The 72,089-nt window shown below is 31.6% G+C and overlaps 4 protein-coding genes across 4 annotated transcripts; all 4 read left to right on the top strand.

Annotated features, from left to right (window-relative positions):
- Positions 1-13,112: 13,112 nt before the first annotated feature.
- LOC107404968 (hevamine-A-like) lies at positions 13,113-14,255 on the top strand. The gene has a single exon (XM_016011980.4). The coding sequence runs from the start codon at positions 13,165-13,167 to the stop codon at positions 14,125-14,127; it is 963 nt and encodes a 320-aa protein (XP_015867466.2). The 5' UTR covers positions 13,113-13,164; the 3' UTR covers positions 14,128-14,255.
- Positions 14,256-20,053: 5,798 nt separating this feature from the next.
- Positions 20,054-21,290, top strand: LOC107404967 (endochitinase Ziz m 1.0101-like). The gene has a single exon (XM_016011979.4). The coding sequence runs from the start codon at positions 20,145-20,147 to the stop codon at positions 21,156-21,158; it is 1,014 nt and encodes a 337-aa protein (XP_015867465.1). The 5' UTR covers positions 20,054-20,144; the 3' UTR covers positions 21,159-21,290.
- A 16,827-nt stretch (positions 21,291-38,117) lies between these two features.
- On the top strand, positions 38,118-44,894 carry LOC132805101 (acidic endochitinase-like). The gene is made up of 2 exons (XM_060819882.1): positions 38,118-38,225; positions 44,451-44,894. Exons 1-2 carry the CDS (start codon positions 38,118-38,120, stop codon positions 44,892-44,894), a joined length of 552 nt encoding a protein of 183 aa, XP_060675865.1.
- Positions 44,895-55,587: 10,693 nt separating this feature from the next.
- LOC107414647 (endochitinase Ziz m 1.0101-like) lies at positions 55,588-56,819 on the top strand. Its single transcript, XM_016022798.4, has one exon. The coding sequence runs from the start codon at positions 55,663-55,665 to the stop codon at positions 56,605-56,607; it is 945 nt and encodes a 314-aa protein (XP_015878284.3). The 5' UTR covers positions 55,588-55,662; the 3' UTR covers positions 56,608-56,819.
- Positions 56,820-72,089: the final 15,270 nt, after the last annotated feature.

The raw sequence follows: 72,089 nt of genomic DNA, 5'->3' as shown, positions 1-72,089 counted from the left end.
AAATGAGAAATGATTTTGATAAATATTTTAATACATATACTATTACTCATACTAGAATTAATCAATGTCAATCATCAATGTCAGTGTCATAGTAAAGTAATGAATGTCAATAATCACCGTTCTTTTCTAAATAAATATGTTCTTTTACCGCTTCATAGGCTCGTAGCCTTTCTCAATCTCCACAAGTCTACATCCATGGATCCATGTATTTCTCCAATTCTGCCCACGTCTTTGTAGTGTTCCTTCTCTTTTAACACATGTATTACAATTAACTAACACTACAAAAAATATGGGAATTAGCGACTAAGCTTTTAGTGTCCAAAATTTTTCAGTCACTAAAAAGAGTCCATGAGCAACCAAATTTTGGTTTCTAAATATTTGGTATCTGATGTAGAGAAAATGTTGGTCAACCACTTTTAGCGATCAAATAATTGGTCACTGATGATCATATTTTATGACCAATAAATATTTGGTTACTAAAGGCGAGGGCAGGAATTTGTTCCTGCTTTTTTTTTGGCGGGAAGAAGATTTTTCACTGACTAAAATATATTTGGTCACTGATAGCTGTCATCAATGACCAATGATTTGGTCAATGATAGTCTAAAACAATATAAGCAACTGATGATTGTTGGTCATTGAAACTACATATCAGTAACCAATTGGATGGTTGTTAATATTTTAAATAATAGAAAAAATTGAAAAAGAAAACTTACAGGTAAAAACCTTTAATGGCTATTTAAATTTCGTCACTAAAAAACTATATTGGTGACCAAACATTGGTGGTTGAACCTTCCAACTACTAAAATAATAAATAGGTAAAAAATTTAAAATGTAGAAAAATTAGAAAAAAAATATAAGTAGATATTATAATATTCAGTAACTTTTAGGTATTATAATCAAATAAGGTATTATAATAGTAAATATTTATAAATAAATAGTTTTGGTTATTTTAAATGATTATAATCAGAGAAAAGTTGTGGATGAAATAAAGTAGATAAATGAAAAGTATTTAAAAATAGGGGAAGAAAAGAAAATTGAACAAGCCAATGGGAGAGAGAGAAATTGAGGTGCACAATTAATCTTTTACGAGTAAAATAATAAATAGGTTAAACAAAAATTGAAAAGTAAAAAAAAGTTGACCCATGTGGGCGAACTATTGATTTTTGTTTTTGTTGGAATTATAATAGTATTATATAAACTAAAGGAATGGAAGAATTTAACTTTAACTTTAACTTCAAATTACAATCTTAAGAGAAATCTTATCGAGGTGACAACATAGAAAAATAATCATATAATAAAAATTTATATGTACAAAAAATCCTTATTTTGTGAGATCATTTCGGAATGATCAATTTTGTATCAAAGTGGACAGATTCACTATGTAGGCTTGTTGTATGATAGAGTATTTACTCTGGAACAAAATTGGTCCTTCCAAAATAATGTCTGACTTCAAATTCTCATTTTATACAATTAATGGTCTATGGAAAAAATATATATATATGTATATATATATTAGTGTATATATGTGTTTTATAATATATATATTTTTTTACAATATGTATTTGTAGGAGTTAAAATATTTTTATAAAAGTAGACTTATATCAAAACTTCATTTATCCACAACCAATATTTATTGATATTTAAAAACATATAGTTCATTGAATTTTTAAAGGATTCCTTTTTTTTTCTTAATTTCTTTTTTTTTTCTTTTTTAAAAAAATTGTTTTAATATGTTACTAAATTTATATTAGTCTATTTATTATTTTTAAAAATTAAATTTTGAAAGGATCTATGTGTTTTCTTTTTCGAATAAAAAATCTAAGAGTTTTAAAAAAATATCTAACTTGACTATAAAGTGTTTACCAAATGATTTGGCATATGACAATATTTAATTAGTTTATTTTTTAAATTCACTTATATATTTAAGGATCACTATTTATATTTAAATTATATAAATATGTCACAATATTATTATATTAAAACGTGTCATTCGCTAAATTGTTTTTGTTAACATTTTGATATCGTAGCAATACTGATAAAATTATAAACTTATGTATATATATATATATGTATATACATATGTAGTGTTCCTTTTTTTTTTAAGATACATGTTTTTTTATATTTAGAACATCTTCAATGGAAAATGTGAAGTGCTACTTATGTGGTATAAAAATTGACATACTCTAAAGCTAGATGGCATAAATGTAAAGTCAATTTTAAAATTATTCTTCGATAGTAATGTCAGGACCCGTCCAGAATTCCTTCCCCGGAACCCTAGACAGCCCTGATCCCAGGGAAACCCTACCGAACCCTCCAACGGAAAATCCGGCAGAGCCTCCCCTAAGGGATTTACTTACCACAAATTTACCTGCACTGAAAACACACTTCAAAAATATCCCCTTATTCCTCCCACAATACTACAAATTGGTTCCACAAATTTGAGCACTTCAAAATAAATACAGTAATCCAGTGCATAATAAATACAACAAGAATGAAAGAAATAATACAACTGCAATAAAGAAGAACAGGGTACTTCACGAAGTAAAACAGCGATGAAGATCAAGTCCGTTCCGAATGAACACCGACAACCTGGTACCTAGAGGAACGGAATTTAAGAGTGTGAGATGCTAATCATCTCAGTGAGCGACCCTACTACTCTACACTATCATACCACGGTAATAGGTATATAAATAATAATTATTTGGAAATAATAATGTCTCTCAAAACCCTTACAATTCTCTCAGTTGGAAAGGTTCCCCTTTTAAAACATTTTCACAAAACCCTTTATTCATATTTCCCGAAAACCAAGACATCAATTAAATACCAGAAGCGGTAACAATTATATTTTTAATTCTAATTCAGTTTCCAAACATTTTATTTTTAAAACACAGTTCTGAAAATCATTTGATGCACCCACTATATACCAGTGGCGCCAACAGTACCCAGCGTCCCAAGGTACCGCCAGACAGGAGGTTATAGAAAGAAACCGGCATACGGTCGCGTGGCGTCCCACTGCGCCGCTGCTAACCTGGTGTCCCGGCCAAAGGGGGGTGGCCGCCCTCTCCGATGGCATCCACAGGACACCCTCATAATATCAACCGCGCGCTACTCACACCCACCTGCGCGCTAATCACATCACCTGCGCGCTAATCACACCCACCTGCGCGCTAATCACAACCGTGTGCACACTAACCATATCACATATACCATATCACATAATCAGAACACCAGTACGTGCACGGTGCATCTAAAAATTATAAAATCTATAAATTTAAATCATAAAACAATTTTCACATTTTTCATAAGCATAGCGGGCATAATCCATCCGCTTGAACCGGGAAATTCTCCACAATTTCCTTATAATCTATACCATAAATTCCATGATTTTCAAATCCACCAACTCCCAAATCCATCAATTCAAATATCCACATTTTTTTTTTTCCAAGCATAAATAATTTCTCGAAATATCATAATCAAATCCCATAATATTTTATGGGCATATTTCATAAAAATTGAAATCACCAACATAACCAAATATTTTCCTTGAAATATTTGAAAATCAAATCGTGCCCAATTTACCATTAAAACCACACCAATTTCAAAATCCTCAAAACCATAAAATAATTCCACACGGCATAAATTTGTAGAATTCGCATTTTCTTAAATCCAATAAATTCATAAATAATTCTACAATAAATCCAATAAATATTTGGCACATAGAAATTAAATTCCAAATATTTAATTCACACATAATATATTCATCAATTAAATTCCCCAAAATTAATTTGAAGGTGGGTCACTCACCTTGTGCACGTATCTCAATCAAGATCCTCCGCAGGATCGACTCCGCTACTTGCACGTGCACCTAAAACACCCACAGTACCAAAACCACAAATATTAATATTTTATTCGGGTAATCCCCAAATGGGTACCCGAGGAGCGAACACCAAACGATAACTAAAATTTACGAATTATATACCGAATCGAAGCTCGAGTGATGCTAATCACAGATCCGGTCTTAATTTCCGATGATCGTACCCGACGGGGTCGGAATTTTATCGGGAAGCTTTTCGGGTTTCGGCTCCGCAATTCTCCCAAACCGTCGCGAATTGGTGGAAACGGAAGTCGGATTTGGGTTCAGGAGGTCGAACACTGCGGACTGGAGCTGGCCGGAATTTTCGGGGTACTCGCCGGAACAGTGATTTCCGGCGGCCGCCACGTCACCGGCAACCGTCGCCGGAACAGTAATTTCCGACGGTGGCCGTTTGCTGTGAAATTTTGCAGATTTGTAGATCGTGAGGAGAGCAATCCAACGGGACCGACGGTGAGCAAAACGGAGGTCGGACGGCGGAGAAATCACCGTTTGAAGATTTTCGACCCCTCGCCGGAAAACGCTCCGATCCCGGCGCGTCGGTGGTCCGATGGCCGTGATTTTTGGTGGGTAGGCCGGACTTGAGGAGAGGATGCTGGGTGTATGGCGCGTGTACTGTATATCGGCCGGAATAGTGCCGATTCGCGGTGGCCGGCGGTGGAGGGGAAAAATCGCCGCCAAACTTCGGACGTCCGATCCGGGCGCGTCCGGCGGCCGTTCGCCGTGAAATTTGGAGGTTTTGCCGGAAATGAGGTGGGCAATCTGGCTGGCCGGCGCGTGTACAGTAACTAGGCCGGAAAAACGTGAAAATGACCGGCGGCCGGCGGGTCCTCTCTCTCTCTTTCTCTCTCCTCTCTCTCTTTCTCTCTCTTCTCTCTCTTTCTCTCTCTTCCCCGAGAGTTTTTCAAAATTAAAACCCTGCATGACACTGTTCATGCCACGTGGACCACTCAGAAGCTGACACGTGGCATTTCACTGTTCACGACCCAAAAACATTAAAATAATACGGTATCCGGTAAACTTCAAACGTCCATAACTTTTTAACCGGATGTCCGATTTAAGCGTGCCGCTAGTCTATGAACTCGTATCGACGAGTACTTTACAACCATACAAGAGTCAACTCACAATTACATCACAAGAAAAAGTCAACTCCCGGCACCTTTTAGACAGTTTACACTTCAACTTGTTTTGCCCATAACTTTCAAACCGTAGCTCCGTTTTCGACATGCTACCAGTCTACGAACTCGTGGCATCGTGCACTTCGCCACGGTAACCTAGTCAACTCAAAATTCTCACCGAGTCAAAAAGTCAACTTTTGACCCCTTTGGTCAACGGTCAACAGTCAACCTCGGTCAACGTGCACGGATTCCGGTGCGATTTGGGACGGGGTGTTACAGTAATATGTAAAATGATATTTATGGCTATTAATTAATTATATATATTTTATTAAGTATTTCGTTTTGTTGAAGAATATTGACTTTTTAATTTTTTTTTTTTAAAAAAAACTTTATAATGATTGACAAAGCCTCCAAAAATAGGGATCAACTTAGCAGTATCTATTTATTTTTGGCACATCAGCTTGACTAGTTTGATATATTAAAAATAATCTAAAAATAGATAGAGTAATTTAAGATGCTCTTAATATTATCAAATAATACTTAATTATTTTGTTGATATACACGGATAATTTTATATTTACAATAATCTCTCTTCAGTGTGTAACTAACTAATAAAGCCAACATAATTTGATACATTGGCAACTTTACATGTATTGATTAATTTTACCCTTTTTAATAAAAATGATTAATTTTAAGTTAACTAATTATATTTTTCATCCAATCCACTTCTATAGTAGTCTAAACTCTTAAAATTTATTTAGAAATAAAATCCATAGTATCTATATGTAACTGTAGATATCATAGATAAAAAAAAAGAAATTTGATATTTGTAATATTAATTATAAATGTTTTCACTTTATACATAATAAAACTTTTATTTTTAGATTAATTTTGACTTTTTTTAAACCAAAATTTTATTTTGACCTTTGGCGGGAAGATTGCCGCCTATGAGTTTTGGCCCATTAATTAATTAAAATATTTGGCCTTCGATCTTCTATCTTCTTTTTCCACGTTCTTCTTCTTCTTTTGCGTTTTTCTTCTTCGATCTTTCATCTTTTGCATTCTTCTTCTTCTTCTGCGCTTTTCTTCTTCTTTTCCTTCGATCTTCCAGCTTCTTATTCTTCTTCTTTATCTTCAATCTTCCAGCTTCTTCTTCTTCTGCATTTTTCTTCTTTGTTTTTTATGTGATTTCTTTACGTACAAAATTAGGGCTTTGATTTGTTTTCATGGGATTTCTTTATCTGTAAAATTAGGGCTTCAATCTATAAAATTAGGGCTTTGATCCACAAGGAAGAAGTCTTAATTTCGGAGGCTTAAACTAGACCTACAGCATCGAGTTTGGAAGGTAAGTTTTCTATTTTTTCCGTCTACCTATCATTGATGTGTTGCTTATGTGTTGGACGAAATACTCTGTGTTGGCTAGCTTAATAGAAACCATTTTTGAGTTGCTTGTGTTTGTTTCGGATGCTGCTTTGAGAATTTTGCATATGTTTCTGATGTTTCTTTGAGCACTCTGCATATGTTGCTACATTCTTTACAAAATACTTTGGAGTAATATTTCTTGAGAAAATTTACCGAAAATTGCAATTTTTTCCCCCCATGATGAAATGATTTGTTTGTGCAATTGTGTAATTAAATCTCCAAGAGAACAACTTAACTATAAACATTAACCATATTTTTACAAGTTTTTTGAGAAATCCTCACTTTTTTCTGTGGACTATATTTCATAAGCCCTTTCCTAAAATCATTATTCTTCACTTTTGTTTGAAAATTTTCTTACTTCCTCTTTGCAATTTTACAGAGTAAAACGGTAGGCTTAGTAGGGGCATCATCCACACAGGTACTGTTCTTACATATCCATTGCATCATCTTCTATTTCTTATGTTATATGTGTGTTAACTATATTGTACCTATATTTGACAGCCTGCTCCTACAAATACACTTACAACTCCGCCCAATTCAAATTCTATGGTTGCACTTGACACATGTGTTGAAGCACCGTGAGTTTACTTGAAAACCACCTTTTCAATTGTGTTTTTCTTTTTCTCTTTTCCAATTTGTATATGGTCTTTGGAGTAGCTAATATTATATCTGAGATATGTATTATTGCGCAGGCCCCCCTAGAGCACCACAGCTGCTTCAAATACTGCTGAGTATGTTTTTGCATTTATAATGGTTTTATATCACAATTTGTTGCAAATGGTTTGGTGATGAAACTTGTTTTGTCGAGATAGTTGAGAGTTGAACCATCTTTAGTTGGACCCCCTCTGCTCTTGTTCTTTTCCTTTGACTCTTCTGCTTCCGCTTCTTATCTCTCCTCTTGCTCTTGTCTTCCCCTTCTACCTTGCCTTTACCCCCCTTTATTTATTCTTCCTCCCTCTTTCTTCTGCTACATCTATTTTTAGTTATTATTATTATTATTATTTTTGAAATAATTAGCTCCTAGGCATATCATAATATGCCAAAAAGAACTTTGGATGACTGTAAGGATTTAATGGCAGTGAGTTTGAAAAGAGCTTTGGATGGAATAAGGGGAGACAGGTTGGAATCAAGCTTAAACTTGGAAATTTGGATAGCATCAATTGCTACTTCCTCCGATGAATTGAACATGATGAACCATGTAATGGAACAGTTGAATGTGATATGTCATTGGCTCTATCTGAATTTTTGCAAATAATGTTTACAGATGTTTATTTGTTACAGTTTTGTGAGGTAAGAAAATGAAATTTTGTTAAAGTGATGTTAACATTTGATAATTCTCCTCTTCCACTTGTTTATTTTAATTAGAAAATACATAATCTGGATTCTGCATTATGTTATTTAAGTGTTGCAATGATTGAAATGTTTTTATATTTTTGTTTCAGCAGACAAACAGATACGTATGGTCAAGCTGCTTTTTTTACTTTTTTTGTATTCAATCTCAGTTTTGTAGGTGAAAGGATTATGATTCTCTACATGATTTATTTGATAGTTTTTTATTCTCATCCACATATAAGTCATTATATATTTGGTTAGACATTTGATCTAAACTCCAACTTTTAGGTAAATACTTTTTTTACCATCTATTTATTTTAGATCTTTTTAGGTGGTATATTACATTATGGCACCTTAGCGTTCATCACTTGGTTTAAAACATTAGCACTGAAATTTTATATATGTAGTGGGCATTAGCACCCACGCCCATCATCACTATATCTGCATGCTGCATATTAAACAATTTAGGGGTAATTTGAAACTAAATCTTATAAGAAATTATCTGAAATTTTTTTTTTTAAAAATGTATAAATCCAACTTTATCAATTTAAAAACTTCACCACTACCAGAATATGGAGCAAAATGTCATCCATGAAAAAGACCATTTATCTTTGCATTTCAATGCCCTGTTTGTCTCAAATTTTGATATACTGCTTTTGGCTTTTGAGGCTTAAATGAACCTTCTAAATGAGTTTGAACTCTTTTATTAAAGATCTTAAAAAACCAAACCCAATGAAGTGTAATTTCTCATGAATGACACGATTGTATAAGTAGAAATTGTTAAAGAAGCATAATCAGGAAATTATCTGTAATGCAGTTTTTTCTTGCTATCATGGTGTTATGTTTGTTTCTTTGCATATTAATCCTTGCTTTTCTTGCCATAATAATCTTTGTTATCAGCCAAAAGAGGAAAGCTGCAATAGCCTTCCCAAGCCACTCATTACATTGCCAAAATATTGTAAACTATGTCTCTAACTTGAGCAATATAGGAAGACGCTGTGAAGGGATAGGAGAGATTACAACTTTTCCTCTGGTCCTTCCTGTTGTAGATTGGTTTTCATTGTTACTAAGGCATACGTTATGTTTTTTTAGTTCAACCTTACATGGAAGATTTTTGTTCAAATGTAGCATTTGGTTGGTTTTAAAATTCCATATAGGTTAAGTTGCACCTAGAATTTTATCTTGAAGTTATTTTAGCAAATTGTTATAGTCGGTTGGTTTTCATTTGATATTAGTTATTCTATTTTTTCAGATTTCAATTTTCTAAAGACCAAGACCATGTTTGATGCAACAAGTTCAATGCAACATTCGCCTCCCACTTGCACCATTGTCCACCAGCACCGTTGTTATTGTTAGTTGCACTTGTTTATATATTTTATTTTCTTATATTGTACACATTTGAATCATCGTTTTAATTGTGCAATGACTATTATATGTATGTAATGACATTATTATTTTATAAATAATATTTACAATTTGGGTATTATAAAATTTTTTTAATTTGCTTTTATATATTGTGTACTTTTGCACCAATAGAAATTAATAAATTTATTTTAAAAAATATAAACAACTAAATTAATTGGCTTTTAGCGATCAACTTTTGGTTGCTAAAAGTCTACATTGGTTGCTAAATATAGGAGTGTTCAATGACAATAGACTGGTTGTTGAATATATAGCACCACTGACCAATATTTGGTGATTAAATATATTTCAAAATACGTAATGACCATAAGTGATCAAGATCTTGGTCACTGTCAACAGTTTTTAGTGACCAAAGTATTTGGTTCCAAAATCTTACTTGTCGGTGACCATATTAATAGTCGCTAATAACTATGATATTGGTCACTAATATGACTTTAGGATACCAAATTTTGATGAAATTGGTGATTTTTTCTGACTTTTAGGGACTAAAACTTGGTACCTAAAAATTCAAAAGTTGGTCGCCAAAATTCAGAGTTTTAATGACCAAAACGTTTAGTTACTAAAAATAATCCGATACAACGTTTAAGCGACCACCCAGTGATCATTGTTTTTTGGTTGCTAATTTACTTTAGAGATCAAAAAGTCAATATTTAGCAACCAAAAAGGTGGTCACTGAAAATGATTTTTTTAGTAGTGTAATATTGCATGAGATCCATATATTATTATTGTTATTATTACTATTACTATTATATAGATTCTCTTAAGCTTGGCACTCAAAACCTCCCTTTATAAAAGGGTAACAATGAACGGAAATTATTTTATTATTTCATTTTCCTTTTTTAAATATTTTTTTATTATTTTTTATTATTATTTTTCTTGTTAACGGCAAAATAATTGATGAAAATAAGATTTTTATCATTTTAAAATTACAAATGGGATGTCTTTTACTGATTGGATATTAAATATTATTGATAGTACAATGATTAAGAAGTCCAACAATTTGACAATTTAAGCTTTTTTTTTTTTTTCAATTTTATCCCTTTGTAGCCTTCCTCAATTTCCACCTCCATGGAACCCATTTCTATGCTCGTTTTAGTTGTGCACCATACCATTAACACCCAGCTACTACAATTCATTGATATCACTATTATTAATTGGGTTAAGTACAACCCTTAAATAACTTTAGAAAACACTACTAAATAAATTTTAAGCTAGCAATGTGCGATAAATTTAAAAATCACAACCCTAAAACTTCGCAGCATCAATATGCAACCAATCCTTAAATAAAATTTTGCAACCAGTAAATATTAATAACTATAAGTATATAAGCAATAAATAATTATTGTAGTCTATATAAGTTTATCGAGGCACACATACTGCATTAGCCTTAAAAAAAAGATATGTCCCCTTTTAAATTAGATATTTGAACATGTCTTTCTCCATAAATACAACAAGTCTTCGAAAATTCTAAGGTATAGTAGTAAAACTTCTGATGTAACCTTGTTGAATGCCTGTAATGCTCAACATATACTAAGAGTAATATAGAAAAGAGTAATATAGATATTTAATAAAATATATATTTATTGTCTTTAGCAAAAAACAAAAGAATTAATTTGACAAAAATAAAATGGAGAAAGAATGAGTTTATCAAAGCACAAAGTTTAGTACGTCCTTTAAAAGTGAAATAAATATGTTATTAATTATAGTGTTAGACTAACTAGCCCTTGTATATATATTATATGGATGTAGTTGCTGATATTGTGCAAGTGAAAAAAAAAAAAACAGAACAACTTGACCCTTCAGAAAAAAGAAAAAAGAAAATACTTAACGTTGCTAAAGCCATTTTAGCATTTTCAGGCTTTTAGTTTGGAATTGTAATAGCTTATAAGAAAATCAAATTTAACTGTACTATAGAAAAAATTAGCTACAGTCAGAGTCAATTAAGTACTTGGTAAGCTATTACTTCATAATTATTGTAAAATTCAAAATTAATATTTGAGTGTTTTTGATAAATAATGATATTTAATTGCTGTTACAATATATAATGACTAAAAAGTACATTACTTATCATCATCTCTTTACTTGTAATTTTATTATTTTTATTAGTATATGTAACATATATTACTAAATATTTAACACAAATTTTATTTTCATCACAACTATTATAAGTATTGATCCAAAAAAAATAATAAATTAAAAAAACAAATCAAGAATAAAAAGGTTACATCGTAGGTTAAATCATACCTATTTATTGTGATCTGTCCATGGCGCCAAAAAAAAAAAAAATGAAAGAAAGAAAAATGGAAGATTATTTTTTAACATGAATCCATCTGCATTGAATAGATTTATAACTTTGTTTAGTACAATACTAATAGATCTATGACAAAAATGATATTAACTTCTTTAATAATTAAAATTGGTGTATTAATTATAAATAATTTGAGAAGCTAAAATCAGAATTTCAAAAGCCTTTTTTTTTTTTTTTTTTTTTGTTTTGCTACTTCTTAAAAACAGTTACTAAAAACTATACATTCTTGTAAAATTTAAATTTTTAAATGTTATCAAACACATAAAATTGCTTTAGGTTCTTTATTAATCAGTTTTGGAATTCCAAAATTAATCCCAAATGAAACTTTGGTGAGATGAAAAAGTTAAAAAAATAGGAAACCAATTTTGACTAAAAATCAACTATGAAAAACGTTAATATACGTTATAATATATCTGTTGCCTACAGTTGCAGCCAAAACAATATTTATTTATTTATTTGACTAATTTATTTTAAAAAATTATAATGTCTAATAAAGCTTCGAGAAATACACATTCCACATTTTACCTACACTTCTTTTTTTTTTTTTTTTTTTGAATCTCTAATAACCTACATGGTTACGGACCTTGAGGATAATTCATCACTGCGTTAGGTACGGTTTGCTTGAATATGTTAAACAATTCAATTTCTTCTAGAGCGAGACAAACATGCCGTTGATGTGTATTGTGCATTTAAAGATATATATGTATATATATTGTCAGAGATTTCACTTTATTTTATTTTTCTTTTTTCGAAATTAGATAAACTTTCATTAACTAGAAATCGGAATTACATCTTGTAACAGAGTATCAGAGGGCCATGATGGATCGTCCTCCACCCAAATCACATGATCATTACAAGATAAAAGCAAATCTAGCCAAAGGATGGGCTGCTGTATTAGCTTTCTCTTGGTTTAAATAAACAAGAAATAGAAGCCTCCACCTGAAGAAATGCTCTTATCCTTTCAATCAAGAAACAATTCATCTCAATGGTAAAGAAAGCCATCCCGAATACTAGAAATTAAAACCTTATAGAATCGGACACCAAAATATAATTATCAAATCCCAGCTCCTTAGCAAAACAGATCATGAAATCTAGCCAACTCCGCTGCTAAAGGTGTATAATGAGAATCCAGAACTTTCAACCAATATTGGATCTTTGTTTTTTTGGTTGTTCCTGTTAGTTTTCCTTTTATTTTCACTTTTTTGGACCCTAGTATAAAATGACAGTCTGATGATAGAAACATTGTTTCTAGTTATGTTTTCCTTTTCTTCCCTCTTGACAAAAATAAAGTTGAATTATCATTTCTTCCAAAAATTGAAATTTGTCTAATAAAATCCTTTACATATAAGAGAGTTGTTTAAGTTTTAAACCTACAACATCAAGCATCTTTAATTTATATCAATTTAAATTATTACTTTTCTGAAAAGCTTAAACAATTGAAAAATGCGTTATTATTATTTTAACGATTTAAGCGTGTGTTTTATTTTATCTCTTTGTAGCCTTCCTCAAATCTCCACATCCATGGATCCACCCGGAGGACTACTAAATGAGAACTAGAATTCAATAATATTACAATTTGGCACTCAAAACCTCACTATAAAAATGGACGCCAACCCTCGCCAAATAGCATACCATCCCTTTGATTCACATATCGTTGGAGTCATCGTATTGATAATATTTGTAGTGAAAAAATGGCTCTTCAAGCCAAATTTCTTCTACTGGCTTGCCTGATCCTATACTCGGCCTTAATCCAAATCTCTGAGGCTGGCGAAGGTGGCATAGCCATCTACTGGGGTCAAAACGGCTACGAAGGAACTCTAGCCGAAGCCTGCAATACTGATCTCTATGCTTACGTAAACATTGCCTTTCTTATCCAATTTGGCGGTGGCCGAGACCTAGTACTCAACCTCGCAGGTCACTGCAATCCACCTGATTGCACCCAATTTGGGCCAGAAATAAAGACTTGTCAGAGCAAGGGCATTAAGGTCCTCCTTTCCATCGGAGGATCTGTTGGAAGCTATTATCTAACATCTGCTGAGGATGCCAAAAATGTTGCAAACCAAATTTGGGATTCCTACTTGGGTGGTTCCAACTCATCTGCTACACGTCCTTTTGGAGATGCTGTCTTGGACGGTGTAGATTTCGACATCGAGGGTGGATCCAACCTATATTACGACAATCTTACATATTACTTGAAGGAATTATATGACCAGCAAACAATAAAAACCTACTATTTGGCAGCAGCTCCTCAGTGTTACTATCCTGATCATTATCTTGATGCAGCCATTAAAACGGGCCTTTTCGACTTTGTTTGGGTTCAGTTCTATAACAATCCTTCATGTCAGTATAATAGTACTGATGGTGATGTAAGGAAGCTTTTAAATTCATGGAACAATGAATGGACTCCGTTGCTTAAGGCTAAAGAGAAGCTGTTTGTGGGATTACCGGCGTCCCCCGCTGCTGCTGGAAGCGGGTACATCCCGCCTGATGTGCTGATCAATCAAGTTCTTCCGGAGATAAAAAATTCGCCAAAGTATGGAGGTGTGATGTTATGGTCCAGGTACTATGATGTTCTGAATGGATACAGTCCCATCATTTACCCCTATATTAAGAATGCAAATCTACTATTACCGTCTATGCGTATGTCTGAATAATAATCCACCATTACCAACCGTTTATGTATGGATGAGTGACTTGTACCCTAAAATAGTATCAAATAAAGCGGGTACTACTGTGTATCACTCTTTTTTAAATAAAATTTGGTGAGAAATGTTTATTTTAATATTTTTGTGGAATAAACTTGTGCCAAATTAATTAAATATATATTATGGATCTAATTTATGATGTTCACGTGTGGTGGTGATAATTTTGTTTGATGATAAGATTTACTATTATTATTATTATTATTATTATTATTATTATTATTATTTTGATAAATTGATGGTAAGATCATGTGGCTTGTTACACTACACCAGCCATATATTGTGTAAAAATATATATTTTATAAATAAGGATAATGTTAATATCAAATTAAAACACGTAAATCCTTTCAAATAATTATCAAATAAAATTCATAATTTCCACAAACCCATATAAATACATAAAATACAACTTTAATTGTTCCGAGATGGATATATAAATTGGAAAAATGAAAAAGGGAAACTCATGTGCATTGCATCTTGCATATGAGGTGAATTATAGCTATCATGTAAAAAGCATGTAACATTATTGATATATATTATTCTTTTTCATCATTAACACAACACCATAATTTTTGAAAAATATGATTGATATATATTGTTGGTCCCACTTTCTACTAACTGATTTAACATTATATCTAATAGTGTCCAAGAGATGCCAAGTACGATCCTTACTCCCAATTTGAATTTGAATTTTGTTGTTTGTGTTGTTATTTGCATTGAATTGCCTTTATGCATGTGTAAGGTTCAAATTCTCTCTCTCTTCCGTTGATAGGCTTATATGTGATACATTATTGGAATAATGACAATTTATAGAACAATATTAAATTATTTGTTTCATTCATATTAGATAAGAATATAAGTGATTCATGATTCACAAACGACTTTGATTAACGAGGGAAAAACATGATTAGATGCAAATGTATAATAGATTAACTATTCAACTGAAGATAGATTAATTTTTTAGATGGCAAAATAACAAACATAATTAATAGATTAATTAAGTACGTCCTTTTGACAAATATAGATTAATATCAAAACAATTTAATTTTCACAAAGACAATTCAGTATTAAAACTCATTATTTTTCTGTATAATGATCCGAATTCAATTTTACTATTCCAAATATATATATATATATATATTATATAAATCTATTATTCCAAATATATATATAAATATATAATATAAAAAAAACTACAAATATCCAAAACTCTTTGCTGTCAAAGATCTATGCAAAATTGCATGAGCTTCCTTGCATCACTGAAGTAGGATTTCCCAGCCATTAGATGTCAAAATGCATCTTGAGTCTTGTAATTAAATCTAAGGTGTTCAAGAGTGATAAGAGGTACAGAAATAGTAATGGAAGAAAAAAAACAAGAGGAGACAAAATGGTGAGTGCGTACTACAATTTTGAGGATAAGAGCAAATTGGGTAACAAAACATAACACGTGGATAGAATTTAATCATCATTTAGTGAAGTTTTTTTTTTTTTTTGAATTATTGGACCGAAAATTGAATCTGGAGCCCAGTTTTCCTTATTTTGGGCCCACACCTTAAGAATCAAGAGATAATTAAACACAATATCGTGAGGATGTGTCATCATCATGCAGGCTCATTCAGCAAACCCAATGAAATCTGTCCAGGACTGAGTTGGCCTCTCTCAGCAGTCACACACGTTGTACATTTTTTTGTTTTTTTTTTTTATTCGCTCGCTTCAAGGATGCGTTGTGCTCTTTCGACGAACATATAAACAATGTAATATGCTCATTTAAAATAATAAAATAATAAAATATTAACATATATATACATATATATATATATATATATATATCCTCAATTTCTTTTGCTTTTCCTCATTTCTAACTTTAATTTGGTGATGATTGATGAAGCATTGAAGAATGACCTTTTTTTTTGTAAAAAAAAAAAAAAAAGAAGATGGCCGATGGTGCAGGAAAACGAAAAGAAAATTAACATGAACAAGAAGCACGGCTTTTACATTTTCCTGCAATTGTTTTGGGGCAATGTGTAAAAAAATAAAAGAAAAATTAAATGCCCTATGTAAGAATAGTTACAGATTCCTCCCCCAAAAAAAAGGTCAATAATAGTAATTATAATAATGATAAATAAATAAAGAACAAGAACAAGAACAAGAAGCAGAATTGTGTAAAGCAAGATATGAGGTTTTTTATTCAAAACTTTTTAGGAGGTTATCTAGATATATGATTTTTTGTTTAGAGCTTCGTAGGATGCCACTCATCCTCCTGCTAATTTCGTTCGAATCCTAAAATCAACTGTTCTAAAAACACTTTAGTGTTGTGAAAGTAACTATAGTTATATTTGAACAATCTCCTATTCCACATTGAAAGATATGGAATTGGGCATTAGATTGCCTACAAATGCCTTGTGCATCCGTTGACATTGGTTGTCACAATCCACCCCTTGAGGGTCTAGCATCCTCACTAGCATACATTCTGTAGGATACAGACTCTTATACCATTTTTAACTGCTAGTCTCCACTGGCGAACTTGTTGCCCTCTACCAATATTGTCGACAATTTAGCCACACACTTGGTATGAAGTTTCTTATTCAAAGTTTCGTAATAGATCACCCATCCTTTTGGTTAGAGTATGTTTATCTACAAAGTTTTTTCAAACTCTGAAGCCTCTCTAAAAAGTTTTGACATTATGAGAATGACTATTATTATATTTAAATCATCCCTATTCCATACTCAAATATTATAAGATTAAATATTAGATAGCTTGCCAATATCTTTTACATCCACTCACACTAATCGTTACAATTATATTGCTTTGATGTGAAGGCACTAAGCTTTGAAATTGGAATTGTACTTTATTATGAAAGAGTTTATTACATTTTTTTTTCAATATATTTAATTAATGCCTTTCAGTTTATAGGAATTTAGGAAATATTCTTGCATATTTAATGGTAAAAATAAATTAAAAAATGAAAAATATCATTTACTTTGTCTGAATTTTGTGAAAGAATAAATAAATAAAAAAGTTCATTGACGTGGTCTGAAATTTGCTACATTGCAACCACACCTATTACTTAAGTTAAAAAATATTCATTTATATCTTTGAAGGAGATACGAATGATGTTAATTATATTTATATATATATATATATATATAGATCCTTATATTTTTATCAACTAATAATATTAAAATTATTAAAATATTCTACATTTTAATATAAATGACAAATGATTTTGATAAATATTTTATTTTAATATATATACTATTACTCATATTAGAATTAATCAATATCAATCATCAATGTCAGTGTCATTGAAAAATAATCAATCTCAGTATCATAGTAAAGTAATGAATGTCAATAATCACCGTTCTTTTCTGTATAAATATGTTATGATAAAGTAATGAATGTCAATAATTACCGTTCTTTTCTGTATAAATATGTTCTTTTACCGCTTCATAGGCTTTTCTCAATCTCCACAAGTCCACATCCACGGATCCACGTATTTCTCCAATTCCGCCCACGTGTAGTGTTCCTTCTCTTTAAAGCTAGTATTACAATTAATAATATTGCATGATATCCATATATTATTATTGTTATTATTACTATTACTATTATATAGATTCTCTTAAGCTTGGCACTCAGAACCACCCTTTATAAAAGGGTAACAATGATGACGGAAATTATTTTATTATTTCATTTTCCTTTTTTAAATATATTTTTATTATTATTTTTCTTGTTAACGGCAAAATAATTGATGAAAACAAGATTTTTATAATTTTAAAATTACAAATGGGATGTCTTTTACTGATTGGATATTAAATATTATTGATAGTACAATGATTAAGAAGTCCAACAATTTAAGCTTTTTTGTTTTTTTTTTTTTGTTTTTTTTTTTTTTTAATTTTATCCCTTTGTAGCCTTCCTCAATTTCCACCTCCATGGAACCCATTTCTTTGCTCGTTTTACTTGTGCAACATACCATTAACACTCAGCTACTGCAATTCATTGATATTACTATTATTAATTAGGTTAAGTACAACCCTTAAATAACTTTAGAAAACACTACTAAATAAATTTTAAGGTAGCAATGCGCAATAAATTTAAAAAGCACAACCCTAAAACTTCATAGCATCAATATGCAATCAATCCTTAAATAAATTTTGCAAACACTAAATATTAATAACTATAAGTATATAAGCAATTAAATAATTATTATATCTATGTAAGTTGATCGAGGCACACATATTGCATTATCCTTAAAAAAAAGATATGTCCCTTTTTATATTACTTTTTTCTCCATAAATACAACAAGTCTTCAAAAATTCAAAGGTGCAGTAGTTAAACTTCTGATGTAACCTTGTAATGTCTGTAATGCTCAACATATACTAAAAGTAATATAGATATTTAATAAAATATATATTTATTGTCTTTAGCAAAAAACAAAAGAATTAATTTGACAAAAATAAAATGGAGAAAGAATGAGTTTATCAAAGCACAAAGCTTAGTACGTCCTTTAAAGTGAAATAAATATGTTATTAATTATAGTGTTAGACTAACTAGCCCTTGTATATATATTATATGGATGTAGTTGCTGATATTGTGCAAGTGAAAAAAAAAAAAAAATGAAAAGAAAAGAAAAATACTTAACGTTACTAAAGCCATTTCTGCATTTTTAGGCTTTTAGTTTGGTATTGCAATAGCTTATAAGAAAATCAAATTTAATTGTACTGCTGCTGAAAAAATCAACTGCAATTAGAATCAATTAAGTACTTGATAAATTATTACTTCATAATTATTGTAAGATTTCAAAATTAATATTTGAGTGTTTGGTAAATAATGATATTTAATTGCTGTTATAATATACAATGACTAAAAAGTACATTATTTATGATCATCTCTTTACTTGTAATATTATTATTTTTATTAGGATATGTAACATATATTATTAAATATTTAACACAAATTTTATTTTTATCACAACTATAATAAGTATTGATCCAAAAAAATAATAATAATTAAAAAATTAAATCAAGAATAAAAAGGTTAGATTGAAGGTTAGATCTTACCTATTCATTCTGATATGATACCTTTCAACACTTGGAGTTGTCTTATCTAAAGCAAACTCTTGCTGATCTTGGTTGTATGATCACATGGCTATACGGTGACATGGCTTGGCTATATGGTGACACGGCTTTAAGACATGCACATTTAGCTTATCATAAAATAACATTTTGTTGATAAGAACATTGTTTCGTGTTATATTTTTCTTTTCTTTATTTATGATAATAATGGAGTTGAATACCTCTTTTTTCAAAAATTTAAATTTATCTAACAAAACTCTTTACATGTAAGAGAGTTGTTGAGTTTTAAACTTACAACATTAAGCATCAAACATATTTAACTCATATTAATTTGAATTATCAATTCTTCCAAAAGCTTAAGCAATTCACAAGTGCATTATTATTTTTTTATATACTTTTTCTCCAATAAATAGTAAAGAATATTACAAATAAAAAAATGATAAATAGTAGAAAGGAAAAAACGACTCATAGAACATAGTATACGCTATTGAAGATATTAGATTAACCTTCCAAAACAAAAGAAGATACTAAAATAATATTTATAGTGCAATAAATTTTTTTAATAAACGTAGTACAATAATTTAAGTACCACTTTTTTCGCCAAAAAAAACATTTAAGGGTCACTTTGTGTTTATGTATTTATCAACTCCAACGATTTAAGCATGTTCATTTATTTATTTATTTATCCTTTGTAGAGTTTTTCAATCTCTACATACATGAATTAACCATCCACCTCCATTTCCACCACTAAAGTTTAATAATATTTCTAATCATGGCACTTTCAAAACCTGTATAAAAAGGATGTGTCACCCCCTTGGCAAATAACACATCCCAATTCCCCATATCCATCCATCATACAAAGATCCACAAATAGAATTCAAAAAAAAAGAAAAATGGTTCCACAAGCCAAACTTGTTGTGGCTTTCTTGATCCTAAGCTCGGCCTTAATAATCCAAAACTCAGAGGCCGCAGTAGATGGCATAGCCACCTACTGGGGTCAATATACCAACGAGACCGAAGGAACTCTAGCCGTAGCCTGTGCTACCGGCTTGTATTCTTTCATAAACATAGCCTATGTTAACGTTTTTGGCGAAGGCCAAACGCTGGGACTCAGCCTTCCTGGTCACGGCGTTAATTACACCCTTCTCGGCGAAGAAATAAAGACTTGTCAGAGCCAGGGCGTTAAGATCCTCGTCTCTCTTGGAGGACCTTCTGGAGAATATCATTTGGCAAGTGATGGAGATGCTGACAGGGTTGCACATCAACTGTGGAATGCTGTCCTGGAAGGTGATGACGCCGGATACGCTGAGCGTATTTTCGGAGATGCAGTATTGGACGGCGTAGATTTGGACATACAGCTTGGTTCCCCAATAGAATATGAAGTTCTCGCACAAATATTGAAGGACTTAACCAAACAAGGAACAAATACTTACTATTTATCTGCAGCTCCTAAGTGTTCTTCTTTTAATAACAGCGATGCTTATCTTTGGACAGCCGTTCAGACGGGGCTTTTCGACTTCATTTGGGTTAAGTTCTACAACGATACTTCATGCCAGTATAATACAGACACAGCTGCAGGTCATGACACAGCCGCAGGTCATGATGCTTTTTACCTCTCATTGTATGAATGGATTGTGTCGCTTCATGAAGGGAATAAGCTGTTTATAGGGATACCGGCTTCCAATGAAACTGATAATTCCCCACTCGGCGGCTACATCCCGGTAGAAGTGCTGAATGATAAAATTCTCTCGGTGATAACTACGTCGCCAAAATTTGGAGGTATAAATGTGTGGAATAGGTTATATGATCGTATGACTAATTACTCTTCCTCCATTATTCTCGAATATGTTAATTCGGTAACTAAGTATTTGCCATTACGGACTAAATTTATGTATCAGAATGCATAATCCATGCACCATTACCGACTTCGTATGGATGAGTAATTTGTACCCTGGAATATATATATCCTGTACTACATAAATTGGGTACTACTATGTATGACTCTTGTTTAAATAAAAAATGGTGCGGAATGTTTAGTACTTTTCTGCTTCTTTAACTTATGTATAAATTTAATGTGCGTAATTAATTAACTAGTATTTATTTCTGTGATCTTTCTATTTAAAACCCCCCTCAGCTGTTATTTGAACATTGAATTATTTACTTCATTAAATTACATAAGAGATGTAATGATATTTCATTCACACATTTAAATAAATATATCCATGGCTTAAATTTATATCGATAAAGTTTTTTTATAACAGGTTTAGATGCATATGTCTAATAAATATTAACCGTCCAAGAGGAAGAAAACAATTTATATCGACTTCCATGTTTTTTTTTAAAGATGCATATGTATAATAGATGAACTGTCCAAAACAGAAAAACCTCCTTCGATCCATCATTTTATTTATTTATTTTTATATCAAAACAAAACATAATACTTGTACATAAGTTTTTCTTTAAAAAAATAAGTATCACAGTTGTTAACATTAACCAAAGCAAGATAATCATTATGACTTACGGATACGCACTACAATAACCAATGGATCTGCTATCAATTTTCTGAATAAGGATGGTGACTTGCTTATGGTTATCAATTTCCTGAATACTTAATTGGTTTATATTTCATCGAACTTATTTATTTAAATGTTTACTTGTTTATAATTAGATTATAACAATATGTTAATTAATAAAATATTAACACGTGATTTTTGATATTCATTTTGATATATTTATTTGATATCCCTAACATTACTCATAGATTAACACATCCTTTTGACTAAAACAAACCTATTAAATAATTTTGAATTTACATAAACAAAATTATACACAACGCGAAACTTGCTGATTAGCGATACAATTAAATGCGTAAAATGCAATAAACAAAGATGCATTTCACAAAGTCACGAAACGTCGAGTCGCTAAAAATATTATACCAACAGCGACGCAGAAATAAAAGTCACCTAATGTGGACTAAATAGTGATGCAGTACAACAACAAGTCGCTAAATGTAAAGAGACTTGTGACCCTAAACATAGAGAAATCCGCGACTCTAACTCTCTACATTGCTAATTTTTATGTCTATACTGCATCGCTGTTTTATGTAAATTCATACGTCGCTAATATGGAAGAAACAGCAACTCCACATTTTATGTGTCAGGACCTGTCCAGAATTCCTTCCTCGGAACCCTAGACAAGCCCTGATCCCAGGAAAATACCACCGAACCTTCCAACGGAAAATCCGGCAGCACCTCCCTTAAGGGTAGGACTAACCAAAAATTACCTGCACTGAAAACACACTTCTAAAATTGTCCCCTTATTCCTCCCACAGTACTACAAGTTGGTTCCACAAATTTCAGCACTTCAAAATAAATACAGTAATCCAGTGCAAAAAAATACAACAAGAGTGAAAGAAATAGTACAACTGCAATAAAAGAAGAACAGGGTACTTCACGAAGTAAAACAGCGATGAAGATCAAGTCCGCTCCGGATGAACACCGACAACCTGGTACCTAGAGGAACGGAATTTAAGAGTGTGAGATGCTAATCATCTCAGTGAGTGACCCTATCTACTATACAATACAATATCACAGTAATAAGTAGATAGATAATAATTAATTGGAAATAATAATTTCTCTCAAAACCCTTACAATTCTCTCAGTTGGAAAAGTTCCCCTTTTAAAACCTTTTCACAAAACCCTTTATTCGTATTCCTCGAAAACCAAGACATCAAATAAATAAATACCAGAAACAGTAATAATTATATTTCTAGTTCCAATACAGCTTTAACATTTTATTTTTAAAACACTGTCCTGAAAATCATTTGATGCACCCACTATATACCAGTGGCGCCAACAGTACCCAGCGTCCCAAGGTACCGCCAGACAGGAGGTTATAGAGAGAAACCGGCATACGGTCGCGTGGCGCCCCACTGCTAACCTGGTGTCCCGGCCATGGGGGGTGGCCACCCTCTCCGATGGCATCCACAGGACACCCTCATAATATCAACCGCGCGCTACACACCCACCTGCGCGCTAATCACATCACCTGCGCGCTAATCACACCCACCTGCACGCTAATCACAACCGTGTGCACACTAACCATATCACATATAAACAGAACACCAGTACGTGCACGGTGCATCCAAAAATCATAAAATCCACATATTTAAAGTATATAACAAATTTCACATTTTTCATAAACATAGCGGGCATAATCCCTCCACTTGAACCCGGAAATTCTCCGTAATTTCTTTATAATCAATACCATAAATTCCATGATTTTCAAATCCACCAACTCCCAAATCCACAAATTCAAATATCCACATTTTCCCAATATCATAAATAATTCTCGAAATATAATAATCAAATCTCATAATATTCCATGGGCATATTTTATAAAAATTGAAACCACCAACATAACCAAATATTTTCTTTGAAATATTTGAAAATCAAATCGTGCCCAATTTACCATTAAAACCACACCAATTTCAAAATCCTCAAAACCATAAAATAATTTCACATGGCATAAATTTGTAAAATGCACATTTTCTTAAATCCAATAAATTCATAAATAATTCCACAACAAATCCAATAAATATTTGGCACATAGAAATTAATTTCCAAATATTTAAATCACACATAATATATTCACCAATTAAATTCCCCAAAATAAATTTGAAGGTGGGTCACTCACTTGGAGCATGCAATTAAACCATGATCCACTACGGGATCAATTCTACGACTCACCGGTGCTCCTAGAACAAAATTCACACACAGTCAAATAAATTAATATTTTATTCGGGTAAATAATACCTGGTACCCAGGGGGTCAAAACACAAACGACACCTAGAATTTACGAGTTATATACCGAATCGAAGCTCGAGTGATGCTGATCACAGATTCGGTCTCAATTTCCGATGATCGTACCCGACGGGGTTTGAATTTCGCCGGGAAGCTTTTCGGGTTTTGGCTCCGCAATTCTCCCAAACCGTCGCGAATTGGCGGAAACGGATGCCGGATTCAGGTTCAGGAGGTCGAACACAGCGGACTGGAGCCGGCCGGAAAACTGGGTACTCGCCGGAACAGTACTTTCCGGCGAGCCGCCGCGGTCACGGGCAACCGTCGCCGGCGGCGGCGCGTGCGGTGGCCGTTGGCTGTGAAATTTTGCAGACTTGTAGATCTCGAGGAGAGCAACCCAACGGGACCGGCGGTGAGCAAAACGGAGGTCGGACGGCGGAGAAATCACCGTTTGAAGATTTCCGGCCCCTCACCGGAAAACGCTCCGATCCCGGTGCGTCGGTGGTCCGATGGCCGTGATTTTTGGTGGGTCGGCCGGACTTGAGGAGAGGATCAAGGCTAGCTGGCGCGTGTGGCCAGAAAATGGCCGAAAAAGGGTCGATTTGCGGTGGCCGGCGGTGGAGGGGAAAAACTCGCCGCCGAACTTCGGAGCTTCGATCCGGGCGCGTCCGGCGGCCGTTCACTGTGAAATTTGGAGGTTTTGCCGGAAATGAGGAGGGCAATCTGGCTGGCCGGTGCGTGTACAGTAACTCGGCCGGAACAGTGCAAAAATTCCGGTGGCCGGCGGTCCTCTCTCTCTCTCTTTCTCTCTCCTCTCTCTCTTTCTCTCTCTTCCCCGAGAGTTTTACCAAATAAAACCCTTGTGTGACACTGTTCATACCACGTGGACCAATCAGAAGCTGACACGTGGTGTTTCACTGTTCACCGACCCAAAAACATTAAAATAATACGGTATCCGGTAAACTTCAAACGTCCATAACTTTTTAACCGGATGTCCGTTTTGAGCGTGCCGCTAGTCTGTGAACGCGTATCGACGAGCACTTCACAACCACACACGAGTCAAAGCTCAATTCCCCATAAACAAAAAGTCAACTCCGATACCCCCTGGACAGTTTGGACTGCAACTTGTTTCGTCCATAACTTTCAAACCGTAGCTCCGTTTTCGACGTGCTACCAGTCTACGAACTCGGGGCATCGTGCACTTCGCCACGGTACCCTGGTCAACTCGAAATTCCCACCAAGTCAAAAAGTCAACTTTTTACCCCTTCGGTCAACGGTCAACGGTCAACCTCGGTCAACGTGCACGGATTCCGGTGCGATTCGGGACGGGGTGTTACATTATGCGTCGCTAATTGTTAGAAATTTTAGTGACTTATTATAATTCGCCGCTATTTATGTAAACATATTCGTCGCTAAATTGTAGAATTTTTAGCGACATGTGTAGTTATACGTCGCTGTTTGCTTATAACTACGTGTCGCTAATTTCATATATGTTTAACCTTTAGCGACTCATTGTTTTGCGTCGCTCTATATTTAAATAAAAGCGTCACTAAAAACAGGCATGCAAGTCTAGAGCGTCGCTAAAGGTCGAATGACAGGACCCGCCCCGGGAACCCTCCTAGGACCTCCCAAATGGTCCCGCCTAGTGAAGTCCCACTGGACAATCCCTAGAAAATATCCAATGGAACCTCACCTTAAAAGTAGATAATCAAACGCCAGCATTAACATTAATACCTCAAATATATAAATATATATATAAATAAGTCCACAACCGGCCTACTGTACTACAGGCCATAACTACACACATGAGTACCATGGTCTCTACTGAGTTCCATAATTAAAATCAGAGCATTCTAAGAGTGTCAAGAAAGTCTATGAGTACAAATAAGTTATAAATAAGTTCAGAAGATAACAATAGGTGAAGAAAGGATAAATACGGCTGCTGTAGTGGAAGGAAACAAGCGATAAGTTATGCGCGAGGTAGACTGCTACTAGCCGCCTGGGCCTAGGGGAACGAATTTAAAACAATAAAACATGAGATAAAGAATCTCAGTGAGTGGCATAGTATAATAGAAAAAAAATGATTTACTTCTGAAAAATCTTTCTCTCAAGACCTCTCGTTCCACTCGTTTGAAAAGTTCCCCGTTTAAAAATCATTTCACAAAATCCAAACTTGTATCCCAATTTACTATATCATAAAATCGATGCTCAAATATAAAATGAACAATCATTGTAATATTATAAAATGTCTCAAATCAAGATATAAATATTTGAGCATAAAATATAATAAATACAGTTCCACCAAATAAATATGAAAATGCAGGAATCACCCCAATATTTGTAACTCAACAATATATACAAACATATGCAATGTACCATACAATGTACTAATTTGTAAACCGTGGGATACATCCACCTCACGACCCTCAATATATGAACGGTGTCGTGGAAATAATAAATAACCGTCGGGATGTACCCAACCCCACGGTCCGTGGCAATAATAAACCGTTGGATGCTACCAACCTCACGGCACCATGGTAATAATAATAAACTGTTGGATGAAACCAACCTCACGGCACCGTGGTAAACCCAGCGCACGGTAATATAATATAATATAATACTGATCCAAGATATTGGCATTACATGATACATCAATTTAAAAATAACCAATACAGTATACATGAAACAATCTTGTAAGACTATATATATACTTTTCCAAAGGATACTGTATTATAAATCATAATTTTAACATTTAAACTTCCACCGCTTAATTAAATACTTCAAAATCTCAAAACATCATTTCATACGAAAATTAGAAATATCACAGTGAAGTATATTCACCATAAATCAATTTTAAGCATATAAAATTATAAAATATTTGATCGTACTTAAAATTATATGATTTTCAATCTGGTTTCTCAAACCAAATAGTTTCCAAAATGATTTAAAATCTCAATTTAATTACCAAAATATTTAAATACCACAAGTCCATTTATGGACCCATTAAAATTTAAAATCACTTAAAATATTATCAACAGTCACATAAAATGATAACACATATATGTGAAAACAAATATTTATATATGCATAAAACAACATTTCAATCAAATGATATATACGTAAAATATTTAAACCACATATATATATATATATATATATATATATATTATACTATATGCCCAAAACATTTAAAAATAATATAACCACTCACAGTACTGTAGATGCTCATGCCTGCTCCTCTACAGGATTTCCTCCAGACTCAACTCGAGTGCCTGTAATATAATAAAATATTCCTCAGGCTCCAAACAACTAAACCAGAGACACTTGTATAATCCAAATGTCTCAAAATAATTTACAGTACTACAAAATTGCATAAATTGGACACCGGGTAGTCCAATTATACCGCATGTCCTTAGGACCCGGTACCCAAAATTAGGGATTTTCACCCGAAGTCTAATATTTTGAAATTGAACCCCCAATTAGGTCCTAATATTATCCAATTTCACTAATCTAAGTTCAATTCTAACCAATTTAACCAAAATCGTTCAAACACAGTCCCAATTTCTCCGAAAATTAACCAAATAACCCAAAAAATAGGAAAATTATCAAACGACTTCCAAAATTCACAAATTATAAGTCAACAGAAAGCCCAAGAGACAAGAAGTTTGCCAGTGGTCTTACCTTGGTCCGGTGACTCCTCCGGTGACCGGAAAATTGACGTAAAGGTGCGGCCGAACTTGAACTTGAGAGATCTCTCAAATGGTGGGGATTTTGGGCAATCTAACCACGGAAATGGACTCAGAGGGGTCAAAAATGGTGGGATAGAGGTATGGGTCGAGCTGGGTTGGCCCAAAAACACGAGAAAAGAGGAGAGAGAAAATTTCCGATCATCGGGCTTCTCCGGCACTATCTGGGCCCGTCCAGCGACCGGTGGCCGTGAAATTTTGTGTCCGAGCTCGCCTTCGTCCCCCGCTCCTCTCTGGCCAGCACATGTAGCAAGGTGGTGGCCGGAAATGGGTCAAACGGTGTAAATCCGGTTGGAGGTAAAAACGGTCGGTTCGGGCCCGTGGGTCTGGGTTTTTTCTCGGGTTTTGGAGAGGAAATGGGTATTTTTGGGCTTTTCTTCCTGTTTGGCACACTTACCGAGGCTTATATAGAGCCTAAATCACTAACAGACAAAAATTAGGGACTGGCTTGGACACTGATTTAAAACTTATGCTTAAAACTTCTCAGAACCATAACTTTTTATCCGTAACTCGAAATTTGGCGTGCCGCCAGTCTGTAAACTCGTATCGACGAGATCTATACAATGGTACCTCAGTCAAACAAAAAATATTGACTATTGAAAAAGTCAACTTGAACCCATATATTATTCACTTGGTCAAACTTGTTTAATCATGTATATTTTTTTTTTTTGGGGTACGGGCGACCATGTTGTTATTATGCATCGCTAAAGGTTGAAAATGGCGACCATTTTGTTATTATTCGTCAATAAAGGTCAAAAATGGCGACAATGTTGTTATTATGCGTCGCTACAAGTCTCTTTAGGGTCAATTTTCTTCTTGTACGTCGCCGTTGCTTTTTTTTAATTGTTAAAATTTATTAAAAAATAATAAATACAAAAATTGAAATTAGCTTCATTCAAAATAATTAGAATACAAAAATTGAAAGTAAACATTTTCATAACAAAATAATTATCAAATAAATTAAATAGTATCTCATGAAATATTTTTACAATTCAGTAAACTATTGTATATGCAAAAGCAAAAGCAATATTAACTAAATCTCTATGAATTGCATATTCATTGAGATGGAAGTTGTCATCCCCTTGTTGACGATATTACACACCCTCATACTGCATATGAAAAAATTAATAAATTTATAAACACTTATGCAAAATAAATATATATTAATTATTAAAAAGTAATAATTTAGTAGATGAAAATTTAAAGAATATTATCGTTGTTCTTATGAAACCAAATAAAAAAATTAATTAAATGGATAATAATAAATGTCATAAATATTACTTAAAACATATAAATAAATCTACGTACCAATTTATTTAGAAGGTATTTGTTATTCATATCCCCTCACAATCGTTACGAACATAACCACTCTCACATTCATTCTCATTATCATTTTCATCAACACTTGGCAACTGTATGACAAATGGATTGTGAGCCATTGTAGTATCGTCAAGAACATCTTCTTCAACAAAAGTATGATGACAAATGGATTGTGAGCCATTGTAATATCGTCAAGAACATCTTCTTCAACAAAAGTATGATGTTGTGGTGGAGTTGAAACAACAGACCATCTCGAAGATCTTCAACATAAAATACTTGTTGGACTTAACAAAACAATGTCAAGCAATATCACAAACAAAATATTTACAAAAGCAAGATTAAGAAAATCCAACGAACCTAGCCTACAGTTAAAATGAAGGAAAAAAAAAACAAAAAAAAAAAAAAACCAACCCACCACATGTCACCGCCAACCACAAAAAAAAAAAAAAGAAACCCACCTAAACGATGGAGACAAAGAAACAAGAAACCCAGCTAACCACAAGGCCGAAATAGAGAAACCTAGCTTCCTGATGGAAACGTAGACAAATGAAAAATGAAACCCAAAATATCCCACTCTTCATGTTTCTCTTATATTGCTTCCAAATATAACGTCTATTAGGTAGTGTACTTGATGTAGTTTTAGAAAATAAAAGGGATTCAAAAGAGCGCATAAAAATTTTAAAATGCGTCAAAACTTTTCGGAACAAGCGCATAAAATTTTAAAACCCTTTTTAAGATTCTTTTTTTCTTTTTAAAATTAAAAGAACAGGCAACACATTTACATCTTAAAGCATCGCTTGTTCGATCAATGTCATTATTTTTTTAAATTAGTTTTTTATTCTTCATCTAAAAATAAATACTGAAAATATTTCTTATATATGTGTCAGAGCCCGTCCAAAATTCCTCCCCGGAACCCTAGACAAGCCCTGATCCGAGGGAAATATCACCGGAACCTTCCAACGGAAAATCCGGCAGCACCTCCCCTAAGGGTAGGACTAACCAAAATTTTCTTGCACAGAAAACACACTCCAATAATATCTCCTTATTCCTCCCACCTTACTACAATTTGTATCCACAAATTTTCAGCACTTCAAAATAAATTCGGGGAAATAAATGCATAATTAATAAATACCAATCCAATCAGTATACAGAGCATTTTGATAAATTCAATAAATATGAATTTAATACAATAATAGAATAAGAAATGATACAAAATGGAGAGGAAAGGAGTGAAATGGTTCTTGGCCTTCGGCAACAAATCGAGACATCGAGCTCGCCTCGGACGATCAACATCGACTAGCCCAAACCTAAGGGAACGGAATTTAAAAACGTGAGATGCTAATCATCTCAGTGAGTGAACCTATGTCAGGACCTGTCCAAAATTTCTCACCGGAACCCTAGACAAGCCCTGATCCCAAGGAAACCCTACCGGACCCTCCAATGGAAAATCCGGCAGAACCTCCCCTAAGGGTTGGACTTACCATAAATTTCCTGCACTGAAAACACACTTCTATAATCGTCCCCTTATTCCTCCCACATTACTACAATTTGATTCCACAATTTGCAGCACTTCAAAGAATAATAGGGAATTAATGCAGTATTTAATAAAATGCATCCAATACAGTATACAGAGCATTATACAAATAAATGTGGAATGACAGATAAGGAAGCAATACAAGATGAAGAGGAAAAAAAGGAAGAAATGCTTATTGGACTTTCGGCAATGAACTGAGACGTCGGGCTCGCCTCAGACGATCAACGTCTCCTAACTTGGACCTAGGGGAACGAAATTTAAAAATATGAGATGTAATCATCTCAGTGAGTGACTCTATCTACTGTACACTTTTAATATTAATAATATAACAAATAAAGGAATTTACTTACTTAATACCAAACAATTAAATAAATAAATAAATAATACTAAACATTTGAAAGTAGATTTTCTCTCAAAACCCTCACTATTCACTCCGTTGGAAAGATTCCTCTTTTAAAACATTTTCACAAAACCCAATTGTTCTTATGCCTAAAAATCAAGGAATCGTTAATTTAATAAATAATAATTAAATAACCTAATTATAAATAAAATGTAATAAAACACAATAAATAATTTTTGAACACCTTAGGGTTTGAAATTTCTATCTGAAAATTTATACTTGACGCACCACACCATATACCAGTGATGCCCTCCGATACCTAGCGTCCTGAGCACCGACTGGCTGGGAGGTTAAAGAGAGAAACTTGCATACGGTCGCTTTGGCGTCCCGACAGCGCCGCTGCTGAAACCGTCATCCCGGCCATGGAGGGGGGAGGCTATGGCCAATATCAAACTTGCCTGCCCTTGGTCCAATGGCAACTCACGGGAGACATAATAACTAGCGCGTTAATCTACATATACAGCCAGAATACCAATACTGTATGAGTGCGTCTAAAATAAATAACCAAATTTTTCAAAAATTTACCGTGGGAATTATACCATTTTTCGAACTCAACCTCCCACGTTTTTCTTTAATATTTCCGGTACAAAACCACCGATAACAATATACAAATAATTTTTCTCGTATCACAAAGTTCAACAAATAATGTTCCACGGGCATAATTATGAAACTTGAAACCACCAATTTAAACCAATATTTTCCTCGAAATATTTAAACCAATCATGCCCAAAAATAATATTAAAATCCAGATACAATTAATTAATGAAAATACCTTACTCATGCGTAATAAATACAATTAAATCATAATAATAATAATCGGGAATTTCTTAATAACCCAAAATTCCGTTTAGCACCAATGGGTATATATATATATATAAAATAATATTTTTTTCCACAATTATATTTAAATTCCACCACATGAGCATAATTCTAAATACCAAATTAACACAACATAAATATAATTAACCACCCCAAAATAGTTTTAAAGATGGGTCACTCACCTGGAGCACGCAATTAAACCAAGATCCTCCATGGGATCAATTCCACGACACATCCGTGCTCCTAAAACAACAATATTACGCAACTCAAATAAATTAATATTTTATTCAGGTAAATAATACCCGGTACCCGGGGGATTAAACATAAACGTTAACCAAAATTGACGAGTAATATACCGAATCAAAGCTTGAGTGACGAGGATTACGAATCCGATCTTACTTCCCGGAAACCGGACCCGAGGTGGTCGGAATCTCACCGGAAAGCTTTCGGTATTCAACTCTTCGATTCTCTCAAACCGTCGCTAATTGGAGGAAAAGGACACCGGATCTGGGTTCAAGGGGTCGGAATTAGTGGGGAGGGACCGGCGGTGCAACTGGGTACTCGCCGGAACTGGATTTTCCAGCGAGCTGCCGAATCCCACCGGAAACCGTCGCTGCCGGTGGCGCGTCCGATGGCTGGTGGCCGAGATTTTTGGGGGTTTTGTAGATCAAGGGAAAAGGGTTTCAATGGGACCAGCGGTGAGGCAAACGAAGGCCGAACGGCAAAGAGATCTGGGTTTGAAGATTTTCGGCCATTCGCTTGAAAATACTCCTATCCCGGCGCGTCGGAGATCCGGTAGCCGTGAAATTTGGTGGGCTGGCCGGAAATGAGGAGGTGGTGAGGGGTGGCTGGCGCGTGTGGCCTGAAAATGGCTAGAAATGGGTCAAACAGTGGTGGCCGGTGGTGGAGGGGAAAAATGGTCGTCGTAAGAAAACGCTCCGATCCCGGCGCGTTACCGGCCGGTTAGCCGTGAGATGCCCTCCGATACCCAGCGTCCCGAGCATCGTCCGGCGGGAGGTTAAAGAGAGAAACTTGCATACGGTCGCTTCGGCGTCCCGACAGCGCCGCTGCTTAAACCGTCATCCCGGCCATGGAGGGGGGGCAGTTTATGTGCACTATATAAAACTTGCCTGCCCTCGGTCCAATGGCAATTCATGGGAGACATTATAACTTGCGCGCTCATCAACATATACAGTACAGAACACCAGTACTGTATGAGTGCATCTAAAATAAATAACCAAATTTTATTATAAAAAGATACGTAATTTTTTCAAAATTCACCGTGGGAATTATACCATTTTTCGAACTCAACCTCCCACATTTTTCTTTAACATTCCCAGCATAAATCCACCGATAATAATATACAAATAATTTTCTTCCCAAATCATAAAATCAATCAAATAATGTTCCATGGGCATAATTATAAAATTTGAAACCACCAAACTTAAATCAATATTCCCTTGAAATATTTAAAATCAAATCATGTCCAAAAATAATATTAAAACCACATGAATTTCATATATAATTAATTCATATAATTGTGCACAATAATTGAATAATAACCATAGCAATAATTAAAATAATCAAAACCACAATTTCTTTAAATTCCCAAATATATTCTTTTGGCACCAAAACATATATTAAAAACATTATAAATTGGCAATACAACTCTAGATAGAAATTCTCATAATATTGAACACATAAACATATTTTTTTGAAATATTCCATTATGAAATATTCCAACAATGAAATTTGATAATAATTACCAAAATCTCAAATTCCTTAAAACCAAAATATTTTATAATGCACAAATATTTAATTCCATTCAATTTTGGCATCAAAATTCCGAATATAAATGTACTAAATATTCAACACATCAAACATAATTTTCAAATAACCAATTAACACAAAATATATATATATATATATTAACATCCCAAAATAATTTTGAAGGTGGGTCACTCACCTGGAGCACGCAATTAACCTAAGATCCTCCATGGGATCAATTCCACAACGCACACGTGCTCCTAGAACAACATTACACAACTCAAATAAATTAATATTTTATTCGGATAAATAATACCCAGTATCCAGGGGGACTAACACAAACGTTAACCAAAATTGACGAGTAATATACTGAATCGAAGCTTGAGTGACGAGGATTACGAATCCGGTCTTACTTCCCGGAGATCGGACCAGTGGTGGCCGGAATCTCGTCAGAAAGCTCTCGGCCTTTAGAGCCTTGATTCTCCCAAACCATCGCGAATTGGAGGAAAAGGACCCCGGATCTGAGTTCAGGGGGTCGGAATTAGTGGGGAGGGGCTGGAGACGTGACTGGGTACTCGCCGAAATTGGATTTCCCGGCGAGCCGCAGAGACCCACCGGAAATCGTCGCCTCCTGCAGCGCGTCTGGTGGCCGATGGCTGAGATTTTTGGGGGTTTTGTAGTTGAAGGGAGAGGGTCTCAATTGGACTGGCGGTGACAAGAATGGAGGCCGGAATGAGGAGATCTCGGCGGTTGAAGAAATCAGCGCCGCCACCGAACAAAGCCCCGATCCGGGCGTGTCGCCGATCGGTTGGCCGTGAAATTTTGGGGTTTGGCCGGAAATGGAGAGGCGCTCCTGCCTGGCCAATGCGTGTGGCAAGATTCGGCCGGAAAAGTTTGCAACTCCGGCGGCCGGTGGTTCTCTCTCTCTTTCTCTCTCCTCCTCCCTCTTTTCACACCGGTTTAAGGCCACCGTGGGTGGCACTGTTCACCCACATGGACCTCTAAGATATCAACACGTGGCATCACTGTTCATGCACTGTGCATAATTCGAAAATAGAATAAAATATTGCGGTAATTGGAAAACTTCGCAAGTGCATAACTTTCAAACCACATGTCCAAATTGGACATGCCGCTAGTCTACGGACTTGTATCGACGAGTACTTCACAACCATGCATGAGTCAAAGCTCAAATTTGCATGAATAAAAAGTCAACTCGAACACCCCTTGGACAGTTTGGACCTCAACTTGTTTTGCTCATAACTTTCAAACCGTAGCTCCGTTTTCAACATGTTACTAGTCTACGAACTCGCGCCAACGATACCTCAGTCAACCTAGAATTCCATCCGAATCAAAAAGTCAACTTTTGACCCCTTCGATCAACGGTCAACGGTAAACCTCGGTCAAAGTTGGAAAATTTCCGTTGTACTTTGGGACGGAGTGTTACATATGTGAAACAAAATTACCAAAGTGATAGTTTAATTATTTTGTTTTCCAAATATAGTTTATTTATTTTAAAATCCTATTCTAAGTTTTATTTTTTGTTCCTTAATTTGATGGAATAGTCGATGCAAAAAGAGTCGCCAGATACTTTTTAATTTTTTCATTTTTTAATAGTTATTAATTTACTTTTGAAGTATAGTTTATTTGCTTTTAAAAGTTGCATGTAGAAAAATAATTTTTTTTGAATTAAGAGAACAGGATATGCATTTACAATTAAATGCGACGCCTTTTCTCTCAATTTCATTTTTTTTTTCTTTGGTTATCTTTTTATTTTTCATCTACAAATAAACATTGAAAATAGTTAAAGAATAAAAAATAAAAAAAAATGGAACAGGCGACACATTCATAAAACATTACATCTCCTGTTCTCTTTTTTAAATAAAACAAATACTATTTAAATACTTGGAAATTTAATAAGAAAATAATTTGTACTTGAAAAAAAAAATTAAACAAAAATAATTAATATATTTAATTAATATTTATTATATTTGATTCATATTTTTATTAACTCTCTATTAAAATTTTCAAAATAATTAAATTTATCACAATATTTTTATTTCCTCTCTATTAAATATGTATTAACTGTCAGGACTCATCCAAAATTCCTCACCGGAACCCTGGACAAGCCCTGATTCCAGGGAAACCCTACCGGATTCCCCAACGGAAAATCTGGCAGAACCTCCCCTAAGGGTTGGACTTACCAAAAATTTTCCTGCACTGAAACACACTTCTATATATACCACCTTATTCCTCCCACATTACTACAATTTAATTCCACAAATTTGCAGCACTTCAAATTAATAATAGGAAAACAATGCATAATTAATACATAATGTCCAAGACAGTATATAGAGCTTCATAAGGTACCATTAAGTACAGAAATTATACAATAAGGATGAAAGAAATATTACAATAGAAATAAATGAAGACAGGGAGAACTTCTCGAATTATGACAACAATGGAGATCAAGTTCGCTTCGGATGAACGTCGACAAATCTTTGTACCTGGGGGAATGGAATTTAGAAATATGAGATGCTAATCATCTCAATGAGGGACCCTATCTACTGTATAATTATAATAGTAAGAATAATTATAGTACACTTGGTTAATTAACAATAAATAAGTAAATAAATAATAATTAATTATTTGAAAATAATCTTTTCTCTCAAAACCCTTACGATTCACTCGGTTGGAAAAGTTCCCCTTTTAAAATATTTTCACAAAACCCGTTATTCGTATTCCCCGAAAACCAAGGAATCAATTAGTCAACTAAATATCAATAAAAATATAATAAATCAAGCATCCAAAATTTATAATGAAAATAAAATAGGAATAGAAATAAAAATAATTTCGTAGCAATTACTAAATGATTAATAAATGTCATAAACAAATAATACCAAAATATTAATGAACTTACATTAAGACAATTCAGGAAATAATTAAATAATTAAAATAAATCAATTTATTGAACAATTAAGCAAAGGAAAATTAAATCAAATTTAAAACATCCATTTGAAATAAAAAATAAAAACAACATTAAATATATTCTTAATTTAAATACAATTTCAAAATATTTATTTTGAAATCCAAGTTCTGAAAATCACTTGATGCACCCACTATATACCAGTGGCGCCAACAGTACCCAGCATCCCGAAGTACCGCCAGACAGGAGGTTAAAGAGAGAAACCAGCATACGGTCGCATGGCGTCCCACCGAACCGCTGCAAACAAGTGTCCTGGCCATGGAGAGGCGGCCTACCCTCATCCGATGGCAACAACAGGACAACCCCATAAATCACCTGCGCGCTACTCACACCCACCTGTGCGCTAATCACATCCATGAGCGCACTAATCACATCTATATACACAGAACACTAGTACGTGTATGGTGCATCTAAAAATTATAAAATCAATAGATCTCAAAATTCCATAAATATCATCGGGTTTATCCCATCCAATTAAACCCGTGAATTTTTCACAATTCCTTTATAATCATCGTCATAAATCCATCGCATAAATGCCATCAATTTTAAATCCACCAGCTCTCAATTCCATCAATTTAAATATTCAAATTTTTCAATGGCATAAATATTTTTGAAATATAATAAATTAAATCACATAATGTTCCATGGGCATAATTATAAAATTTGAAACCACCAACTTAAACCAATATTTTCCTTGAAATATTTAAAAATCTAATCATGCCCAAAAACAATATTAAAATCCAAATACAATTAATTAATGAAAACACATTGCTCATGCGTAATAAATACAATTAAATCACAATAATAATAATCGAGAATTTTTTAATAACCCAAACTTTCATTTAGCATCAATGGGTATATATATATATATAATAATATTTTTTCCATAATTATATTTAAATTCCACCACATGAGCATAATTCCAGATATCAAATTAACACAAAATAAATATAATTAATCACCCCAAAATAGTTTTAAAAGTGGTTCACTCACCTCAAGCACGTATATCAATCAACATCCTCCGCAGGATTAACTCCACTACCCATACATGCACCTAAAATATCCACAATACACAGAACTAATTAATTTAATATTTTAATTGGGTAACTCCCAAATGGATACCCGGGGAACGAACACAAACGATAACCAAAATTGACGAGTAATATACTGAATCGAAGCTTGAGTGACGAGGATTACAAATCCGGTCTTACTTCCCGGAGATCGGACCCGAAGTGGCCGGAATCTCGCCGAAAAGCTTTCGGAATTCAACTCCTCGATTCTCTCAATCCGTTGAGATTTGAGGAAAGGGGACACTGGGTTTGGGTTCAGAGGGTCGGAATTAGTGGGAAAAGAGGGGCGGTGCAGTCGGAAACTCACCGGAAAGTCAATTTTCCCAGCGACCCGCCGTGGTCGCCGGAACCCGTCACCGCTGGCGGCGCGTCCGGTGGCCACTGGCCTGATTTTTGGTTGGAAGGTAGATCTGGTGGTGGATAACTCAATGGGACTGGAAGTGAGGCAAACGGTGGCCGGAATAGGGAGAAATCGGGGTTTAAAGGAATCGGCGCCGCCGTCGGAAAAAGCCTCGATTCGGGCGCGTCGGAGGACGGTTAGCCGTGGAATTTTGGGGGTTGGCCAGAAATGGAGAGGCGCTCCTGCCTGGCCAGCGCGTGTGGCAAGATTCGGCCAGAAAAGTTTCGGCCTGGCCGGTGGTTCTCTCTCTCACTCTCTCTCTCTCCTCTCTCTCTTTCTCTCCCCTCCCCCCTCTTTTCACACCGGTTTAAGGCCACCGTGGGGTGGCACTGTTCACCCACGTAGACCTCTAAGATGTCGACACGTGGCATCACTGTTCACTCAAGCTAAATAAATTAAAATATTACGGTAGTCGGAAAACTTCACACATCTATAACTTTTTAACCAGATGTCCAATTTAAGCGTGCCACTAGTCTATGAACTCGTATCAACGAGTATTTTACAAGCATGCAAAAGTCAAAACAAAATTCCACAACCACAAAAAGTCAACTTCCGGCACCTTTTGGACAGTTTGAACCTCGACTTGTTTTGCCCATAACTTTCAAACCGTAGCTCCGTTTTCGACGTGCTACTAATCTACGAACTCAGGGCATCATGTACTTCGCTATGGTACCACGGTCAACTAGAAAATTCAACCGAAACAAAAAGTCCACTTTTGATCCACCCGATCAACAGTCAACCTCGGTCAACGTGCAGGAATTCCGATATAGTTTGGGACGGGGTGTTACATTAACTATTTATGAAATTATTAATTTTAAAATAATAAAATTATTATATGAGTTAATATTTGATTTATTTTAAATATTAGATTCTTATGCCAATATTTAATTGAATTTTATTGTCTACAAATTATTTTGTATGAATTTATCTATCAAATAATCCTAATTTGACAAAACTAAAATGTAACTTTCAAATTGAAAAAAAAAACGTCGCTAAAGGCTGGAATAGGTGATGTTTTTTTGAAGTTATAATTTCCATATTCGTCGCTAAATGTAAGAATAGGCGATGCATTTTGAAAAAAAGAATCTCTAAATGCAATAAAAGGCGACGCATTGTTAAAAAAATTCTTTTATTAGTTTTTAAACATAAAAAAAGTTTTTTAAATAAATTTTCATTACCTTTTTAAGATAAAAAAAAAAAAAAAGCTTTTTAAATAATTTTTGAAATCTTGAATGACATAATTATTGAGAAGAAATCTCCTGAAAATAATTTTTATTTATAAAATTATTTTTATAAGCATAAATAATGGATATATTATTAATTTATACATTATGTTATAGATGTATAACAATTAACTTATCATAAAAATACAAATAAATTAAAGGAATTGCTTAATAATTTTGTCTCGTATTTCTATCTATTAAAATTTTCAAAATAATTAAATTTATTACATTTTTATTTTCTATCTATTAAATATGTATTAAATATTTATGGAATTATTAATTTTAAAATAATAAAATTATTATATGAGTTAATATTTCATTTATTTGAAATATTAGATCCTTATACCAATATTTATTTGAATTTTATTATCTATAAATTATTTTGTATGAATTTATCTATCAAATAATCCTAATTTGACAAAACTAAAAAGTAAATTTCAAATTGAAAAAAAAAACATCACTAAAGGCTGGAATAGGCGATGCTTTTCTGAGGTAATAATTTTCAGATTCGTCGCTAAATATAGCAATTGGCGACGTATTTTGAAAAAAGAATCGTTAAATGTAATAAAAGGTGACGCATTGTTAAAAAAAGTCTCTTATTAGCTTTTAAACATAAAAAAAAAAAAATTAAAATAATTTTTCATTACCTTTTTAACATAAAAAAGCTTTTTAAATAATTTTTGAAGTCTTGAATGACATAATTATTGAGAAGAAATCTCCTAAAAATAATTTTTATTTATAAAATTATTTTTATAAGCATAAATAATGGATATATTATTAATTTATACATTATATTATAGAAGTATAACAAATAACTTATCATAGAAACACAAATAAATTAAAGGAATTGCTTAATAATTTTGCCTCATATTTCTATCTATTAAAATTTTCAAAATAATTAAATTTATTACATTTTTATTTCCTATCTATTAAATATGTATTAACTATTTATGAAATTATTAATTTTAAAATAATAAAATTATTATATGAGTTAATATTTCACTTATTTGGAATATTAGATTCTTATGCCAATATTTATTTGAATTTTATTGTCTACAAATTATTTTGTATGAATTTATCTATCAAATAATCCTAATTTGAGAAAACTGAAAAGTAACTTTCAAATTAAAAAAAAAAAAAACAACGCTATAGGCTGGAATAGACGATGCTTTTCTGATATTATAATTTTCAGATTCGTCGCTAAATGTAGGAATAGACGATCCATTTTGAAAAAAGAATCGCTAAATGCGATAAAAGGCGACGCATTATTAAAAAATTTCTCTTATTAGTTTTTAAACTTAAAAAAAGTTTTTTAAATAATTTTTCATTACCTTTTTAACATAAAAAAGCTTTTTAAATAATTTTTGAAGTCTTGAATGACATAATTATTGAGAAAAAATCCCTTAAAAATAATTTTTATAAGCATATATAATTGATATATTATTAATTTATACATTATGTCATAGAAGTATAACAAATAAGTTATCATAGAAACACAAATAAATTAAAGGAATTGCTTAATAATTTTGCCTCATATTTCTATCTATTAATAATTTCAAAATAATTAAATTTATCATATTTTTATTTCCTATCTATTAAATATATATTAACTATTTATGAAATTATTAATTTTGAAATAATAAAATTATTATATGAGGAAACAGAAGACGTAGTCAAGGGGAATTGCGTCTTCCAATTTTTTTTTTAATTTGTTCCCCTTTTTTTTAAAAAAAAAATACAATTTAAAGAATTAAAAATTTAAATAGAAAATAAACTGCACTTGAGAAACAAAATAATTAAAGAACAACAACAAAAATAATCATATCAGGCAACAGGCGACGCAATTAGGGGGAATTGCGTCGCCTATTCCAATTTTTTTTTAACTTGTTCCTCTTTTTTTATAAAAAAATAAAATTTAAAAAATACAAATTTAAACAAAAAATAAAATATACTTGAGAAACAAAATAATTAGAGAACGACAATAAAAATAATCATATAAGGCAACAGGCGACACAATCAGGGGGAATTGCATCGCCTGTTCCAATTTTTTATTTATTTATTCCCCTTTTTTTTTAAAAAAAATAAAAATGCAAATTTAAACAGAAAATAAATTATACTTGAGAAACAAAATAATTTGAGAACAACAATAAAAATAATCATAAAATGCAATAGGCGGCGCAATCAATGGGAATTGCGTCGCCTATTCCAAATTTTTTTTTAATTTGTTTCCTTTTTAAAAAAAATAAAAATACAATTTAAAAACTTACAAATTTACACAGAAAATAAACTGTACTTGGGAAACAAAAAAAATTAGAGAGCAACAATAAAAATAATTATAAAAGGAACAGGCGAAGCAATAATGGGGAATTGCATCGCCTGTTCTATTTTTTTTTAATTTTTTTAAAACAAAAATACAATTTAAAGATATGCAAATTTAAACAGAAAATAAACTGTACTTGAAAAACAAAATAATTAAAGAACAACAATAAAAATAATTATATCAGTCAACAGGCGACGCAATCAGGGGGAATTGCGTCGCCTGTTCCATTTTTTTTAATTTGTTCCTTTTTTTTTTAAAAACAAAAATACAATTTAAAGACTTGCAAATTTAAAGAGAAAATAAAATATACTTGAGAAACAAAATAATTAGAAAATAACAATAAAAATAATCATAAAATGCAATAGGTGACGCAATCAATGGGAATTGCGTCGCCTGTTCCATTTTTTTTAATTTATTTTTTTTTTTTAGAAAAAAACAAAAATACAATTTAAAAACTTGCAAATTTACACAGAAAATAAACTTTACTTGGGAAACAAAAAAATTAGAGTGCGACAATAAAAATAATTATAAAAGGGAACAAGCGACGCAATCAAAGGTAATTGCGTCGCCTGTTCCATTTGTGTTTAATTTGTTCCCTTTTTTTTAAAAAACAAAAATACAATTTAAAGACTTGTAAATTTAAACAAAAAATAAACTGTACTTGAGAAACAAAATAATTAGAGAAAAACAATAAAAATAATCATAAAAGTCAACCGGCAACGCAATCAGGGGGAATTGCGTTGCCGATTCCCTTTTTTTTTAATTTGTTCCCCTTTTTTTGAAAAAACAAAAATATAATTTAAAGATTTGCAAATTATTTAAGAAAAAATAATATTCCTTCACATATTAAGAAATATTTTCAATATTTATTTGTAGATAAATTAAATATATAAAATAATTAAAGGACAAATGGAAATGATGTAACAGGCGACACTGTTTTGATTAAATACGTCGGCGTTAACAAAAAATGTTTATGAGATTGGCAATGTAAAGTAAGGATATGGCGACTCTTTTTCAGTAAATGCGTCACCTGAAATATTTGGCGACTCTTTATGCTATTAATGCGTCGTCTGTTCCCTCAAAATAAAGGAAAAAATGTACTTTATTAGGATTGCAACTTGCAATATCAAATAAACTATCATAAAAACATAATCAAATAACTAATAAAATAAAAAAAACAATGAATAAAACAACAAAAACCGAAGCTGTTGAGTCATATATTCAGTAACGCTAAAAATCAGGATCGCTTATTTTTGTTTTTAGCGACCTTCAATTCATTTTGTTTCTTAGCATCGCTAATTTTATGTCGCCAGATGTCAATTTTCTTATATTTAGCAAAGCCGTAGAAAGTGTGTCGTTTATTGTCTTGTTAAGCGATGTTTTATCGTGCATTTTTTTATTACGTCTCAAATTTGGTGTTGCTAAATTGTTATTTTCGCATAGTGATAAATAATTAAAATGGAAAATAAATATTGCAAATTACTGTAATAGGTCTGTGATAGTAAATTAAAAGTGGACATAATGTATTTTAGTTGGATAATATTGTAATTAAACAAAAACTATTAAAAGAAACTAAAGGGAGAAAAAATCGAGGGGGGCACGTGCCCCATATATACAATTATCGAATGTCTCATTCATGCGCAAAATGTTAAATTAATTAAAAAAAATTAAGTATGGTCCCTTACGAATGAATAGGCCAGAAAAAGTGTAAATTAAGTTCTGAATATTAGTTATTAACATGTTGACCAAAAATAGTAATTACCAATATGTTTCCGTGCGTGGTAGAATAGAACATTTTCTAGCAATACAAACAAAGTAAAGGTCACGTCCTTCTGACCAAATCGATCGGAAAAGATAAAAAGATAAAGAATCTTACACATGGTTACGAGAATTTAGCCCCTAACTATCATGTTTTGTATCATTTTACTTTTTTAATTTTTGACTAATTTATGTCTTTTGATTTCTAGACTTACACTTTCCAGCAGTTGTTTTGGAAAAAGAGATGTATTTTACCAGCACATGGATATCGTGAAAAACAATAATCTTGGTGCATAGTGGACAAAATTATATAATGATTCGTAATTTGAGAATTAAATAAATATAATAGGTAATTCAGAATCAGATATTTAGATGGATGAATTCTTTTTATAATATTATAAAAATAAGCAATTTAAGAATAATTATAGATCTCTTAAAAAAATTAAAAAAAAGAATTATAGAAATTTGACGTGAGGGCACCATTGGATTGGAATTTGTTAGGAAAGAGTATTACATTTTCTCAATTTAATTAATCAACGCCTGTTAGTTGATAGAAATTTGGGATATGCTCTTTCACATTCGGACATCCCATTTGAGAAAATGTCATTCGTAGGAATTTGAGATTCTTTAGAAAATTTAGTGTTTTAGAAATATATAGTGTAAAATAAAAAAGAAAATAAGAAAAGAAAATACCAAATAATCACTTATTGGGAAATCAGTGTGGGCAATTTATATAAATTTGTTAAAAAAATTAAAATGTTGAATCATAATTAAAAATCAAAAAAACCAGCGTGTGCCTCCATTGCCCCGGGCTGGCTCCCTTGGCGAGTACAATAATCAAAGATCCCTGTCTGTCTTTATATATTTATTATCCTGACTTCCTACATTTGTCGTTTTGTCTTTTTCTCCATCCACATCCATTATTTTCTACCCCTCATTTTAGTGATGTTCCTTCTCTTTAACACTGAAGTTCCATAAATATTACAATTTGACACTCTCAAAAGCTTTCTCTATATGCAAGGGTGCCAAACCCTTTGGCAAATTAATTTAAATCTCATAGGCTGATGATGGTGGTCTCATAGCCGTCTACTGGGCTCAAAACGGCAATGAAGGAAGTCTAGCCAAAGCCAGTAATATTGACCTCTATGCTTACATAAACATTGCTTTTCTTATGCAATTTGGCAATGGCCGAGACCTGGTACTGAACCTTGCAGGTCACTGCGACCCAGCGTGGAATACTTGTACCAAATTCGGGCAAGAAATAAAGACATGTCAGAGTAAGGGCATTAAGGTCCTCATTTCTATTGGAGGAGCTGTTGGAAGCTATTCTCTATCATTTGCTAATGATGCCAAAAATGTTGCAAACATAATATGGAATTCTTATTTGGGTGGTACTGACTCATCTGCTACATGTCCTTATGGAGATGATGCTGTTTTGGACAGCGTTGATTTCGACATTGTGAATGGTTCCACAGTTTCAATAGTTGATAGGCATAGGTGGTGAATTTTATTACACATATATTTTTTTAACTCACTTGTCGATTGTTTTAAATTATATTAACAGGTTAAGAATAAAATATTAACATATAATATTTGATGTATATTTTGATAAAGTTATTTAGTATCTTTAATATTATTCAATATAATATACTCTTTTAAAATAATAAAATATTAATATATATCTTCACATTTATGATTTAATATACCATTTAACTTCCTTTGTAGTTGGCTATCAGTTTCTTTTCATTTTATTCTTTCTTCTTACAAACTTTAATTTGGTGACGATGGATGAAGCTGTGAAGAATTATTTGTTTTTTTTTTTGAAAAAAAAGAGATGCTAGTGCAGATAAAAATAAAAGAAAATTAACATAAACAAGAGGCACGGCTTTATTTATTCACACAATTAAAGGGAAAAAAAAAGAAAAAAGAAAAAAGAAGGAGCTGCTTTTACAATTTTTTATTAATTCCAGCCGACAAAAGGGCATGCACGTGAAGCGAGAAAAAGATTTTTATTTTATTTTATTTTTGAGAGATTCTTTTTAAAATTCCATTTAAATTCTATACATGCTCATATATTTTAATTATCTAAAATACCCTTTTTTATTTTATTTTATTTTATTTTTTTACTTTTTCAAACTATATATATATATATATATATATAATCTTTCTTCTTTCTGCAGTAGCCATTAAAGCAAGTTGATGGCGTGATACAGTAGGTTCTCGCATATTCCGATAGACCACCACTGTCCCTTTACCTTCTTTTTTATTTAAGAAAAAAAGTTTAAACGTTGTTTTGTTTTCTTCTATAAAAGAAAATAAGAAAGATCAATAACTGATTCTTTCTGGCTGGTATGTAGTCGGCATATGCCCCCTAGAAATCCAGATCCAATTTTTTGATGCTGTTAGTATCCCCTCTTCGAGTGGTCGGGGGTGGGGAACAAAGTGGTTGTAGTGCCGTGGGTCTATGTAACACCCTTGGTGTCACAAGCAGTGGCTGCTGCTGTACAAAGAGAATTTTAAGAAATAAAAGGACCAAAAAACAAAAGGAAAAATGAAAACTTAATGATTGAGATTTTAAAAGGATATAAAAGTATTTTAGTATATTTAATAGATATGAGACTATAGAGAGTTGTTTTGGTATTGTAACTAGAATTCCCTTTTATTTTTTTGGAAAAGAGAAAAAGACATTTAACCGTACAACCATTTAACGTCACATTGATCCGCAAAATGCTAAACCATTATAATTTAATTTTGTCTTTTACAAGTATTCTCTTATTATTGAATAGGCCAGAAAAAGTGTACTGAAGCTGTTCAAAAGAAAAAAAAAAACATATATATATATAATTATTAAAATGTTTACAAAAACATAATTATCAATAGTACATAATCAAGCAATAAAAATAAATTACGGTGCATTTGGTACACTAAAAAAATTTATGACCCTAAACTTACTTGGCCTCTAGTGGGTAAAAGAATCCCAAGTTACAAAATTAGTCCCCGAATATACAGGATGAGAAACCATTTCATGCACTTTTACACGGGCTTAAGGCAGGACTGTCTTCTCATCTTCACTTTGTCGGCCACATGAATCCAAAGATTTTAACTTTTCTGAAAATATCATACATGCGGCCATCTGTGGTGCCATGTGCTGTTTATTAATTATAATTTTATTTTTCTAACAAATCGTAGACATATTTAATTCATTAAAACAATTGTACTTTTCTTCATAAATATATTATTTTAAAATATAATAAATTATATCGTGAAATATCTTAAGATAAATTTATTTTAAATAATTTAAAAACACAATGGTCATTTTTTTTTTTAAAAAACAATATTATTTTAAAATAATTTTATCAATTATAATATAATATTTATTTTAAAAAATATTTTTTTTTCAGAAAAACTATATTATTAAATAATATAGTTTAATATAATCTCTTGAGGTCATTTCTGGTGAGGATGGCACATCATCATCAGTACTGATACGTACAAGTGTGATGCTATCACATGGATAAACAGAATAAGGTGGTCCAACGTCCTTCCACACATTAAGATTTTTTTCCCACGTTAAATGTTTGGATTTTTTTTTTTTTTCCCCTATCTCCCTATGTGAAAATTTCTCTTTTGTTTAAACTTTTACTCAATTTATTTTTTTAATTTTTATCACCAAATTAATTTTTTTCCAACAAAATGATATTTCATTTTGATTTGTCTATTTTAAAATCCATATTTACTTTTATTTTTTTGGTCACTTATCAAAATTGTAAAAGAAGGATCAGGTAGATGAATGTGGTCAAGGACCACCTAATTTTTATCTCAAATTGAATTTGTTTTTTCAAAATTTTAAATTATTTGGAAGTAAATTACAATTTTTAAAATTTTTTTTTCTCCGGAAACTCTTAATACTTCCAAAATAATATTTGACAACTTAACCACGTTAAGCTGCCTAAATAAATTGTCTTATAAATGTAGATACAAATTGGAAACTTTTGGAAATTTCAATAATCATATAGAATCCTATATTACAATAATCAAATTGGAAATTTTTCGAAATAATGCAAAATTTGCACCAATCTTAGTATTTTCCTCTCTACCTCGAATTCGCTTGGGCTTTGAAAGTTTGGAAGTCTCTTACAGTCCACACTGCATATTGGAGCTTCAACAATGGGGATTTCAACATCAAGCCGATAATTTCCAGAGAGATTTGAATATATCGAAGAAGAAACAAAACTTTCCAACATGCCATTAGAGAGAGATCTGAACGGAGTGCATAAAAAGAACTGAGATCTCGTATGGGGTTAGAGGCTCTCCGTTTTCCAACGTTTAATGGCTTTTTCACAACTGTTTGATCAGTTAGCTGATGTGGCAAAATTGTACAAATGTCATTTAACTATTGGGGAAAGTACCAAGTCCCAGTGGCTCAGTACTCTGGAGTACTAGAGTATTTTCCACTCCCTCAAGTCACGCTTGCACAAAAATGATTTAGGCAACCTTTTCTTTTTTGTTCTTTTCCTTTCTTTTTTTTTTTTAATTTTCTAACTGTGTCATTTTTTTAAATTATTTTTTTAATATGTTTAATTCAAAGTCCAAAATTTCAATATGGCAGAAATATCAAAGATTTAAAATATAAAATTTTTTATGTAAATATCAAAAAATATCGAATATTCATAAAAATTCACAAAAAATGACAAAAATTTATTTTAAATTTTATTGAAATTTTAGCATTATCTTATTTAAATAATCAATTATTGAATTGATTATAAAATTTATAAAAATATTAAATAGATATAATATTTTTCTTAATCAATTTAATTTATAGTAAGCGATAACGATAATAAATAAACAATTATTGATAAAAATATGAAAAAAAGTATAGATTTGATAAATTATTTATTAGTTAAGATTAAACAATCATAATTACATGATATTTCATAAATATCATCTCAATACTTATAGAACTTTTAGATAATTGAGAATTATTAGTATATTTTTCGTTTTCATTTTGAGATATAAAATGTGAAAAGTAATTATTAAAATATATATTTCTTTAATAATTTTTTATGTAATTATTAATATATCAACTGTAAGGATCTTATATTGAATATAGTTATCTTTAATGTTTAGTATAATATATTCTATCGTCTTTTTATTTTTATTTACTTAATATTATTAATTTAAATGCTATCAATATCAATTATATATAATATTATATTTTCATGTTATTATTTTTTATTCTTATATAATTAATTATAATTCTGAAATTATAATGAATCTATCTTATACCAAATATATAAAAAGTATGTATATATATATATTTTATCTATTAATCAATATAATTTACTAAAGTTATTGAATTCAATTCACTTCGTTTTAGTATATCATTAAATACTTAAAAAAATAATTAAAAAGTTAAAAAAAATTATCACTAAAGTTAATTTGATAAAATAATTTACTAAACATCAATAATATTTTTGAGTTTTTAAAAAAAAAATGAATAAAATTTAATAGATATTTTCAAAATTTTTATGAAAATATTTGAAAATTTATATGAATATTTTCAAAATTTCGATGGATATTATGGATTTTTTAACTAAATTTTTAAAGATTTGATTTTAATATTTTGATGAAACTTTGCATGGAAATTTTGGTGAAGGTTTGAAAATTTTAATGGATATTATAAAAATTTTATCTGTTTTTATTTGAAATCTAAATTTTATTTTAACTTTTTAAAAAAAAATACAAATTTCGAAAAAAATTTTAGATATTTTAAACCTTGGATGTAATATACTTATTTAAAATAATATATTATTAAAATATATACATATATATCCTCAATTGCTTTTCATTTCTTTTGCTTTTCCTTATTTCTAACTTTAATTTGGTGATGATTGGTGAAGCTTTGAAGAATGACTTTTTTTTTTTTTCCCCTTATTCTTTGAAGAATGACCTTTTTATTTATTTATTTACACCCCTAATATTATTCCATGTAATATATAATATTAACATATGTATTTATAATATGACTTTTTTTTATTCATACCTTTAATATTATTCGATGTACTATGCTCATTTAAAATAATATATGTTAACATATGTGTATATATATATATATATATTAATATATATATATATATATATTAATATATATATATATAATATATATATATATATTATATAAATCCTCAATTTCTTTTCATTTCTTTTGCTTTTCCTTATTTCTAACTTTAATTTGGTGATGATTGATGAAGCTTTGAAGGATGATTATTTTATTATTATTATTATTATTTTTTAAAAAAGATGGCCGATGGTGCAGGTAAACGAAAAGAAAATTAACATGAACAAGAAGCGCGGCTTTTACAGTTTTTTATTAGTGTGATACAATTATCCCATTTTCTAGTCCTTTTTTTTTTTTTTTTTTTTATATAAAGTAAGTGTGGTACGTATAATTATCAACTTTAATGAATTAGGCCAGACAAAAGTGTACTATCTTCAAGCTGTTCAAATGGGAAAAATAAAAATAAAAATTGAAGTGCTGAATTATTTTTTTTTGGGTGAATAGTGAGGTGCTGAATTAATAATTAATTTATCTACACAAAAAAAATTTTTACTCAAATAACCATTATCAATAAGGTCCGTGCCAGGAAAAATTAGGACATTTTCACGTCTGTCTACAGTACCGCCTACGTCTTAGTTGTGCTCCTTCTTATTACATTTCAATAATATTGCATGAGATCGATATTTTTTTATTTTATTTTATTCTATTTTTAATATATCAGGATTCTAATTCCTCTATAAAAAGGTGACAAACCTTGACAAACTACATATATAAAAAAACACTTAATGATCTATAGTGATAAAACTCTCAGCAATAAATGTCCAGAAATGTAACGAGCAATACACCATATGAGGTATGTAGCATTTAGAACAAAGTATAATTACCTAGTTGAGCTTTGCTTGAAAATTAACAAGCTTGAAAGTTTTACAGAGATAAAAAAAATGGCGAAAATCCTACTAACTCTAGCTTGATTGCATTTTATACACAATACAACTCGAAGCTATCCAAAACGACGCAGTTTAACAATGGCCGCCTTAATCCACGTGGTCATCGAGATGGTTCTGCGCGTGAAAGTACAGTTTCATTCTACCGAAAGCTACGTCATCATAGCCTACCCATCACCAACACTTGACGCCAACGTTTGATTAAGAGGACTGGGGAGAAAATCAACTTAAGACGACGATGTTCAACTTAAAACAACAACCAATCAGATTCAAACACGAGCAGCGGTGACTAAAGCAAAATCAAAAAACCAAAGGTACCAAAACGACCACAAGCCAAGCTTGAAATGATGTTGGTAATAGTATGCTTGAAATGGAGCTGGGGTTCTTCGGCTTCTTCATCACCATATACTAAGGAAATTTCTAATTTATTCTTTACTATTATACAATGACCAATAATTCCTTAGTATATATGTTAATGAAGATATTAAATTAACATTCATGGCACTATGATTAAGGACCGCTGTTCTTTCTTTATAAAATATATTTATTAACTGCAAAGATTTAAGCCTTTCTTTTTTTTTTTTTAATAGTCGAGTTGATCCTGGCCGATATGCTGAATAGTCGAGTTCTTCTCGTGATAAATGAGAAGTAAAAGTATGGAGGTGTAATGGTATATGGAAAAGGTATTATGATGGTAAGATTAATTATAGTTCCTCCATTATAATTAATTCGAAGATTATTAATCTACTGCCTTTACAGACTATGTCTACGTATGATAGAAATATAGATCAAAGAAAAACGAGAAAGAAACTTCATGAAAGTGAGAGAAAATTTTGGAGAGAAAGAGAAACTGTATTACTTCATTTTTGTAAATTAATTAGAGAGAAAAACAATTTATTAACGAAGCTATTTATATTACGCTGAGCTTTAACGTACTAAAACCAGACTTAACAAACTGAGACAATCGGACCTGGCTTTCATTAATCTAAGCTGGCCTTCATTAATCCGAGTTGCCAAATATTAGTTGAGCTGGCAGAGAAGTACATAAAACCCTAACACGTCCCCGCAAACAAATTAAATATATTCCTCATCTTAAAAACTTTTGTTTGATCTTTCATGATTTTGATAAGAACTTTAACCTTTTGGAATCTTGAGAGTTACATGAAGCTTTGTCCTGGGAAAGAGACATCTTTTAGTACCCAATGGCTTTTTAAAAATGTGAGCTATTTGTTCACAAGTTTGTATATAACATATTCCAAGTAATCCTCTGATGACTCTGACGTAATGAGAATGTCAGCTTTCCCAATATGGTTATGAGAACTTATCCCCTTACCATCATGTTCTGTGTCATTTTATTTTCTTAATTTTTGACTAACTCATACCTTATATATGTATATATATCTATATATTTTTGGTGAATAACTCATACCTTATATATTGATTCTTTAGAATTACGTTTTCCAGCAGCAGTTGTGGAAAAAGAGAACGTACATTTGTAGCATATCTATCTCGTGACAAACAATAACCTTGGTGTTGGTGCAAAGTAAACAAAATTTATAATGATTCTGTGATCTAAGAATTAATTAATAATATTGATAGTACACGATTTTATTTTCGCTGCATATGCATATCGTGCAATGTGTAAAAAAACATAAAATAAAAACTAAATGCCCTATTTAAGAATAGATATAGGTTCCTCCCAAAAAAAAGGTAAATAATAATTATAATAAAATGAAGACGAAGAAGTAAAATTATGTAAAGGTCGATATGAGTTTTTTTTTTTTTTTTTTTTTCAAAACTTCTTAGGAGGTTATTTCGATATGCATTTTTTTATTGAGAGCTTTCTAAAAGATTACCTATCCTCTTATTGTGTTTCTTTAATCCCTAAAGCCAACCATTTTGAAAATGTTTCAGTGTTATAAGAGTAACTATAATTATATTTGAATTATTCTCTATCCTGCATCCGAGTGATGTGGAATTGTACATTAAATGGTCCGCCAATGTCTTGTGCACCTGCCTAACTAGTCGCCATAATCCTTAGAGGCCCAACATCCTCATTGGTATTCTTTCGCTAGGTATGAGTTCTTATACAATTTTTAATGTTCCACCTCCACTTGGCAAACCTGTTATTCTTTGTCGGAAATCACCTATTTATTTTTTAAAACATTTTGTAGAATTCTTTCAAATCCTTAAATCTCTCTAAAAAATCTCAGCATTATAAGAATAATTATTATTATATTTAAATGTATTATTTCTATTTCATACTCAAATGATATGAAATTGAATATAAAGTAGCTCGCCAATACCTCTCGCACCCAGTCATACTAATCGTTACAATTATATAGTTTTGATGTGAAGGCACTAATCTTTCGAATTGGAACAGTAATTTATTATGAAAGAGTTTGCTACATTTTTTTTTTCAATTCATTTAAATAATGCCTTTCAATTCTAAAAAAAAAAAAGTTCATTTACTTGGTCTGAAATTTGCTTACATTTCAACCACACCTATTCCTTAATTTAAAAAATATCCACTTATATCTTTGAAGGAGATACGAATGATGTTAATATTATATACAGATAGATATTCCTTATATTTTTATCAATCAATAATATTAAAATTATCAAAATATTTTAAATCTGATACAAATAACAAATGATTTTGGCAAATATTTTATTATATATGGCATTACTCATACTAAAATGAATCATTGTCGATGATCATTGTCAATGTCATACTATAATAATCAATGTCAGTGTCATAATTAAATAATGAATGTCACTAATGACTGTTCTTTTCTATATAAACATGTTCTTTTACCGCTTCACATGCTCGTGTCCCTCCTCAAATCTCCAGAAGTCCACATCCATGGATCCATGTATTTCTCCAATTCCGCCCACGTTTTTGTAGTGTTCCTTCTCTTTAACACTAGTATTACAATTAACTAATATTGCATGAAATCCATATATTATTATTGTTATTATTACTATTGCTATTATATAGCTATTATATAGATTCTCTTAAGCTTGGCAGTCAAAACCTTCCTATAAAAGGGTAAGAAATGATGACGGAAATCATTTTATTATTTCATTTTCCTTTTTAAATATCTTTTATTTTTTTTTATTATTATTTTTTTCGTTAACAGCAAAATTAATTGATGAAAATAAGATTTTTATAAATTTAAAATTATAAATGAGGCGTTCTTTACTGATTGGAAATTAATTTTATTGATAGTACAATGATTAAGAAGTCCAAAAATTTAAGCTCTTTTTTTTTTTAAAAAATAAATTTTATCCCTTTGTAGCCTCTCTCAATTTCCACCTGCATGGGAACTAATTTCTACGCTCGTTTTAGTTGTGCACCATATTATTAACACTTAGTTACCACAATTCACTGATATCACTATTATTATTTATAAGGGTAAGTACAACCCTTAAATAAATTAAGAAAACACTATTAAATAAATTTTAAGATACCAATGTGCAATAAATTTAGAAAGCACAACCCCTAAAACTTCATAGCATCAATATGCAACTAATTATTAAACAAATTTTGCAAACACTAAATATTAATGACGTTAATTATATAAACAATTAAATAAATCAGTCTATGTCATACAAAAATTAACAATATTGATATTTAGATGATATGAATGTCTAGTATATTGATAGACAATTTAGAATTATTATCCAATAGTATTGTTTACTTAAAAAAATAATTTACTTTAAAAGATTTTGTTTTTAAAAAAATTATAATATTTAAAAAAGCTTCGAGAAGTAGCCATTCGACACTTACCTACATATATATATATATATATATATATATATATATATTTTGTTCGAATCCTACATGGTTACGGACCTTGAGGATAATTCAACATTGCGTTAGGTACGGTTTGCTTGAATATGTTAAATAATTCAATGTCTTCTAGAGCTAGACAAACATACCATTGATGTGGATTATAAAGTTCAAGATACTGTTTTTTTTTTTTTTTTTTTTTTTTTTCAGAGATTTCACTTTGCTTTATTTTCTTTTTTGGGTAATAGACAAACTTTCATTAACTAGAAATAGGAATTACATCTTGTAACAGAGTATCAGAGGACAATGATGGTTCGTCCTCCACCCAAATCACATGACCATTACAAGACAAAGCAAATCTAGCCAAAGGATGGGCTGCTCTATTAGCTTCTCTTGGTTTAAATAAACAAGAAATATAACCCTCCGCCTGAAGAAAAGCCCTGATCCTTTCAATCAAGTAACAATTCATCTCAGTGGTAAAGAAAGTCATCCCGAATATTAGAAATTAAAATCTTATATAATCAGACGCCAAAATATAATTATAAAATCCAGCTCCTTATCAAAACAGATCATGAAATCTAGACAACTCCGCTGCTAAAGGTGTATAATGAGAATCCAAAGCTTTCGACAAATATTAGATTTTTTTTTTTTTTTTTTTTTTTTTTGGGGTTCCTCTTAGTTTTCCTTTTATTTTCACTTTTTTGGATCCTGGCTTAAAATGACATTTTGATGATAGGAACATTGTTTCTAGTTTTCCTTTTCTTCACCCCTGACAATAATGGAGTTGAATTATCATTTTTTTCAAAAGTTGTAATTTATCTAACAAATTTTACATGTAAGAGAATTGTGGAATTTTAAACCTACAACATCAAGTATAAGTATCTTTAACTTCTATCAGTTTAAATTATCACTTTTTTCAAAAACTTATACAATTGAAAAATGCTATTATTCTTTTATATACTTTTTTCATAATAGATGGTAAATAGTAGAATATTACAAATAAAAAAAATGGTCAATAGTAGAAAAGAAGAAAAGACTAATAGAACATAGTATATGCTAGTGAAGATATTAAATAAACGTTACAAAACAAAAGAAGATATTAAAATAATATTTATAGTACAATAAACTTTTTGGATAAGCATAGGACGCTAATTTAAGTACCACTGTTTTCCACCAAAAAAAAAAAAAAACAATAATTAAGGACCGATTTTGTCTCTCTATATTTATCAACTCGAACGATTTAAGCATATTTATTTTATTTATCCTGTGTAGCGTTTTTCAATCTCCACATACATGAATTAACGATCCACCTCCATTTCCATCACTAAAGTTTAATAATATTACAAATCATGGCACTCTCGAAACCTCTATAAAAGGGATACGTGTCACCCCTTGGCAAATAACATATCCCATCGATCACCAAAAAAAGACCACAACTAGTTTGAGCCACAAAAGGAAAAAAAATAAAAAAAAAATGGCTCCTCTTGCCAAACTTGTTATGGCTTGCCTGATCCTATCCTCGACCTTAGTCCAAATCTCTGAGGCTGGTAGCATAGTCACCTACTGGGGTCAATACACCAATAAGACCGAAGGAACTCTTGAAGAAGCCTGTCAATCTGGTCTCTATTCTTACATAAACGTAGCCTATCTTAACCAATTTGGCTATAGCCAAGACCTGGTACTAAACCTTTCTGGTCACTACAGTAGTGGTAATTACACCCTTCTTGGTGAAGAAATAAAGGCTTGTCAGAAAATGGGTTTTAAGGTCCTCCTCTCTCTGGGGGGACCTTATGGAAACTATTCTCTAGCATCTAGTTGGGATGCCGAAGCGGTTTCAGGGCAATTATGGAGTTTGTATCTGGATGCTAATAGCCCATCGTCTGCTCTGGGAGGTGGCGCTGCATTCGACGGCATAGATTTCCACATAGAGCGCGGGTCCCCGCTGTATTATTATGATCTTGCAAAGAAATTGAAGGAACATGGAGCTGGAGAAAGAAATAAAACAATCTATTTATCTGCAGCTCCTCGGTGTCTTTATCCTGATGAATATCTTGCAAAAGCCATTAATGAAAGTGTTTTCGACTTTGTTTGGGTTCGGTTCTACGGCGGCAGTGTTGCATGCGAGTATAATGCAGTCACTGGTCTTGATAATCTTATAATTTCATGGAATGCATGGAGTTTATTGCTTAAGAAGCCAGCGAAGCTGTTTCTAGGGGTAACAGCGTCTCAAAGTATTTCCGGTTACATCCCACCGGGTGTGCTGAAAGGTGAAGTTATTCCGCAGATAAATGAGACTTCAAGGTTTGAAGGTGTGATGGTATGGAACAGGTATTATGATCTCCTCACTCATTACAGTTCCTCAATCGTCAACGACGTTAATTTGATCAAACTTAAGAAGCCATTACGCTACTTTGTCTAAGTATGAGTAATTGGCCATTACCCATATATGTATATATGAATGAGTGAGCTTGTACCCTAAAATAATTATATTGTACTAAATAAACTGGGTACTACTACCACTACTGCTGGATCACTTTGGGTTTGAATTAATGAAAACTGGTATTGAGAAATGTTTGATTTCCTGTTTTATGTAAACTAGTGTGGAATACTATCAATAAAATGTTTATTTTAACGAAAGCAAGGCAATAATCTGATCCTAACGTAGGCATGTCTAATTCACTAACTGTTTGCTCTGGAAAACCATCTAAATGTGCACAGGCTTCAGTCAAAACCCAACTAATGATGGTGACTTCTTATTGTCAATTTTTGATGAATTCCAATTCACGTTATAATATACTTTGTTTATTCTGATTTTTAATATCCTTTTTTATTTTTTTAAACTTAGTATTATTAAGATATCCGACCAATAAGAGGGTTGTTTGAGGCTAAGTAGCTTCAAGGATATTACTGCTGGATTTTGTTTTTTTGTTTTTTTTGTTTTTGTTTTTTTTTTTTTAATTTATTGAAAATACATATGTATCTCCACAGACTCCACTTGCATTAATTTGAAATAAAAAAGAAATTAGAAGTCCAAACTTACTTACGCACAAAATCTTCCAACAATGGATCTCTGGCCTTGATCTCATTGGGTAGTATTTGTTGGTTTGGATGACTTTTCATTGTATTAAAATTGTTTTTAAAATAAATAAAAAAACAACGAAATATTATTTTCTAAATTTTATTTTCAAAACTATTCTGAAAATAACGATCAAACGTCTTATAAATATTTAAAAAACTATTTTTTATTTTAAAAAATAAAAAACTGATTTAAAAATAGTTGGCCAAACAAACTCATAGTGTTGTGATCTTAGGCAACATCAAATGACATTTTTAGTACGTGTAAGAAATTAAAATAGCATAGTAAATATAATTAGGAATTTGTATTTTAGTGCCACACAGTTAGCATTCCTGGAGTAGTTTCCAGGGTAATTAATGAATAGCACACATTTAGGAATTTCCATGGTACTTAGGGATCACTGTTCTCTACTATATACAATTATACATATATATAATTAGAAATTTGTAGAAAGAATTGATTTTTTAATTTATTTCTTCGGTAAGAAAAGCTAAAAAGAAAAGAAAAGAGAAAAACTGAATAAATAATGAAACACAGGCGGTAGTTTATAGTATATGCTGTTAAAGATATTAAATATTATTGATAATACAATAATTGGGAAGTCAAACAATTTAAGCATTTATTTTATTAATTTATAAAAAATGATATTTATGACCATTAACAAATAACGAATAATTAGGGATGAAACACATATCACATTATAAAATAGATATTGTTGCAATATGATAAAATATATATACACCAAGCAAGAGAGTAAATTTTAAATAATCAAATATAAAAGGGCAAAAAAAAAAAAAAAAAAGGAATGTGAGAGAAAGAGTGATGAGGTTCCCATCCATAATTTATTTTTTTTGGGCGTGTGTGTGTGTGTAAAACTTTAAATAAATAACAAAAATTAGTTAAAAAAAATAAAAAATAATGGATCTTTGTGGTTTATGATAAAACTACCCAGGAAACGCCGTGAATAGAGTTTTGTGATTTGAGCTTATTTGTGCTACTTTCTTCTTCAGCACTTTCTCAGCCTTCACAACCAGCATTTTCTCCTCCAGCCCAAACCTTTATATCCTTCTTGCTCATTCCTGGCGTATCAGACCTCATCTGGAACTCTGCTCACTTTCTTTGATCTCTCATGGCTTTCTTCCCCTGTTGTACTCACCCGTCTCTCTTGGCAACGGTGACGGGGCCACCTACCGGCGTACTTTAACGGATCCTCCATTATCATCTCTACTGTCTCCACCATTTGCTGATCAGTCCTCGCCGTTGGAAACCTGTCACACAACTCTGTAAAAAATATATGCATATAAATTATAATTTACGACGTAAAAATGGTTGAAAAAGATTTGGAATTTTGAGATGGATTTTTCGATTGATTGCCTCCTAGAGCTACTGGAACAACTCTTTTCTTTAGTGGAGGAGGTTGATGATGGTTTTGCTGATTGGGTCTCAGCAAAAGGTCAAAGGTTTTCTCTGGCTTCCCCTGCCATGGCCATGACACTGTTCCTGTGGTATGCACCTCCATTACAAGATTATTTGAGAGAAATGGAGTCCAAGAACAAGAGGCTCAGCTCCGTTTTTTTTTTTTTTTTCTCCCAGATGACAGAGGAAAGAAGAAGCTCAAATTTGACAGAAGGGTTTTGCTTAATTGGCTTGGAAAGTGAGATAGAGATTACGGTGACTGGAAAAATGGGTTTATGACTTTATGCGGATTTGGGATGAATTGGATTTTTCTTTTTTCTAATTATAGATTTTCTCAAAAAGCGTCTCCAAGTTATTTATTTTACCAACACTAGGAAAATTAAATATAAATCTTTCTTCTTGTTGTTCATCATCACTATATTTACATATTCAGAATTAACTTGTAAATTGAAAAGCTTCCAACAACATAGAGACAAAAAAAAAACCCATCAAATTTCAGAAAATCAATATTAATTTTTTTGAGAAAATGAGAAGCAAAAAGGAAAATTATTTATAAACAAGAAAATTAGCAAACAAAGAATAAGAAACTAAATGCTAGAAATGGGAAAAATCTATCATCCCTTTTCCTCCTTTCCTTCGGCAAAGGAAAATAAGATTTTTTTTTTTTAATAATTTAAAAGAAGAAGATGAAGGTGTTGAAATTCCTATTTTACCCCTTAATTTATAAAATAAAAATGGCCATGTCCACTGTACGTGCTCTCTACTGCAGCAAAATGAACAGAGTGAGGGATTATTGTTGCAAAAGTTTCAATACTTGATGGGCATAGGTGGTGAATTTAATTTCACATATTTTTGAATTCATTTGTCAATTATTAAATTATATTAACAGATTAAATATTCAAATATTAATATATAATATTTGATATATATATATATATATATATATATATGTATATATATATATATATATATATTTATTTTATTTGCCAATGTGGCTGGACGCATCTCTTCGCCAAGAGTCAGAACCTCGCACTGTAGCGTGAGTTGTGGCTTGCTCTGGCATTGGAGCTGCCACTGCAAAGTTATTTAGTTTCTTTAATATTATTCAACATAATCTACTCTTTTAAAATAATATAACATTAATATATATCTTCACACTTATGATTTAATATACTATTTAACTCGTTTGTAGTTGGCTATCAATTTCTTTTCATTTTTTTGTTTCTTCTTTCAAACTTTAATTTGGTGACGATGGATGAAGCTGTGAAGAATGATTTTTTTATTTTTATTTTTTTTTTAAAAAGATGCTAGTGCAGATAAAAATAAAAGAAAATTAACATAAACAAGAGGCGTGGCTTTTTTTATTCACACAAAAAAAAGGAGCTGCTTCTATAATAAAATTTTACAATTTTTTATTAATTCCAGCCAACAAAAAGGCATGCATGTTAAGCAAGAAAAAAACTTTTATTTTATTTTATTATTTTGGAAAAGAGAAAAAAGACATTTAGCAGTAGAAAGAATCCTTTTTTATTTTTGTGGTGTGGTACAACCATCTAATGTCACATTGATCCACAAAATGCTAAACCATTATAATTTAATTTCGTCTTTTAAAAGTATTCTCTATAATTGAATAGGTCAGAAAAAGTGTACTATCTTCAAGCTGTTCAAAAGGCCAAAAAAAAAAAAAAACAATATATATATAAATATATATATATATATATGAAGTTTTGAATTAATTATGAAAATGTTTACAAAAACATAATTATCAATGGGCCAGGTAGAAATAGTACATGATCGAGCAATGAAAATAAATTAGGGTGCATTTGGTACACTAAAAAAAATTATGACCCCAAACTTATGGCCTCTAGTGGATAAAAGAATCCCAAGTTACCAAATTAGTCCTCAAATAGACAACCATTAGAAATCATTTCATGCATTTTTACACGGGCTTAAGGCAGGGCTATCTTCTCATATTCACTTTGTGGGCCACATGAATCCATAAGATTTTAGCTTTTCTCAAAATATCATACATGCAGCCATCTGTCGTGCCATGCGCTGTTTATTGATTATAATTTCATTTTTCTAACAAATCATACACATATTTAATTGATTAAAACAATTGTGCTTTTTTTTGATAAATATATTATTTTAAAATATAATAAATTATACCGTGAAATATCTTAAAATAAATTCATTTTATATAATTTAAAAACAGAAGAGTCTTTTTTTTATAAAAAAACAATATTATTTTAAAATAATATATTTTAAATATAATCTAATAAATTATATTAAAATATTATATATATAATTTTAAAATATATAATCTAATAAATTATATTAATATATATATATATATATATATAAATTTTTTTGTGTTTAGAAAAACTATATTATTTTAAAATAATATAGTTGAATATAATCTCATTGAGTTCTTTTCCGTCCAGGATGGCACATCATCATCGGTACTTCTGATACGTACAAGAGTGATGCTATCACATGGATAAACAGAATAAGGTGGTCCAAAGTCCTTCCACACATTAAGATTTTTTTCCCACGTTAAATGTTTGGATTTTTTTTTTTTTTTTTCCTATCTCCCTATGTAAAAATTTCTCTTCTGTTTAAATTTTTACTCCAATTTAATTTTTTAATTTTTATAACCAAATTTTTTTTTTCCCCAACAAAATGATATTTCATTTTGATTTGTCTATTTTAAAATCCATATTTACCCTTTTTTTTTTTTTTTTTTTTTTTTTAGTCACTTGTCAATATTGTAAAAGAAGGATCACGTAGATGAATGTGGTGAAGGACCACCTAATTTTTACTCCATCCCACGAGAGCTACTTATCGCGTGCATAGGGGATTATATGTTAGAAAAATACTGTAACTATAGTTTCTATTGTACGAGTGCTAGTCAGGTGCAGAGTAGTATTTTGATGTTGTCCATGATAAATCTCACATTTTCGAGCTGTACACTATAAACTTGACCCACCATTTTTTTTTATTTTTTTGGGTAAATACTCTACCCATCATTTACTTATCTTTTTTCCAGCCCAATTACCGCAAGCGTTGGACCTTGACATAAGATCTTTGTTTATTTATCGGACTTGCTTAGTTTTAAAATCTAGAATCTAAAATATTGTTTATTTTTATATCAAATTGAATTTGTTTTTTCAAAATTTTAAATTATTTGGAAGTAAATTACAATTTTTTTAAATTCTTTTCTCAAGAAACTCTTAATACTTCCAAAATGACATTTCACAACTTAGCCACGTTAAGCTGTCTAAATAAATTATCGTATAAACTTAGATACAAAGCCTTAAAGGCTTAAAGTTGGCAAATCATTCCTCCCCTGTCATTACAATAATCAAATTGGAAAATTTTGGAAATTTCAAGAATCATATAGAATCCTATATTACAATAATCATATAGATAATCCTCTATGCACGGGATAAGTAGCTCTCTACCTCGAATTCGGTTGGGCTTTGAAAGTTTGGAAGTCTCTTACAGTCCACACTGCATATTGTAGTCTCTAAAACAAGCTTCAACCATGGGGATTTCAACACCAAGGCGATAATTTCCAGAGAGATTTGAATTTATTGAAGAAAAAACAAAACTTTTTGACATGCCATCAGAGAGAGATCTGAACGGAGTGCATTAAAAAAAACTTAGATCTTATACGGCGTTGGAGGCTCCCCGTTTTCTAACGTTTAACGGCGTTTTCACAGCTGTTTGATTAGTCAGCCGATTTGGCAAAATTATCCAAATGTCATTTAACTACTGGGAGAAGTACCGAGTCCCAGTGGCTCAGTACTCTGGAGTACTAAAGATTTTTCCATGCCCTCGAGTCACGCTCGAACAAAAATGATTCAGGCAACCTTTTTTTTTTTTTTTTGGAGCAACTTTGTCATTTTTTTAATTTGGCTTTTGTTTTTTTTTTTTTTTTTTTGGTTACCATGTTTACTTGACCAGGTAAAGCCATATTTAAAACAAAAAAAAAAATTCTTTTTTTTCTTATCTACTAATGCATATATTTTTTTAAAGCTAGAAAAAGTTATTAATTTTATTATTAAATTTCATCTTAATTATTTCAATGTAGTTACTATGATGAATAAAAATAAACTCAATTAATATATTATGAATAATATAATTATTTAAAAAAATGTTACAAGAATTACAATAAAAAACAATTTAATATAAATAAAAATATATAAAAATAATTATAAAATCTCACTTTAATATTTTTTTCAAAGTTGATACTTTTAAAAAAAAAAATTATAAAAGCTAAATACCAAATATAGCAATAAACATAATTACCTATTTTCTGACTTTTATTAATAGATATTTTTATTTTATCAGAAATAATTATTTTTGTATATCCAAGGTGCCTTAATTTTTCTTTTTATTTTGAAATGGGAAAGAGAAAATGATAAAGAAAAAGTAGAATTTGTTGTTTTGGATTTTTTAAAGGTGCATAATGATGATATAACTCAAATAAATGCTATAAAACATTTAAATATGTGAGGTCTATGGTTTAGTAAAGTGAAATTTCATTTACTATTTATTACTTTTGGTAAATAACATATGACTTTAATATATTTTTACAATTATATTTGGGGAACCATTTTATACATTATATTATTATAATATACAAGGATGTTTTTGGATTTTTCTTTTCTTTTTCTTTTTGTGTGGATATGTGAAAATATCTGACATATCAACACATCAAACATTTCATTGATTAAGGCTGCTCCAGTTTCATTGATTAATATAGCTACTCGTCTCATAACTTCCTCAATCCAAATCGTGAGACTCACATGGCCAAAATCATCAAACCTCCAATTCAATCAGCCATAGCGTCCGAGTCCAATCACATTGAGCTAATAATTTTGTCACATGTTAAAAAACTTATAGAAAAATTATTTATTTTAAAATAAATTACCCGGGACCATATATAATTTTATTGCTTTAATTACTTTCTCTGGATTTTCCCAACATGTCAACGTACTTATTTTGGTTTAGAAAATATTAACTTTATATCTTGGTACGAATGATGTTAATTTAAAAGGAAAAGACCACAGTTTTACAGTTCTCAGATATAAATACTTTATTCCTTCCTAACCTTCCTCAATCTCCACATCCATGGATTCACGTCTGCCTACAATACCGCCCACGTCTTAGTTGTGTTCCTTCTCATTACAATTCAATAATATTGCACGAGATCGATAATTTTTTATTTTATTTTGTATTTTTAATATAGCAGGATCCTAATTCCTCTATAAAAGGGTGACAAAATCTTGGCAAATTACATATATTAAAGAAACACTTAACCATCTATAGTGACAAAACTATCAGCAATAAATGTCTAAGAGATGTAACCAGCAATATACCATATGACCTATGAAGTCCTTAGAAACAAAGTATAATTACCGAGTTGAGCTCTGCTTGAATATTAACAAGCTTGAAAGTTTTACGGAAACTTGAAAAAAAAAAAAAAAAAAGGCGAAAATCCTACTAACTCTAGCTTGAATGCTTGAAGACGACCAAGCTTTTTATATATAATACAACTCGAAGCTATCCAAAACGACGCATTTTAACAATGGCCTTAATCCACCTGGCCACCGAGATGGTTCTGTGCGTGAAAAGTACAGTTTCATTCAACCGAAAGCTATGTAATCAAAGCCTATTCATCACCAGTGAAGAAAATATCGATGTCGATGAAAATATCGAAGGTATGAATTTACAGAAATATCAATGGAAATATCGATAAAATTACGGAAACTATAAATTTTTAATTTAAAATATAAATTTTGAGATATAAAATAATTAATATAATAAAATAGTATAAAAATTCAATAATTAGAATACAATAATAATAAAATATAAGAAAATATTCATCTAATTAAGCATATATACTAAAATCTTATATATTATATAACAAAAAAACTAACAATGTTATCTATTTATTTTTAAATAGATAAAATCAAATTTATTAAAAAAATAAATAAAATTAAATTAAACACTAAGATAAAAAAATAAAAAAAATGTATTGAAATACTACATATAAAAAAATCATGTATTATCTTTATATAATATAATATTATTATATTATTATTTTATATTATTTTATTATAAAATATTATCATATTTTATTTATTTTTTTCTTTTCTTCTTTCTCTTTCCTTCCTCCCACGTGGAAGAAAGATTTATTTCATATCTTTTCTTCTTCTTCCTCTCTTCCCTTCGTCCTCTTCCTCCCTCTCTTCTATGCCAAATCAGTTAACAACCAAAAAAAAAAAAAAACAAAAAAAAAAACAAAATTCCTAATTTCGGCCTCTCCCTTCTCTTCTCTTCTCTTCTCGTCTCTTCTCTCTGTGTATCCCCCATCTCTTCCCCTTTCAGTTCTTCTCTCGGCCAATTACCACAAACCAAACACACACAAAAATCAACACAAACACACCCAACCAGTTCGGCCGACATCTCCCAGAAATTTCCACCTCCTTCCGTCGACAACTGGCCGATCTTTCTACCTTATCCACCCAAAACCCGAAATCTTCACCAAAAATAGATGATTCCGTCGACTTCCATCGATTCCGACGACAAGTCGACGACACGCATGCAAGAAACTTCTTCCCCCTCCCCCCCTCTGTCGGTGTCGGACGGGGTCGACAACGGAAAATGTCGCCGACATTTCCACCGTCTTGACGATTTTTGCTTCCCTGCTCATCACTAACACTAGACTACAACATTTAATTAAGAAGACTGAGGACAAAATCTACTTAAGACGATGACGTTCAACTTAAAACAATAACCAATCAGATTCAAATACAAGCAGCTGTCACCAAAGCAAATCAAAAAGCCAAAGGTACCAAAACGACCACGAGCCAAGCTTGAAATGATGTTGGTAAAATAGTATGCTTAAAATGAACCTTGGGCTCTTCGGCTTCATCATCACGCTAGACTAAGGAAATTCCTAATTTACTTTGTACTATTTCTAATTTATCTCCTTTGTTAACTTGGAAAATCTGCTATTGCCGTATGTGCGAAATACCAACTTTATACTATGAATGAGTGACTTATGCCCTGAAATAACTATATTTAGTACTTAATAAATTGGATACTACTATCATTCCGTTTAAAGAAAAATTTATTGGGAAATGTTTGTTTATCTACTTTTGTGGAATGATTGTGCCAAAATTTATTACATTTCACAGTTTGCTCCTTTTAAAAAAAAAAAAAAAAAAAAATCTTCCCCTGTTTTTATTTGAATGAATTGCTTATTTCATTTAAATTAGATAAGAGATATAGTAAGTGATATTTGATTAATTACAAATAGCATAGGATAAGTGAAAAAATATTGATAATAATAGATGCACATCTATATATATATATATATACACATGATAGATGAACACTCCAAGAGGGAGAAAAACCATACAGTATCAATTTTGTTGGACGACAAAATAACTACTTTTTATATATTCAACAGAAGATAGATTCAATAATCCTTTTGACCAAATACAAAACCAAACAAAATAATTGCTGAGTAGGCTACTAGCTTTCAAGCAAGGAAAAAAAAAAAAAAAAGAATAGTAGGCTACCAGCTAGTAATGGCCGATTAATATTAAATGTGCCGTAACCAGAGTTAATTTTTTTGGATAAAAATACGACTTCTAATGTTTTGTTAAAAATAATTTGAAAACGCATAATAAATTTATTAAAAATCTATAAATTAAGTTTTTTAAATCAAAACAAAATTTAATATAGATAAGCATTTTTAGTTTAGTTACTAATATTTTTTTAGGATTTATTGTACTCTAATACCTTTTAAATTTACAATTTAAACTCTCCATTTTAAAAACCCATCACTTTAACCCTCAATTTTATACATTTTGCGCATTGATACAATTGGATCTCAATATTAACGGACCATTAACATCCATTAGGTCACGTGCCACTCTTTTTACCTTTTAAATTTTTTTCTTTTTATTTTTTTATTTTTATTTTTATTAAAAGCCCTTTAAAGAAAATACAACATTACATGAAATATTCCTAAAAAACACATACACACGAGTGCACGCACACAACACCTGATAACAATAATTTGATGGTGATGGTGAAGAAGAAAAAAAACCCAAATTATACATAAATTCTTGCTCTTGGTGTTTTTATACCAAAATAAAGCCAGAGGAAATAATAAAATCAAAAAAATAAGAAAACCTTACAGAGAGTTGGTGTCAAAGTTAAAAAAAAAAAAATAGGGAGCAAGATAGACTAATTAGTAACTACCAAGGTTAGTCATGATAGAAAGAGAGAGGAAAAACAAATTTATAAAATCTTTCATCCATGGAGATCGATCCGCTTAAAAGAGAAATGTCAAACTAATGATCACAATTAATAGAACGGGTAAACTTATATATATATATATATATATATATATATATATATTTATAAATATGTATATATATATAAGGGAGTTAAGTACATTAAAATCAAAATAATCACAAAAGGAAAGAAAGCTATTTTTTTTTTTTCAAAACTGTGCTTGTGATATATATATTATTGTATACATAAAAAATGCCATTTACATCTAGAGGTGACGATCACTTAGCCACATATTTCATTTGGAATTTTATGTGGTTGCTACCATCACCAGTGAGTCAGTGAGCCATTTATTTCATTTGGAATTTTAAGTGACAGCCAAAATATTAATTTTTTAAAATTATATTTTTAAAATAAAAAATGTTACACGATTAAATGGTAAGCAATAAGTTGCAGTTATTTTAGCAATTATTTTGCTTGTAACTATTATTATTAGTGATAAATAGCATAAGTCTTTATATATATATATATATATATATCTATACTTTATGTAACACCCCATCCCAAATCGCACCGGAATCCGTGCACGTTGACCGTTGACCGAAAGGGGTCAAAAGTTGACTTTTTGACTATGTGGGAATTTCGAGTTGACCAGGGTACCGTGGCGAAGTGCACGATGCCACGAGTTCGTAGACTGGTAGCACGTCGAAAACGGAGCTACGGTTTGAAAGTTATGGACGAAACAAGTTGCAGACCAAACTGTCCAAGGGGTGCCGGAGTTGACTTTTTGTTTATGGGGAATTGAGCTTTGACTCGTGCATGGTTGTGAAGTGCTCGTCGATACGAGTTCACAGACTAGCGGAACGCTCAAAACGGACATCCGGTTAAAAAGTTATGGACGTTTGAAGTTTACCGGATACCGTATTATTTTAATGTTTTTGGGTCGGTGAACAGTGAAATGCCACGTGTCAGCTTCTGATTGGTCCACGTGGCATGAACAGTGTCACGCAGGGTTTTTATTTGTTAAAACACTCAGGGAAGAGAGAGAAAGAGAGAGAGGAGAGAGAAAGAGAGAGAGGAGAGAGAGAGAGAGTCACCGGCCGCCGGTCATTTTCACGTTTTCCGGCCTATTTACTGTACACGTGCCGGCCAGCCAGGTTGCCCACCTCATTTCCGGCAAAACCTCCAAATTTCACGGCGAACGGCCGCCGGATGCGCCCGGATCGGACGTCCGAAGTTTGGCGGCGATTTTTCCCCCTCCACCGCCGGCCACCGCGAATCGGCACTATTCCGGCCTATATACAGTACACGCGCTGTACACCCATCATCCTCTCCTCAAGTCCGGCCTACCCACCAAAAATCACGGCCATCGGACCACCGACGCGCCGGGATCGGAGCGTTTTCCGGCGAGGGGTCGGAAATCTTCAAACGGTGATTTCTCCGCCGTCCGACCTCCGTTTTGCTCACCGCCGGTCCCGTTGGATTGCTCTCCTCAAGATCTACAAGACTGCAAAATTTCACAGCCAACGGCCACTGCACGCGCCGCCGCCGGCGACGGTTGCCGGTGACCGTGGCGGCCCCCCGAAAATTACTGTTCCGGCGAGTACCCGAAATTCCGGCCAGCTCCAGTCCGCTGTGTTCGACCTCCTGAATCCGAATCCGGCTTCCGTTTCCGCCAATTCGCGACGGTTTGGGAGAATTGCGGAGCCAAAACTCGAAAAGCTTTCCGGCGAGATTCCGACCCCGTCTGGTCCGATCACCGGGAAGTAAGACCGAATCTGTGATCAGCATCACTCGAGCTTCGATTCGGTATATAACTCGTAAATTCTAGATATCGTTTGTGTTTTGACCCCCCGGGTACCGGGTATTATTTACCCGAATAAAATATTAATTTATTTGACTGTCTGTGAAATTTGTTCTAGGAGCACCGGTGAGTCGTAGAATTGATCCCGTAGTGGATCGTGGGTTAATTGCGTGCTCTAGGTGAGTGACCCACCTTCAAATTAAATTTGGAGAATTTAATTGGTAAATATATTATGTGCGATTTAAATATTTGGAATTTAATTCCTATGTGCCAAATATTTATTGGATTTATTGTGGAATTATTTATGAATTTATTGGATTTAAGAAAATGTGCATTTTACAAATTTATGCCATGTGAAATTATTTTATGGTTTTGAGGATTTTGAAATTGGTGTGGTTTTAATGGTAAATTGGGCACGATTTGAATTTCAAATATTTCAAGGAAAATATTTGGTTATGTTGGTGATTTCAATTTTTATAAAATAGGCCCATGAAATATTATGAGATTTGATTATGATATTTCGAGAATTATTTATGCTTGGAAAAAAAAATGTGAATATTTGAATTGATGGATTTGGGAGTTGGTGGATTTGAAAATCATGAAATTTATGGTGTTGATTATAAAGAAATTACGGAGAATTTCCGGGTTCAAGCGGATGGATTATGCCCGCTATGCTTATGAAAAATGTGAAATTTGTTTTATAATTTAAAATTGTGGATTTTATGATTTTTGGGATGCACCGTGCACGTACTGGTGTTCTGATTATATGTGATATGGTATATGTGATATGGTTAGTGTGCACACGGTTGTGATTAGCGCGCAGGTGGGTGTGAGTAGCGCGCGGTTGATATTATGAGGGTGTTCTGTGGATGCCATCGGAGAGGGTGGCCACCCCCCATTGGCCGGGACACCAGGTTAGCAGCGGCGCAGTGGGACGCCACGCGACCGTATGCCGGTTTCTCTCTATAACCTCCTGTCTGGCAGTACCTCGGGACGCTGGGTACTCTGGCGCCACTGGTATATAGTGGGTGCATCAAATGATTTCAGAACTGTGTTTTAAAAATAAAATGTTTTGAAACTGTATGGGAATTAAAAATTAACTATTACTGTTCTGGTATTTATTTGATGTCTTGGTTTTCGGGGAGTATGAATAAAGGGTTTTGTGAAAATGTTTTAAAAGGGGAACTCTTTCAACTGAGAGAATTGTAAGGGTTTTGGGAGAAATTATTATTTTCCAAATAATTATTATTTATATACCTATTACCGTGGTATTATATTGTATAGTAGTAGGGTCGCTCACTGAGATGATTAGCATCTCACACTCTTAAATTCCGTTCCTCTAGGTACCAGGTTGTCGGCGTTCACTCGGAGCGGACTTGATCTTCCTCGCTGTTTTAGTTCGTGCTGTACCCTGTTTTTCTTTTATTGCAGTTGTAATATTTCTTTCATTCTTGTTGTATTTATTATGCACTGGATTACTGTATTTATTTTGAAGTGCTGCAATTTGTGGAATCAATTTGTATTATTGTGGGAGGAATAAGGGGATATTTTTAGAAGTGTGTTTTCAGTGCAGGTAGTTTGTGGTAAGTAAATCCCTTAGGGGAGGCTCTGCCGGATTTTCCGTTGGAGAGTTCGGTAGGGTTTCCCTGGGATCAGGGCTGTCTAGGGTTCCGGGGAAGGAATTCTGGACGGGTCCTGACACTTTATATAAGTATATCGAAAAATTAAATAAGTTTCATATATATATATATATATATACACCGACCAAGAGAGTAAATTTAAAATAGTAAAATTTAAAGGGGCAAAAAAACATAAAAAGGAAAGAGAGAGAGAGAGATGAGGGTCCCACTCATTTTTCTGTGTGTGCAAACCTTTAAATAAATAAAAAAAATTATTAAAAGAATAGTAAGGTATACAAAAATAAAAAATAAAAAATAATGAATTTTAGGCATCTGTACCTTATAATCAAGATTCAAAATTTCGATATCGATGGAAATATTAAATATTCAAAATACGCAAATTTTTATGAAAGTATTGAAAAATATAACTTTAGCATTAACTTATTTAAACAATTAATCATCAAATTGATCATAAAACTTATAAAAATATTGAATAGATATTATATTTTGATTAATCAATTTAATTTATAGTACACCTAAAAGATCATAAATAAGTTACTATTGATAAAAATATGTCAAAAACAGTATATATTTGATAAAAAAATTTATTAGATAAAAAATAATCATTATAATTATATTATATTTCATAAATATCATCTCAATACTCATATAATTTTTAGATAATTGAAAATTATTAGTTTCTTTCTTGTTCTTATATTAAGATGTAAAATATAAAAAGTAATTATTAAAAGATATATCTCCTTAATAAATTTTTATGTAATTATTAATATGTCAACCATAAGGATCTTGTATTAAATATAATTATTCTTCATATTTAATATAATATTTTTTATTTTTTTATTTTTATTTACTTAATATTATTAATTTAGATGTTATCAATACCATTTCTATATAATATTGTATTTTCATATTATTATTTTACATTTTTATATAATTAATTATTAATTTATAATCATGAGATTTTAATGAATCCATCTTAGTATAGCAAGTATATATCTATATTTTATTAATTAATAGAATCTATCAAATTATTGAATTCAATTCATTCCGTTTTATTTATGTCATTAAATACTTAAAAGACAATTAAAAAGTAAAAAAAAATATTACTAAAGCTAATTTAGTAAAATAATTTACTAAAAATTAATAATATTTTTGAATTTTTATAAAAAATTTAAAAATTTTCATAAATATTTTCAAAATTTCCATAAAAATTTCAAAAATTTATATGAAAATTTTTAAAATTTCGCTTGATATTATTGATTTTTTAATCAAATTGTTAAAAATTTGATATGAATATTTTGATAAAAATTTCTATAAAAATTTTGATGAAATTTTAGAAACTTCGATGAATACTATAAAAATTATAATTATTTTTATCTAAAATTTAAATTTATTTTCAACTTTTTTAAAAATTAAAATTTTAAAAAAATTTCGATATTTAAACCATTACTTGGAACACTCCGTGTTTTGTGATAAAAGTACCAAGAAAACGCCGTGAGTAGAGTTTTGTGCTTTGAGCTTTTTTACGTTACTTTATTCTTCAGCATTTTCTCAGCCTTCTGAACAGCATTTTCTCCTCCACCAAAGCCCATACATCCTTCTTGCTCATTCCTGGCGTATTAGACCTCATTTTGAACTTTGCTCAC

Source organism: Ziziphus jujuba, chromosome 8 (assembly GCF_031755915.1).
Source record: "Ziziphus jujuba cultivar Dongzao chromosome 8, ASM3175591v1".
Lineage (NCBI taxonomy): Eukaryota > Viridiplantae > Streptophyta > Magnoliopsida > Rosales > Rhamnaceae > Ziziphus > Ziziphus jujuba.
The sequence above is the reverse complement of the archived record's forward strand: the minus strand, read 5'-3'. Positions and strand labels throughout refer to the sequence as shown.

Excerpts from the sequence above, each read along its gene's own strand:
- LOC107404968 (XM_016011980.4), top strand. The coding sequence starts at position 13,165 with ATGGCTCTTCAAGCCAAATTTCTTCTACTGGCTTGCCTGATCCTATAC.
- LOC107404967 (XM_016011979.4), top strand. The coding sequence starts at position 20,145 with ATGGTTCCACAAGCCAAACTTGTTGTGGCTTTCTTGATCCTAAGCTCG.
- LOC132805101 (XM_060819882.1), top strand. The coding sequence starts at position 38,118 with ATGGGACTGGAAGTGAGGCAAACGGTGGCCGGAATAGGGAGAAATCGG. Across the intron at positions 38,226-44,450 it reads TTCGGGCGCGTCGGAGGACG|GCTGATGATGGTGGTCTCAT; the intron begins GTTAGCCGTGGA and ends TAAATCTCATAG.
- LOC107414647 (XM_016022798.4), top strand. The coding sequence starts at position 55,663 with ATGGCTCCTCTTGCCAAACTTGTTATGGCTTGCCTGATCCTATCCTCG.